The sequence below is a fragment of the Procambarus clarkii genome, chromosome 80, assembly GCF_040958095.1.
Source record: "Procambarus clarkii isolate CNS0578487 chromosome 80, FALCON_Pclarkii_2.0, whole genome shotgun sequence".
Taxonomy (NCBI): domain Eukaryota; kingdom Metazoa; phylum Arthropoda; class Malacostraca; order Decapoda; family Cambaridae; genus Procambarus; species Procambarus clarkii.
In genome coordinates this window covers 15,976,270-16,048,358 of record NC_091229.1, presented here as the reverse complement: position 1 = coordinate 16,048,358, position 72,089 = coordinate 15,976,270, and the positions used below count along the sequence as shown (strand labels likewise).

General features: G+C 40.0%; 3 protein-coding genes across 10 annotated transcripts in view; 1 reads left to right on the top strand and 2 right to left on the bottom strand.

Annotated features, from left to right (window-relative positions):
- LOC123746405 (DNA-directed DNA/RNA polymerase mu) overlaps positions 1 to 15,788 on the bottom strand; it is a 30,159-nt gene extending 14,371 nt beyond the window's left edge. The window contains exons 1-7 of one of the 8 annotated variants that reach the window (XM_045727922.2): positions 14,679 to 14,878; positions 14,067 to 14,284; positions 10,489 to 10,564; positions 9,836 to 9,955; positions 9,357 to 9,571; positions 3,761 to 3,846; positions 3,493 to 3,615 (exon numbers count right to left, since the gene is read on the bottom strand). In XM_045727922.2, the coding sequence (XP_045583878.2) occupies positions 3,493 to 3,615; positions 3,761 to 3,846; positions 9,357 to 9,571; positions 9,836 to 9,945 (534 nt within the window). In that variant the 5' untranslated portion in view covers positions 9,946 to 9,955; positions 10,489 to 10,564; positions 14,067 to 14,284; positions 14,679 to 14,878. Of the gene's footprint in view, positions 1 to 3,492; positions 3,616 to 3,760; positions 3,847 to 9,356; positions 9,572 to 9,835; positions 9,956 to 10,488; positions 10,565 to 14,066; positions 14,880 to 15,383 lie in introns of those variants that run through there. The other 7 variants (XM_069314810.1, XM_045727919.2, XM_045727920.2 and 4 more) reach the window with 7 other exon arrangements.
- Positions 15,789 to 18,031: 2,243 nt separating this feature from the next.
- On the top strand, positions 18,032 to 47,181 carry Sptz (zinc finger FYVE-type containing 26 spastizin). The gene is made up of 7 exons (XM_045727924.2): positions 18,032 to 18,148; positions 19,202 to 19,309; positions 23,090 to 28,535; positions 28,703 to 28,781; positions 29,108 to 29,228; positions 39,575 to 42,757; positions 46,168 to 47,181. The coding sequence occupies exons 2-7, from the start codon at positions 19,238 to 19,240 to the stop codon at positions 46,345 to 46,347; spliced, it is 9,081 nt and encodes a 3,026-aa protein (XP_045583880.2). The 5' UTR covers positions 18,032 to 18,148; positions 19,202 to 19,237; the 3' UTR covers positions 46,348 to 47,181.
- A 15,687-nt stretch (positions 47,182 to 62,868) lies between these two features.
- Positions 62,869 to 65,808, bottom strand: LOC123746407 (uncharacterized). Its single transcript, XM_069314808.1, has one exon. The coding sequence runs from the start codon at positions 65,655 to 65,657 to the stop codon at positions 62,985 to 62,987; it is 2,673 nt and encodes an 890-aa protein (XP_069170909.1). The 5' UTR covers positions 65,658 to 65,808; the 3' UTR covers positions 62,869 to 62,984.
- Between the last annotated feature and the right edge of the window lie 6,281 nt (positions 65,809 to 72,089).

Below are 72,089 nucleotides of genomic sequence, written 5' to 3'. Positions count from 1 at the left end.
ATTTCCCTTAGGAAGCTGTGTGTGTGTGTGTGTGTGTGTGTGTGTGTGTGTGTGTGTACATATATATATATATATATATATATATATATATATATATATATATATATATATATATATATATATATATATATATATATATATATATATATATATGCGAACAAGCCTGAATGGTCCCCAGGACAATATGCAACTGAAAACTCACACCCCAGAAGTGACTCGAACCCATACTCCCAGAAGCAACGCAACTGGTATGTACAAGACGCCTTAATCCACTTGACCATCACGACCGGACATAATGAGGTGATAGCCTAAGCTATTTGAACCACCCCACCGCCGGCACTCGGATAGTAATCTTGGGCATAGCATTTTACCAAATCACCTCATTCTTTGGGGCACACGTGAGGAACACAAATGCGAACAAGCCTGAATGGTCCCCAGCACAATATGCAACTGAAAACTCACACCCCAGAAGTGACTCGAACCCATACTCCCAGAAGCAATGCAACTGGTATGTGTATATATATATATATATATATATATATATATATATATATATATATATATATATATATATATATATATATATACACACACATATATATACACATATATATACACAGTATCCACTCAATTTAACGGCCTCTTTTATACCGATCTGCCGGTATTAACGACCGGTTTGGGAGACCGGTATCTGGAGCCTGCTATACCGGTCTGCGGTCGATATTACCGACGGTCGGTATTGGGTTTGTTGTGGCATCAGCGTCCCCTCACATGGCGACCAGGCTACCGACCTGGATTGTCCAGAGTCATATATTACATCTTAATTTTCTTTTAAAATGATTCACTTTAATGAAGAAAATTTTAAATTATTATTAATAAAATATTTTGAAACAGTTTTTATTAAGCAAAAGTCTTTGTTTTCTTAATAAATACCTTTTATAGTATAGGCACTAGGTATTTTTCTTCCCACGGACCTAGAATGTACTCCGCCGGGCCATGTGTTCCCAGTGTTTACTGTGAACTCGCGCGGCTAGCTTCAATTGTGAAGGATATTACTGTACTGTAATTGTGATCTTCTTTTTAATTTACAAAATGCCAAAAGTTACCCAAAGGAAGTGCCTGACGGTTGCACAGAAGCTGGAGTTAATTAAGAAACTTGATAAAGGATATTCTCATGCACGAGCAGCAGCAGTTTAACATCGGGAAAAGTACAGTAAGTGACATCAAGAAACAGAAGGATACTCTATTAAAATATGCCTTAAAATAAGTGTACATACAGTATGTACCCTGTATACAATATAAACAATATAAAACAAGCGCTGCAGAGGATGACGTAATCTTCACAGCTTCGTAATCTTCAGCTTCATTAAAAGCAAGTCAATTTACCAATTTTATTATAGTATTACAAGATATTAATTGTTTTTTTTCAACAAAAGCTACATATTAGTCTCTGCAAATGTATATTCTATCATCAGCAGAGAATAGGTGAGCTCAAAATATTTCGTCTTGGCTAGCTCTCAGTGACAAGGCTCGATCGCCATTGTTATGGCATGGCCGCCACAGCGTGTGTTGTAACATTAAAAATACATTACCTGCACTGTTCAGGGTAAATCAAAACACATCTCTAAAATATTATTGAGAAAATATTAACTTGCTGATTGATACATGAAATATTTTGCAATACAAAGGAATGAATCAATTTTTTCCCACCCATCTGGGCTTGATCAGACCGTGTTCACACATCATCCATGCAGCAGCCAACAACTGGCTTAATCGTCGGTGTGGCACTAAATTGGAATGCAATTACACAATGAACTTTATTTAATTTTAGTTATACAGTATAAAATATATCCTACCTGAATGTTACTTGAAAAATTACCCGACCCGACTTAACTTCGGAAATAACGGAGCTCCGGAAATAACGACTAGGGTACAGCCCCATATAGGCCGTTAAATTGAGTGGATACTGTATATACACACACACACACACACACACACCTAAACGGGGTACCACCTCTGGTGCAAGTGTAGGGACCCATAACCTCGGAGAAGAAAATAATGAGTACTCAGAGAAGACCTTGTGGATCCTCACTGAACACTTTGATATTTTCTTCCCCTACTACCTCTATTCTTTTAGTGAGTGTGTGTATATATATCTAACTTTATTTTAAAAATTCATTACACAAAAAGGGTTACAACATTGGTTACATGCAAGGTACAAGACTGCTTGTCACAAGTTGTACAGCTCCTCAGATGGCGGGCAGGAACCGTGGATGCAGTGAGCACTTCCTCTCTGAATTGCCACACTAAGGCGCTGAAAGAGAAAACTGGTGGCTCTAGGGTCGCTAGTTGTTTCAATTAGCTTGGACCCCAGTTCCTTCAAAAACCTTGCAGCACTTTTACCCCAGGCTCCAAGTGTCTCTGAGGCAATGGGGACAAAATTGTAGTGGTGATCAAGGTCTCCGTATTTACGTGACTTGGCTGCTTCCCGGTGATTGGCAGCACCTCCTGCCTGTGCAGCACTGAAGTTAACATAGGTGTTGGCTAAGGTTGAAACGCAAGTGTAGTCCCACACCAACTGTCTACCATTCTTACAGGGGTTCACCATGATCCCGTCTGGGCGACCGACAGGCTCATCAGAGCTGCCGGGCATTAGGTAACGGGGCTCTCTCTCTGCTGGACAACTGGCCATGGTAAGGCTTCTCTTGATAATGTCGTTAACCTCGCCGTGTCTTACATGCCATCCTCCTGTCCTTTGGCAGAGAAGGCCATGCTGTCCGTACCTGTCGGCCACTGCCTTGCCTCAAATACACCTGTATTCGGTGTGGATTGGGGCAGCAAGGCGGAGAGCCACAGCAATTCAGAGGGCCTGCGGTGTGAGACGAGTGCCTGTTGCTGACATTGGGGTTGCTAATAGAAAGTCCCCTGCATGTGGGGGCTGCTACAGCTACAAGGCGGGCAGTATCATGTGGTGTTGTCACAGCTTCTAGTAATGTTGCAGCTTCTTGGTAGGCAATGGGGCAATCCCAGGTGGATTGCTTATGGGCTTCAGAAAGCAGTGGTTGGGGTGCTGGTCATACTAGTTTGCTCGTTTTTATTTGGGGAGTTCTATGCACTTGTTCGGCTTTTGGTTGCAATTTTCACCAGAATAGGGGTTTGTTTTGGGACGCCTACCTTTCTGGGTGCCTAACATGGTCAATGGCAGACATAGAATGCTTCAAATTACACAGGGGTTTCTATAGGCCATTGCTCCCCTTGCCTCTCTAGAGGGGGCCAGGTTCTGGCTCGTGGTCCCTGGTAGGCTCATAAGAACTCCATACACATGACTGATGCCAAAGTCTGACATTAGCATATCAGCCTAGTAAGCTCCGGGGAGCCGTAGAGGCTCTCCCCAGAAAATTTCATATAAATAGAGAGAACTTTATTAATTCAGTAGTGTAGTAATTATATTAAATTCCAAATGAACTATTTATTGTGCACTATCAATTTTACCTGTTCCATCCTGATAACAGGAAAAGGCAGACACTTGATAGTAGCGGCTGCCTTGGCATATGCTAAAGCCCTCCGCTCATCTCCCATTACAAGCCAGTAATCACTTAAAAACATCAGTGGTTCCTAAAAAACAAAATTACATGTATTGTACAACACAAGCAAACATAATGGACTATTTCTCATCAAATAATGCAAGTATCACAGAGCCTCATGATTTTCAAGCACAGTACAGTATAGTGACAAAGAAAAACAACATCTATAAGCTTACCACAAGTTTTGGATTACAGTGGTTCAAAGGGGCATCTCTCTCCAGGATATTGCTATTGAAGTGATTCTTGTCAAATTTTATCTCCACTATAACAGATTTGATTCATATAAGTTATTAATCTTGGCACCCTGTACATTTTAGAACAATAATTTTTTTATTTTATATCAAATCTGTAATCTACAAATTCTATATTCAATTAGCAATGTCCATCTCTAAAAAGGTGATAGCCTCACTAACTCCTCTTTGGCATTTCCCTTTCCAAAGGGAAATGGAAATGTGGTTGATTATATGTGCACAGGCTGTGTTTGGTGCTACGTGTGATCCATGGACTGTTGATGGAGGACCAAAGCCTCAATAGTGACTTCCACCTTATATGGGCGCCTGACAGCTGAGTGGACAGCGCTTCATAGTCCTGAGGTTCAGGGTTTGATCCCCAGTGGAGGCGGAGACAAATGGGCGAAAAGTTTCTTTCACCCTGATGCCCCTGTTACCTAGCAGTAAATAGGTACCTGGTACCCGTCTAGCAGGCGGCTTGACATCTGCGAGGCACTATACATCAAGAAGTCAACACCAGCAATCAACAGCCAATTAATGCACAACTATATTCTACCCACTTCAAGACTCCGCTCCAATATAGAAGCATCAAGAAATATGGGCCAATAGGCCCTTTGCAGTTACTTCCATTCTTTCCTTTAATTTACCCAATTTATACCCATTGTTTCGTGTTCTGTCCTGTGTTGAAAGTTTTGTTCACCTCATCCAAAACTGTTGTAACATATCACCTCACCCAAATGCGGGTATATAAGATGAAAGCTGTTTAAATTATAGCATAGTAGAACTCTGTTTAGTGTTTGCAGGTTATAGTTGTGTGTGTGTAAACTAAAGTCTTTGAAAATGTAATAAGTTATTACGAAACGCATTCAAGTGTTGCGTCATACTAAAAATAAAAATGAATTTTGGAGAATTGATTTTTCAATTACCATCGGCAGTGAAAAGAAACATAAGAAATATTGAGAAAATTCGTGTTAGAATTATTAATCTTAATTTTTCGGTCATATTTAATAATAATAATATATATATATATATATATATATATATATATATATATATATATATATATATATATATATATATATTATATATATATATACACACACACACACACACACACATACAGACATACACACACACACACACACAGTATGGAATCAGTATAGGAAGAGGCCAAACCCCGAAACATACCAGCGATACAAAGATGCGAGAAACAACTATACGGCAGTAAGGAGAGAGGCAGAAAGAAATTTTGAAAAAGGGATAGCGGATAAATGTAAAACAGAACCGGGCCTATTCTACAAATTCATAAACAACAAATTGCTGGTAAAGGATAATATCCAGAGGTTGAAAATGGGAAACAGATTCACGGAAAATGAAAAGGAAATGTGTGAAGCATTAAATGAAAAGTTCCAAAGTGTGTTTGTACAAAATGAAATCTTCAGAGAACCAGACACAATAAGAATTCCAGAGAACAACATAGAGCGGATAGAGGTGTCTAGAGATGAACTGGAAAATATGCTAAAGGAACTCAGAACAAAGCAGCTGGCCCAGATGGCATTTCACCATGGGTTCTGAAAGAATGTGCATCTGAGCTCAGCATTCCACTTCACCTGATCTTTCAGGCATCCCTGTGTACAGGAATCGTAGCAGACGTGTGGAAACAGGCTAACATAGTTCCAATCTACAAAAGTGGCAGCAGGGAAGACCCCCTCAATTATAGACCTGTATCATTGACAAGTGTAATAGTGAAAGTATTGGAAAAACTAATCAAAACTAAATGGGTAGAACACCTGGAGAGAAATAATATAATATCAGACAGACAGTATGGTTTTCAATCTGGAAGATCCTGTGTATCGAATTTACTCAGTTTCTATGATCGAGCCACAGAGATACAGTGGAACCTCTATTAACGAGTGGCTCTATTAACGAGTTTTTCCAGTAACGAGCAAGCCACTCGCAGCAAATTTGTCTCTATTGACGAGCTCGCCTCTATTAACGAGTGAAACCACATGGCGCTTCCTAGCGTCTCGCGGGTTCTCGCAAATTCTCGGACGCCTCCGACGCCAGTGTTGTTGTTGTATCTCACACGACAAGCATCCCTCTGGATTTATTTGAGCTTTTCTTTGGGTTTTTAGTGGTTTTGCGACTACAATTTGTAACACACGATGCCTCCAAAGAAGCTGCTTGCTAAAGATAGTGTTTTCAAGAGGAAGAAAGACAATTATTATGGATTTCAAGAAGGAAATTATAGCAAAGCATGAGTGTGGTGTCTGTGTGATTGATCTCACAAGGAAGTATGGCAGGTCCTCATCAACAATTTACACCATTAGTAAGGGAATGAGGAGGTAAGGGAGGATGCTGCCTCTTCCACTGAGATCAGGGAAGTGTTTGGAATGTTTGAAAAGGTGAACGCATTCTTGGAAAAGCTGCCCTGATAAAGCAGTGACAACCCAGTGTGTGAAAATGTTTAATTAATTTATCACTTTGTGATAACACTTTATGAAAGTGTTATCACTTTCGCAGGTATATGTCGCTTGAACGTAACACACTTTTTTTATCTTGAATGCACCCAAACATTGTGCTCAAGCGTCATTTGAGCAAATATTTCTTTAAAATCCAATTCTTATCCGATCGACTTGGGGATTGTATACATGTTTGCCATGAAATTTCCATTTTCTTTAATAACCACATTGCCTATTTGAGAAAACGGCATTGTATTGTATCTTCTTGGTAAGACTATTATATTGTTGACACAACGAGTATAATCAACGTAGTTTTTTATTTGGTGCTGGTCTAACGCATCCTTGTGTGACATTTGAAATGAAATTTGGGTGAAATTCCCAAGAAGAGAGAGAGCGCCTGACTCAGAGGTGGATTCTCCTTCCACACCATAACCCCTCTCCTCCTTCCCACCTCTCCATCGTCTCCCTCAAGCCAGCAACTACTCTTCATAAGGTAAAGTAAATATTAAAACACTACAACAAAACATTTATATTTACATGTGCAGTATTATATTTACATAAAAAAAAGTCATACAAGTATGGATGTTTTTGGGAGTGGAACGGATTAAATTTATTTCCTTTATTTTAAATGGGGAAATTTGTTTCCAAAGACGAGTTTTCCAGGTAACGAGCTCGGTGCCAGAACGGATTAAACTCGTTAATAGAGGTTCCACTGTATTACAGGAAAGAGATGGTTGGGTTGACTGCATCTATCTGGACCTAAAAAAGGCTTTCGACAGAGTTCCACATAAGAGGTTGTTTTGGAAACTGGAAAATATTGGAGGAGTGACAGGTAAGCTTCTAACATGGATGAAAAATTTTCTGACTGATAGAAAAATGAGGGCAGTAATCAGAGGCAATGTATCGGAATGGAGAAATGTCACAAGTGGAGTACCACAGGGTTCACTTCTTGCACCAGTGATGTTTATTGTCTACATAAATGATCTACCAGTTGGTATACAGAATTATATGAACATGTTTGCTGATGATGCTAAGATAATAGGAAGGATAAGAAATTTAGATGATTGTCATGCCCTTCAAGAAGACCTGGACAAAATAAGTATATGGAGCACCACTTGGCAAATGGAATTTAATGTTAATAAATGTCATGTTATGGAATGTGGAATAGGAGAACATAGACCCCACACAACCTATACATTATGTGAGAAATCTTTAAAGAATTCTGATAAAGAAAGAGATCTAGGGGTGGTTCTAGATAGAAAACTATCACCTGAGGACCACATAAAGAATATTGTGCAAGGAGCCTATGCTATGCTTTCTAACTTCAGAATTGCATTTAAATACATGGATGGTGATATACTAAAGAAATTGTTCATGACTTTTGTTAGGCCAAAGCTAGAATATGCAGCGGTTGTGTGGTGCCCATATCTCAAGAAGCACATCAACAAACTGGAAAAGGTGCAAAGACATGCTACTAAGTGGCTCCCAGAACTGAAGGGCAAGAGCTACGAGGAGAGGTTAGAGGCATTAAATATGTCAAAACTAGAAGACAGAAGAAAAAGAGGTGATATGATCACTACGTACAAAATATTAACAGGAATTGATAAAATCGACAGGGAAGATTTCCTGAGACCTGGAACTTCAAGAACAAGAGGTCATAGATTTAAACTAGCTAAACACAGATGCCGAAGAAATATAAGAAAATTCACCTTCGCAAATAGAGTGGTAGACGGTTGGAACAAGTTAAGTGAGAAGGTGGTGGAGGCCAAGACCGTCAGTAGTTTCAAAGCGTTATATGACAAAGTGTGCTGGGAAGACGGGACACCACGAGCGTAGCTCTCATCCTGTAACTACACTTAGGTAATTACACTTAGGTAATTACACACACACACTGTACCAAGACAAATTTGAGAGCTATCTATTTACTACCTAAAATAATAATTAATACAGTACTGGTCTACCTACCCTGCCCGAAACGCTTTGCGTAATAGTGGCTTTAGGCATTGTATGTACTAGCTCTGTTTATTAATCCAACAAACTTTGTAAAATCTCTTTATGTATGTACCTTACCTAAATAAACATTTATTTATTTATTATTTATTATTAAATTAACATTTTATAAAGCAAATTATGCTTTCAGATTGTTTAAAGTCATTTTCTGAGGAAATTGATGCTATCCCACCCAACGGTACAGTGATCCTGTGCACTTTATGAACTTCACAGAAGAGTCAAGAAGGATGCATACAACACTGATGCAACAAGGGCATGTACATTAAACTTCTCAAACCCTACATAAACAGCTTCCAGTGGTGTCACATATAACATCAAAGGAAATGCAACCTTTCAAAAATAAGAACCAGAAGATCCACATAATCCCACAATTTCTGCCTAGTGGCAACACAACAATAAGGTAGTTCTTACGTACATCTTGACTAGTACCAGTTAACCCTTTTGTCACAGTAGATCATTTTTAATTGCCATCATGGGTCGATTTGGGGCTCAAAAGTGAATATTTCTGGGAGGGGACTCCTTGATGGCTCCCTGGAGCTAGCTGCAGGGAGCTAAAAACTATATTACTGGCCCATATTTATACACATATATGGAGGGGACCCTCAATATGCTGCCGGCTTCTTGCAAGTCTTAACAGCCTACTGCAAACCAGAATTTGGGCCATTCAATAAAGGCACAGGGGAGGTAGTGCATACTAGATCAGCTCAGGTCAAGAGGAAACACAGCACCATCACAAAGGTAGTGTGTTTCAAAACACACACACACAACAGTAAAGAAAACATTAACAACCATCAACCAGGCCCACAGTATAGTACTGTAGTTATCTCGTTACACCTCCTGGAGCCACCATATGGCAGACCCGGCAGCCCAGGTTCCAATCAGTGATACCAGTCATGCACACCTGGCGTAATTACCTAAGTGTAGTTATAGGATGAGAGCTACTCTCATGGTGTCCCATCTTCCCAATACTCTGTTATATGATGCTTTAAAAAAAATTACAGTATTGAAAAGAAACGTGGGTAAAAACAGCTGTATAATTAACATTAAAAATAGTAATTTATAGAAGTTACCTGGCAATGGAGTAGTTTTGATGTCATTATGAAAATCAGTCACTAGGGATTTATCACAAGCATATGGCAAGTGATTATCCAAGGGAGAGTGCACTTCATGGATATTAGACATCTTTTGCATAGTGGAGGTCCTAAATGCCTCTTGCTTCCTCTGGGCCTGCCATTCAAAATATCCTGGTATGATAAACTCTTCTTCAGGTACAAGAGATTGCTGTCTAAACAAAAATGATTAAAAAACATAAATTACCATATTTTACATAAAGCAAAATTATCTAAATGCATAACAAAAAGGACTTAATAGCTACAATTCAGTAATACTGAAGGGATTATCATCACTATCACACATGGAATGGGGTGAACAAAGCAGTCTTCCTCAAACATTTTTGGTACAGAGTAAGCATCAACTTTTACTTAACAAATCAGAAAAATCCTTTAAAGTTTCAACATATACAATATAACGTATGAGGTTTACCTCTCACCTAACCGAGCTGTAGAGCCACTGGGTAGAGACTACTTTAATGTGGTACTGTGAGGACAGCAAGGGATACAGACGAAGTAACTGCTTCATATCTCCAAGATCTGAGAGCATGTGTGTCACCCTGGAAATGACAATATTGGCACAAATCAGTCTTATCCCAGTTGCTGTGACAGATGGATGTGCGTCGAGAGTACTCCTGGAGATTGTGATCTTGTGCTAACCACTATAGCGAACTAGTACTCTAAATAAAATATAATACAAAATACAAATATTTATTCAGGTAAAGTACATACATACAAGGTGAGATACAAAAGTTGATGGATTTATAGATAGAGCTAGTACATACAATGCCTAAAGCCACTATTACGCAAAGCGTTTCGGGCAGCTTATCAAGGAAATGGAGTAAACTTCTACTATGTCTACAGAGTCTGAGAGTGAGGATGACATACAACACAACTGATGTGGGGCGTACAGAGGCTGTACACCTCTGTACACCCAGCAGTGAATGGGTACCTGGTTGTTAAACGATTTGGCGGGTCATATTCCGGGGAAAATTAAGATGAGAGATGTGCCCAAAATGCTATGAGTGCTAGTGGCTTTAAAACAATGCAAGAAGCCTTGTATATATAAATAATAATAAAAAAAATTGCAAACCTTTCACAAGCCACTATTTTGATGTTCCTGCATCAGCCGTTAGAAATGGTGGGTCTTCAGGTAACATATCCTGTTTCTAAGGAGTGCAGCACTCATAGTCATTAAATATACAGTATTTACAATCTTCAACTTAGTTAAGGGTCATTCCATGTGAATTCACCAAAGGCCTCCCACTCGACCCTTTCTAAATCTAATGAAATTTTGTAATAAAGTAGCCCTAGACCCCAAATGAAATTGTGCAAAATATTAGAGCTCAATCTGCTTTGGTACGGGGTGAGAATAGCTTGAGCTACCTCATCCCTTTGTGTGTATTTTACCTCAATAAACTTATTTCAATTTCAATCTGCTTTGGTTCTTAAAAAATAGGTCCATGTTCAATGGGCTCTCATCCTGTTAATGCGTACATATCATAAAAAGGGCCAACTTTGACCCCTTTATCAAATCACGTTTAAGTGCCCAGAGAGGTGTGAAATTTGGCATACCAGGACAACTTTTAGTGCGGAATACAGCAGTGTAATAAAAAAAGTAGTTTGGGTAGCCATTCAGCTACCAATCCATGCTAAAATCACTGCCAAATTTTGCTATGAGAAATTTGGACCCCAATTTAGAGGCCATTTACTAATCACCAAAAGGTCTAAGCGCCATGATCTTTTGCAACGATGTATAACAAGCGCAATATTATGCAGTGATGCAATAGCAACTCTGTTGTATCCATATGTCCATAGGTGGCCCACTTGAAAGTTGGCCCAAAATTTTTTTTGTGCAAAACTAGCCAACTTTCAAGGCAAAATATCTCAATATGTGTCATTCCCAATTTGATTTTGAATGACACCGTTGGATGGAGCAGATTTTTCTGTACAAGAGTAACTTTTATTTAGGTTGGGATCTGAATTCCTAGTTCAGCCAGAGGACTCTGAAAATGACATACCTTGGTGTGATATCGAAAAAAATCTAATTATGATTCTCCATCTTCTTTGTGCACTGATCATGACTGCTAGCAAATTGATATCCAAACTGATTGGAAAACTTTTAAGCATCATTGGGTAGAACATTTTTGGGACGGATTCAGAATTATTATTAAACAATCAGTGCTATTTAGGTTCCTGTTCTATATTTATCTTTACATCTTTGTAGTATCGTGTCAGCAGGTCAAACATTGCTGTTTACTTATTTGTGTATTTACTTGCAATAAATACACAAATAAATAAAAAGTAATATTAATATTAATGTATTACAGGTTTCAATTCCATTAGTTTATTGCCATGTGCTATTGCTAGCCATGAGCGTGGCTCTTCTGAATGTCACTTGACAACCTACACTCCCAACAAAGGCTTGAAGTTTCTAAAACAGTATAGTGCAGAAGATCAAATTCTGATAGCAAAGCGAAGTGAACTGAACTTGGATGGAGAATCTCAAGTATGCCTCCATCATGAAGCTTTGCTGTTGACGGAATTTGAATTTTTTGCAAAAAACTTGCTGCAATCTCTTAGAGAAGAAATGCCATGTAAAGCGAAAAGATTTGCAACCAATCACAATAGCTACTGCAGAGAAAATGTCAGATATGCTGAAAAGTCAGTATTAAGTCTGGCCAAAAATTGTGCACATCATGCAGAAAGGAATTCGACAGTAAGCAGACAAGCAAGTCCAGCTCTACTGAATCTGATGGCTCTGCTGATAGTATGGAAATCTGTGAAAGTGTAAACACAAGTTTATCAGTATGAGGCATCTCGCCTATTAAATATCAACGAGTTAGTGCAAGGGATAAGCATGGTTATGCAAAGCATAAGATTAGCCAAGCACAGGAAATAATTGCCGAGCAGATTGCTACAATTGGAAATATTGACTGCCAAAACCTGTTGGTACCAAGCTCTAGCCAACAGTGCACAAATTGCCAAGACATCAATAAACTCACTGAAGAAATGAGGCTAAAATTCCATGTAGCAAAGCGTTAAGAAAAAATACAAATCCTAACCCTCGTGTCACAAAGCTGGTCTATCAAAAAGACAATGGAGCAATTCAAAGTTTCAGAATACATGGCTCGCAAAGCTAGGAAGCTGAAAGAAGAACAGGGAATACTAGCAATTCCTAAGAAAATGCAGGACAAGTCAGTTCCTGAGGAAGTGAAGGAAAGGGTAGTACAGTTTTTTTCAGGGTGAAGAATTTAGTCGAATGTGTCCCGGAAAGAATGGAAAGAAAAAGTCATGATCAGTGCACAAAGAAGATGGAGAATCATAATGTCATTTTCTCGATATCGCACCACGGTATGTCATTTTCAGAGTCCTCTGGCTGAACTAGGAATTCAGATCCCAACCTAAATAAAAGTTACTCTTGTACATAAAAATCTACTCTATCCAATGGTGTCATTCAAAACCAAATTGGGAATGATGCATATTGAGAAATTTTACCTTGAAAGTCGACTAGTTTTGCACATAATGTTTTTTGGCCAACTTTCAAGTGGGCCACCTCTGGACATAAGGATACAACAGAGTTGCTATTGCATCACTGCATAATATTGTGCTTGTTATACACCATTGCAAAAGATCATGGCGTTCAGACCGTTTGCTAATGAGTAAATGGTCTCCAAATTGGGATCCAAATTTCTCACGACAAAATTTGGCAGTGATTTTAGCATGGATGGATAGCTGAATGGCCACCCATACTGCTTTTTCGATTACACTACGTTATTCTACACCAAAAATTGTCCTGGTATGTCAAATTTCACACTACTACAGGCAATAGAAGTGACTTAACAAAGGGTCAAAGTTGGTCATTTTTGTGGCACTTACGCATTAACGGGACGAGAGCCCATTGAATACGGACCTGTTATTTAAGAATCAAAGCAGATTGAGCTCTAATATTTTGCAAAGTGTCATTTGGGGTCTAGGGCTATCTTACTACAAAATGTCATGGCATTTGGAGAGGGTCGAGTGGGAGCCATAGGTGACTTTTTTGGTGATTTGAGATGGAATGACCCTTAAGGGTTCATTATTCTCTTCATTTAATTACTTTCAGGAAAGAACTGCAATTTCTTTGATATGGTCAGCTTTCGGATGGAGTGTGGTCAACTCGTACTCAAGATGGTTTAACAAAGCTGGTTTTCTGACAGTTAAAACTGTATTTATCATTAATTAGGCTATTTTAGGCTTGGTTGGGTTAGGTTAGGTTGGATAATGTTAAAAAAAATTAAAATCTGTTGGTGAACTATCTTATGTACACTGTTACTTCAATCATTTTCCAGTAATGCATGGAACAGGACAATTATCATTCTTCTTTGATTTTTTATTTGATTTATTTTATTTTTTATATATAGAATACTGTAGTTCTTATATTCTTGTAAAGCCACTAGCACACATAACGTTTCAGGCAAGTCCTTAATCTTAATTTTCCCCGGAATATGACTTGCCAAATCGTTTAACAACCAGGTACCCCATTCATTGCTGGGTGAACAGAGGCTACAATTAAGGATTGGTCCCCAGTCAATCCTCTCCAGCCAGGATACGAACCCAGGCCAAATCGCTTGCGAAGCGCAGGGCGAGTGCTTTACCACTGGGATTCTACAAAGAGGAACACTTGCTCACCTTTCTGAGAGAGTTTCTTCATAGTCAAATCCATTTTTGGAAGCAAACTTTAGCATCAGCTGGAAACGCTTGTTTTGTATGCCTTCCCTAACCAAGAATAATGTGGGAGTGGTGCCTGCTGGTCTAGGGGATCCAGGGTTATCAGGTATACCTTTGGCTACACCTGCTCCTTGGCATGTGGTACTGGCTACACCTGCTCCCTGGTCCAGCTTCACTTTCTTAGGAACAGAAGACATCATGCTTGGTCTTAACTACTCGTCTTAAGCATTACAAGGCTCCAGGGTTAATCTATATCTAAAATATAAGCATTTCAATGGACTTTTGCATTGTCTTTAAATTAAAAATTCAGTAAAGTTTGCCCCATACGTATTTACTACTAGGTGAACAGAGGCATCAGGTGCCAAAAATGTGTCAAACGTCTCTTCTCCTGACGCAGGAGTCGAACCCGGGTCCTTTCGATTGTGAACCAACAAAATTGACAAAGTTACATTGAAAAATACTATATAAGCCCTTTCGTTATATAAAAAAAAATCTTATGCGTAAAAAAAGCCTTATGCGTAAAGGCTTTTGTTGTTGACTGATGAAGAGGGTTGTGAGGGTGCAACTGGAGACCTGCCAAGTGGACTGGAATAGATTCAGAAGCTTGGACAGGAAACTGCCAAGTGGAATGGGGAGACCTGCTAAGCCTCTTCTTCTTCTTTACGGTACGTGCAGTTTGTGAGGTTCTTTTCCTGCCAATCAGAGAGCACGAGTGGTAATGTTGTGATCCACAGTGTCTGGTCGAGTGGTGGCGTCGCCTGCCTCCATCACGTTTTCTATGGTATGTTATCGGGGTAACTTCAATGCAAACTTCGTTCAGGTATATATGTTTATTTTGTATTTATTTATATATACATACAAGAGTTCTTACATTCTTGTACAGCCACTAGCACGTATAGTGTTTCGGGCCACGTATAGCGTTATTTAATTCATAATAATATGGACAAGTATGTAGTCTAATAATATGGACACATTTTTTGGCAAATGGGAGATATTGCCCCGGTGGTGCAGTCGGGCTAGTTCTCGACTCACAATCGAGAATTCCGGGTTCGAATCTCGGGCGGGACAGAAATGGTTGGGTGCGTTTCTTATCACCTAATGGCCTGTTCACCTAGCAGCAAATAGGCACCCAGGAGTTAATCAGCTTGTTGTGGGGGTTGCAACCTGGGAAGGGTCAGTTGTTCTACCCTGGGGAAGAACTTCCTATAAGCCTAACATGTACTGTATGTATAAACTGGCTGCCTGTCACTATACACACCGAATTATTAAATTATTTACCTGATTTATCTGAGGGCCACTAACACTACTGGCCTCGACGAGGACAGGAAGGCGGCGGCTTGTCGAAGGTCCCACCCATTGCCTTGATGATCTTTTCCAGGTAGATTTTCAAACTTAGCATAGTTTTGGCATTTATGGCTTCGGCGGGTAGCCGGTTCCATGGGTTTATAACCTTGAGGGTAAAAAAGCATCTCCTGTTCTCAGTCCGACATTGTGGCTTGTTGAGCTTGAAGCCGTTGCTCATTGTTTGTGATACGTCTGATCTTCTGAAGAAAATGTTCGGATCAACATCCTCCAACCTGTTCAGTATTTTTAAAGTTTCAATGAGAGCCTCCCCTGTCATGCCTGGTTTGCAGTGCTGTTAGCCCTGTGGCCTTCAAGCGTTCTTGATACGAGAGATGGCTTAGCTCTGGAATGACTTTTTCTGACCAGGGGGAGAAAGATACTGGCAGTATGGGGCGTTAAAGTTTATTGAAGATTAAATTCTGCAGAACATGTAAATATATAAAGTTCACATAAAGTAAGTAATTATATAAAGTTTATATTAAACACGGTTTATATTATAGACTTAACAAAGTTGATATTATATAAAACTTAATATTGAACATGTAAATATACAAAGTTTCAAATATAATTTAAGGAATATATAACGTTTATATTAAAATATATAAAGTAAATATATAAAGTAAATATATAAAGTAAGAATTAACAGTAACAATTCCAAGGACTAGATTTAACTTAAAAGGTACACCCGTAGTAAGTATGAGACCTTAGCCTATAGTGACATGGAAACTAATTCTGCAGAAACCTAAAGGTTAACTGGTACTAGAATTAAGGCCGAGTGCAAATGTGTAGTAATTATATAACACTAGGATATAACAGGCAGGACACAAAGAATAACTGAGAGTGAGAGACCACATAACACGTAATGTACCCGGCCAAGAGGCCGTAAAAGACCTAATGGATAAGGAGAAGGGGGTGTGACTACAAGTAGGGCTTACTAGCACCTAGACTGGGCAAAGTATTAGCTGCGGACAGCGGGACACTTGGGGACCGGCGCTGCACCCCCCTTCCCACATGCAGTGGGGAGACAATCGGGACAACTGTGCAAAGCATGACGGGGGTACAAAAGCAGCCGCTTGCAAAGGGGGGGGGGGGGGGGTTTTGCGAGGGCAGCGGCGAGGGCAGGCGGAGTGAGGCAGAGCCCCATTGTGCGCCCGTATTTATAGGGCCCCAAATTGCCCGCGCAACGCCGCGGGACGCGCTGCGCAATTGTTTCTTTCTCCCCCGCCAGAAACATCCCCGCTTGTGATGCAAGCAGTGACCATTTGTTGCCCGGTGTTGCACCTTCTCTAAAGCAGGTATATCGATCTAAAAATGAAGTCTTTATGCTTGTATACAGTAATCTAAATGGGGGCGCATCATAAATTTATACATTTGAACCATTATCTTATTTTCTTTGTAGTCAATGTATGTAAATTAAAAGTACGCAAAATTATATATTCAAATTCAAAATTCAAATGATTATTCAGGTAAAGTACATACATACAGGGTGTGATACAAATATTGATGAATTTATAGATAGAGCTAGTACATACAATGCCTAAAGTCACTATTACGCAAAGCGTTTCGGGCATATAATTAATTTCATATAATATGTAAAGAGATGTTTTACTATCCACTTTTTTACACCCACTTTTACTACCTACAGTTAACAAACTGGGAATATTTGGTTGAAATTTCTGGTAGCACTCCACTTCCATCCAGTGGCGGCGGTGGAACGCTAATCTCTTACATGCACAAGTTCAAGTTCAAGTATGTTTATTGAGATAAGAAAGAAATACATCTCAAAGGGATAGAGTAGCTTAGGCTATTTCTTACATGCACAACCTGTAGTGAACTCTTACCATAATTACTAATTGTGTCGTATCTGTCTAATTTCGGACACAAGCATGTTTCATTTGTGTCTTAAAAACTAATGACTTAAAGAGTTTAGCGCAAATGAGGATAATAAAATACTTTCTTACAATTAATGTATAAATTTTGGAAACATTAACGCAAAGTGAATGGTAGTGGTAGACAAATGGGGGTAAATCAAGGCAAATGGGGGAGACCTTTGACAAGTCGCCGGCTTTCTGTCCTCGTCGAAGCCACTAGGGTTAGTGGCTCTCAGGTAAATCAGGTAAAAAAAACAGTTTGACAGGGAAAATTAACTAGCTCTTTGCATGTTTTCGAGCAGACTGTAATGCCTGGATGGCACACTTGGAAACATTGCAGACTGTGTATTCGCCAACGAGCAGTGTCATTATAATTCGCTCATGATACAAAACACATACACATGGAGTTCTGCTGTGAATATATTGTATTAGAAAAAAGACAAATAAAACATTTAAAATCCTTCAAATTTAATTTGTTTAAAGGCTACTGACAAACTATGCACAGTACCGTAGTTTGGCTGCGTCAAATATTATGGTCACAGTACCGATTATTTACAATAAATTAATACGAAAGTTAAATTCCAATCTTATAATAGTATAAAATATATTACAAATTAAAATAAATAATTTAGTTTCCTATATATTGTGTATAAAGATAATCTTTAAACGTGGGGTGTTATATGAAGGACTTGGCTTATTATGTCCCCTCCTCCGCGCATCACGCATCAAGATCAGCTGACACACCAAAACATGGGTGTCAACACGGACGGTGAGAGACTGCCTCGTATGCAAACTGCACGTTTCCATCAAGAAGACTGCCTCGTGCTTGTAAGTGTTTACAAACTTTGGAAAAGTATACAGCGTTGACTTAACTAAGTAGAAATAACGTACCAGGGAGTTTATCAAAGATAAGAAGGGGTTAGAAGTGGATTAAGTGAAGGGGTGTGTCAATGATCACTACAGGGCAGTCATGCTCGTCCCGATGGGAAGATCCCTATGGTTAGGTCACCATGGGTAGGTCAGCATGTGTAGATCACCATGTGTAGGTCACCATGTGTAGGTCACCATGTGTAGGTCACCATGGGTAGGTCACCATGGGTAGGTCCCAATGGGTAGGTCCCAATGGGTAGGTCACACTGGTTGGTGGCCCTTGTTAGCTGGTCGTGTCGAGCGGTGGTTCATGCTGATGGGGTCATGCTGGACGGAGGTCTCTGCAGGCAGGTCACTCTGGGTCCTTTTGGTCCATATTTACCTGAATTTACCTGAGGGCCACTAACACGCTAGTGGCCTCGACGAGGACAGGAAACTGGTGGCTTGTCAAAGGCTGTGTTTTACCTTCTATTGAACTTTGTTATATTTTAAAAATGTTTGAACATGTGGCTTTATGAAAGTTACAGGTACATTGGAAAAACTTTAATTTACCCATATGAATATATGTACAATATTATCAAGATTCAGAAGCTTAATTCACACCTGACTTACACAAAACATCACAGTTGTGGCTGAATTTTTTATTATAATTTATTGCATTATACCTTTAAATAATCCTCATTATGCTGTAATTTACCTGTTGATTACCCTGAAATTTTACATTAATGTATCTACTAATCTTTGTCAAAATTTCTTACAAAGTACCTGTAAATATTTTTTCAGTTTTGCTAGAAATTACCTACTTAAATTTTTCTGTTAGATTAAGGCCCTGCCCGAAACGCTATGCGTGTTAAGTCGTTTTACAAGAATGTAAAAACCTTTAATGCTATGTACTCTCATAAACTGAATGTACCTTCTTGTATATAAATAAATAAATTAATCAAGTGTTCAAGCTTAAAAATTTAGCTCTTACAATTAGAGTGGTGACATTTATATTGGCATCTTCTGCAGAGAATTTGAGACATACCGAGCAGTGGTCAGCTGAGCATGAGCAGTAACAAGATAACATGGGGGCCGCTTCTGAGGTACCTCTTCCAAAGTGATACAAAAGTTTATAAGGTAAATCTTAACATGCTTATATAAGAGAATGAAGTGCAATGGTGCACTAATCAATGACAATAACAACTCACTATTTTGAGAACGCAGAGAAACGTGGACTGAATATTTCGGTCCGGCTGAAGAGGGTCCCCGGTCTAGGAAATATTCAGTCTACGTTTCTCTGAAATATTCCGTGTACGTTTCCGTGTGTTTTCAGAATAGTGGGTTATTATTTTTGTGCTTGTATGATTTACATAATAAGCCTTAAAAAGTTTGAACAAAATTGTTGTATTATGAGTAGAGTTAAGGTATTCTGTACAAGGTAAGTCATGAAATTTATTAACAAATATTTAATACAAAATTTTCCTTTGATACTTTTTCTAAATTATTCTAAATGCAGTCTCCGTGGCGTAGTGGTAAGAAGCTCCCCATTCCGCTTGTCCGGGGTTCGTATCCTGGCCGGGGAGGATTTACTGGGCACAAATCCTTAACTGTAGCCTCTGTTTTAACTCAATAGTAAAATGAGTACTTGGTTGTAAAAATGATTCTTCGTGGGGGTCATATTCCAGGGAACATAGGATTAAGGACTTGCTGGAAACACTACTCGTACTAGTGGCTGTAGAATGTAAGAACTCTTGTACTGTATATTATATACAAAAATTAGGCTTTATATAAAATTACATTTTTAGAAATACAAAATAATAGGCATTAAAAATATATTACTTTTTTTTTAAAGTAAACCTTAAAAATTTAGGCTTCCTTAAAAAATAATTAAAGTATTGAATAATAAAAAATAATTAAAGTAAAGTGTACAAGAATGTGACAACTCTTGAATGTATTGAAAGTACCTGGGGGTTAGTTGACTGTTGTGGGTTGCATCCTGTTGATGTCTAGCAATTGACTAATGGGAACCTCAATAAGCACGACAAGCTTCTTTCCACAAGAGTGGAAAACCATATATAGTTGTACACTACATAGTCTCCCTGGCTTGATGTCTTCTCTTGATAATTACTTGCTCTGTACGCAATAATCCTCTCATATATTTTTAGAGGCTTTCTTAATTTTTCTTTGTTCTGATAAATGTTCTTTGCTGAGCTTCATATTTCTGCTACCTTCAGAGGTATAGTGTGGTTTCAGCTATGGACAGCTCTTACTAATCTAACTACAGATGAAAATAAACTGATAGTCATGACCCATATCAGGTGGCAGGACCACTGAGAGGCAAGCTACGTCTTGATCTTCAGACCCAAGTATGCTGGCTTGGGTTAGCATTAAGGGATTTTGGTTACTAAATTTACTAGGTTTTGGATTTTGATTACTTGAGAGTCTGTTACACACCCTGCAGACTCCTTGGGGGAGTATTTATGCATTACAATAGGCCAGTAGGTCTCCAGACTAGCTCACTTCTACACACAGGTGTATTTGATTAGTGATTACCTGTCAGTGCTTATCTATTACTGACTGCCAGGAAAGTGAGAGCTAGGTACAGTACTTACACCTAGTGTTCTAATTACATCTTTCGGATGGAAGTGACTTCAACAATTTGTTCCTTCAACACATTCCATTTGCTGACCATCCATACAGGTTACGAGAATATCCATACATCTCTGTGACTCATTCGTATTTTCCTCGTCAACAGATGTTCCTTTGTCTTGCCTCCTTTCATTTCAAATAGACTGCCTTGTCTACATTGTCTATTCCCATCAGTATCTTGTATGTTGTGATCATATCCACTTTTTCTTCTCTTCTTTAAGGTTGGTTGTTAGGCTGAGTTTTCTTAACCTGTCCTCATAGCTGAACCCTCTCAATCCTGGTACTAATCTAGGTGGTCCCTGAGGTTGCATTTTGGCTGGGTAATTAGGTACTGACCTCTGTCCCCTTTTGATTGGATTGTTGGGCTTTTAGCATCAATCTGTGATGCTGTAGACCATCTCCTGAGTTTCATCTGAAGTTTTTACCACCTTTTTAGGATCATTTATACTAGCATATAATAGTATACTAGCTATCTGGAAATCCAACATTCTGCTTGTAACTCATTTTGTATGCATGTTCTTTAACCTAAATAAATCTTTTATTATTATTATTATTATTATTATTATTATTATTATTATTATTATTATTATTATTATATAAGAACAGTTTTCTACCATCACATTGTTTTTGGGAGTCTTGGTGTTTTTACCATATGCTGTAACAGGCCACCCCCTCCTTGATCAACCTTCCAAGTTGGCTGTTTGTGAAGCGGCACACTTATATATAAGGCTCGAACACAAAATATGCAAAGTGGTGGGAATGCTCTTGGGTTGTCACCTATGCACTTAAGATCATGTTTTCAGGGACAGTTCCTGGAGGATTGGTAGAAAACACATGTGTGTCAGTCTCATAGGTCTCCTCTCAGTGTAATGACTGATAAAAGTCACTAGAAAAGTGAACATCACTGCTACCATTTGTAACGCAACACCAAGTCACCATTTGTAATGTGAGTAAATGTAAATAACGCTGACCACTAACAGTGAAGTCGATCTTAGCTTGCCCAATTATTCACCTTAATAAACATCCTTACCTTGAAATTGTGCAACATGAAGCACCTGGTAGGTGCACCCATGCAGTGGACACACAGGTTGAGTCATGGAGTGAGAGGAACCAGGTGCTCAAAATAACTCTTACAATGTAATTAAAGCCACTAATTATAGTTACTGTTGCCACCACTCTCCAATTACATAATTATGCTAGTAATAGTCCTGACCGTGAGGAGACTGTCAGGGACATAGCCTTATTATTTTTTATAACTACTGTATGTTAATGAAAATGAATTTAGACTTGTTGATAATTACAGGGGGTTATTAACTCAGAGAATCATTAGAGATACTTACAGTAACACAAATGTTCAAGCTTTTGGTTGATGCATTTCCTCATCCTAATCACTTCATGGGTCCTTCTTGGGTATGAAGGCAAAGCTAGTATGAACTTGTATCAATACAAATGTTGAAGTGCATGAGCTTGCATCAATGCAAATGTTGTTGATGGAGTTCTCAGACTTTGGTGGACTGATTCAAGCAGGGTAAATAGCAGAATAGAGATTTTTCAGAAAATTAGTTTTGGTGTGGAGGAACAGGATAGGGAAGGAGGGGAGGAAATTATCAGGGGAAAGCACCAAGCCATTACGACTTTATAGCACCTGGAAGGGGATCAGGATAATGATTTGGGATGGGACAGGGGATTGGAATGGTGCCCAACCACTTGGATGGTCGGGGATTGAACTCCGACCTGCATGAACAGGATGGGGAGGGGACAGGAGGTGGGCACATTCAGTCCAAGTTACCTCGGCCTCTTCCTTCACGTCTTAGGCAGTCTGTTATCTACACAAAAGTTAGACAAGAGAGCAGGAAGGATGTTATCTTCCTGCTCTTATTTAAAATTGTTAACCCACAGGTTTGAGACTAGAAGCCATTTTCTAGTGGGTGGAGTTGATTCTGTTCACACATCCCCAAGCAATATGAATTTAATGACTGCATATTTACCTTGTGGGTACAGTTTATTGTTCATTTAGTGGATGATGATGAAGCTGTCCTCAAAGTGTTTCATACGTCTCGGTTGTTATCTGCAGAATCTAGGCAGCTAAGTTTGATCTTGCTAACAGGCTCATGGTTTTTATTCTTTAATATTTGCCAGGTGAATATATAGGAACTTTTTTAATGCAAAATATGCAAAGTGTGCGGGTGATATTTGAGATTTTGTTTTTATTTTTGTTTATACATACTGTACTTTCTATTGATAGGTAATGAAGCATTCTGTTTCCAGGAACTGAGTGCCTACCTTGGTCAAGATGGCTGTCTTACTTCTGAGTGTCATCTCTTCCTATCCTCTGATGCTTGCACCTCTCTCAAAGAGAAGCTGTTGGCTCACCCACAAGAAGCAGCATGCATATTTCATCAGCTGGTGGCCAGAAGCAAGGATATTAAAACTACGAAAGATGCAGAGCAGAATGCCTTGTCGTCCATTGAAGTCACTCAAAGTGAGGAAACGAAGACCAGGAGAGAGTACCAAGAAGCTGGCTGTTTTTCAGAAGATTGCAGTAACCTGAAAAAACTTTTCATCGAGTGCTTGGATCACTGTTTACGAAGAGTTGAGAACCTAGATGAGAAGTTGCTTAAGGAAGAGGAGGAATATTTGGTCTTAGTAAAGAGACAGCAAAAGAGCTTGTCACCTATGCTAAGTCCTAAGGCAAAAGCTAACCAGAAAACCTTTGAATCCATAGAAGTATCAAGACTTCAAGAAAGAAAACTGACAACAAATTTGGAGAAATTAAGACACGAAGAGCTCTTTTACAGGTTACTCTCCCACTCTTGTGATGTTGATCTTGCTGCCTTAAGTGAATTGTTTCCTAGAATGATTAGACTTTGTTATGAGAGAGACTTATTGCTTCCACACAAAATACATGTTTCCCTTCTAACGAGTTCTAAGGAGTTCTTAAATTTGTTTTGTAATAAGGAAAATGAGTACCTCCTTAGCAAGTCTCGAACCAAGAAATTTGAACATTTTCAAAGTCTGTTGTCACCCAGCTCCTCTGATATAAGAGAAATATTTCTTATCTGTGCTAAAAATTCAAGACATATCCTGCAAATATTCTACAAAACGTTAGCGAATAAACAAGTTGCCGGCATGCTGGAGATAGAAACAAATCCAGAATATCATTGGTTAATGCCTTTGTGGCCTATGCTATTTATTCAAGCATTGTCAAAATCTCATGACAGAGTGGAGGATCCTACATGTGTAGCAGAAGTTTGGGAGAAACATTCAGAACATGTTGATCCATTGCTTATAAAGGTGTGTAGTGACCTCAGCCGGGACATGAGCTTTGTTCGCTGGTGCCTTGCTCGTAAGAGTAGGATAAAGGCGTTGCCCCTCTTGCAGCTAATGAGAGACCACTCACCCCTCTATGCTCTTCACAAATCACTTCCAATGAATACCTTAGTTCCAGATGATGTGTTACAAATCATTAAGGAACATTGTATGGTCAGAGATTCTAGTGGAAACTTAAGTTCTTCTTGCAAAGATACTTACATAGCTTTTTGTATATTGTATCAAGTGTTTGAGGTGATTGGTGCTGGTATGCAGTTAGATAATATTGTAGCTGGCTGGCAAGCAAGAGGGAGATTGTGGGTGGGTAAGAGAGAAGGCAACGTAGTCAATAGCTTTCAAGATCGACAAAGCCATGAATCATTTTATAAGAAGAACATTGCAGGAAAGCTAGAATGTGTCAAAAGAATGCTTAATGATTTGCAGCCTCTTGAGTACAGATTAGAAGTGATGGAAAACATATATTCGACAATATTTGTGAAACATAGTGATTTGAGTGATGAAGGTCAGAGCGAGTCTGGCGGGGAGGAAGGGGACTTTGAGCGATCTTATGTCTCTCGTCAAACTGATGTAGACAGTTTAGCAAGTACTTCGCAAACTACAACTTCCCAAAGACCTAATTCACCTAGGAAGTCAAACTCTACTTCTCTTGGCACACCAGATAAAGATGGAGATACCAAAAAAAATAAAGAACTAAATTTTTCTGATTATGTTGTGATAGATGATAATTTTTTAGTAGAAGGAGCTCATTATTCAAGCAAAGCATCTAACATTAGCAGTGTATCAGGAGATGATGGGCAAAGCGTCTCTGCTTCAAGAGACTGCAAGGAGAAAAACTTGCTTCATGCTACTGACACTCCAGCAAACATAACCCAGTCTATATCATCATGTATATCGGCAGCATCTGAACAGGTGACGTGGGCCACGTATCAACAGGGTTCACAGAGTGGCCAAGCGGGTAATCCCCAAAGCAGCTGTGCTATGAGTGGGAAAAGTACTACGTCTAGCTTGAGTGAACTACCCCGCACAGGATACATAATAAATGCTTTAGTAGCATGGGATATACTGTTACTTCTCCGGGATACTATTCTAACACTCTCTGCTAGGTCATTTGCAGAAAGTGCCCAGCAGTCTCAACTTCTAGGGAGTTCCTCAAAACAATCTTTTCAGAATCGCTCCAACTACCTCTCACGTTGTGTCAATGAAGGCTTGTGGCGATTGCAGATAATGACTCCTAGTACTCATACATTTGCCTCTTCTGATGTATTTAATGAGTTTTTAGATGGAACACTTCTCTCTAATACAACTAACTGTATGAGGTATGAAAAACCTTCCAGCTCGTCTAAAGAAATGGGTTCCTCTCAAGGGGGCAAAAAGAGGCCTGCAAAAGACAAAGATCCAGTAGAGGTTGGAGGAGGCTCATCGGAATATAAAAGTATTCTAAATTTTTTATTTGCTCCTACACCAAGCCTTATCACACTAGCATTGACAAATGGTAATGTGGAAAGGATAAATCAGATATTCCAGACATATCGAATTTCAGACACTACCACAGAGAAGCGCGAGGCTTGTTTAGCAATGCGTCTTAATGAGTTAAGGCCTAAATTGTCAACTGCAAATCAAAGGTCTGGACGATTAAAGGAGGCGAGAATGATGCAGGCAGGTGGTAATTCAAAGAATATGCTCCAAAATATTGGAATGCTTGCTCGTGAAGGCTCTGCACAAGTAGGGGCAACTAATCTGATATATGATTTAATAACCTCTTCTCCACCTCCCATTCCGAAAGGAATGCCAGAAGCTGCTGCAGAGACTGGCTGTTCTGTAATGGCATCATTCTTGACGCCACAAGCCCTAGTATTATCAGATCTGGCTCTGACAGTGGATGTAAGTCAGACCACAGCCACATACCTCATAGAGCAGGCTCTCCAAAGACAACTGGCTTATAATTCTATCCATGTTATGCAAAAAGAAACACATGGAGGTATACAGGGCTATGTTCCATTATTGCAGCAGATGGGATCTACTTGTAGCACTATTATTCAGATGAGCCAATCGGAAAATGAAGACAAACTGGCAACTGGCAGCGGAGACATCTCGGAAAATATTCCTTTTCATTTGTCTTCCCTCTCTGCAACACCATATTCCTTATTGGTTACATTTCTTCCTTTAAAAGATACTGATTTAAAGAATTACATTCAAGGTTGGTCCAAGGTTATTGCAAGTATTTCATCAGCCCAAGAAGCTTTGGTCATATGCAATATACCAAAAAGCCAAGAGGCTTCAAATGTTTGGAGCAAGACTCAAATGACCCAAATGCATCTCTCGTACAAAATGTTGCTTCATGTGTTGAATGAAGAAGCTCCTCATTTTCATTTAAGTTGTGTTCGAGATAAATTAAACGGTAAGATGGGAGCATTTCTTAGGTCTTTTTATCAGTATCTGCAACTTTTATCAGCTATGGTTACTCAACATGCAGAGCAACGTTTGCAAAAAACTAGAGGTAACTATTTCTGTCTTTTGACGCAAAGACCTGTTCATATTCTGGGTTCTCTGATGTTTCAGAAAGGTGTTGACCCAGTCAAATTAGAGCCAATAGCATCAAGAATGAAACTGAATTTAACAACAATGATTCTCCAGTACTGCTGTCCAAAGTTTAAAATACCCAAAGGAAATTTATGTAGGAGAATAATGTATGGTACTGAAAAGAACAAAGCTGAGAAGCTTGGGTTCCAAGTGTTGCAAGAGCGAGTCATAATGAATGGTAGTGCAATGCACACTCGGGCAGGTGTATATGGGGAAGTTGTTGTCCGGGACATCCTCACAGCAATTTTAGTTGGCCTTCATGAAACCATTCAGGCTGTTGCACTAACATCTAAGGCTAACCATAAAGCTGTGATATTAAATGATGACACAGCTCCAAATGCTCTTTCATCAGTAGATGTTCAAATGGCACTTAAAGATGCATCTAATCTTGCTGCTGTAGCTTTTGACAAAATGGTGCCTGGTAATGAAGCTATTGTATTTTTTATTAATTTGGCTAACCTAATGTACATTCATGCTGGTATACTTAATCATATATTGTATCCATGTGATAAAGTAACATCCAAATCAAGAGGGTTGTTCTCAAAACATCAACTTGAACGTATAATGGCAATGAAGCGACTTGGGTATGTAGTTGGTCAGCTTGGATTTCTTTCTTTATATGATGTTCTCTATAATATACTTCCACTTCAAAATCCACTTTCCAGTATCTTAATTCAGAATGATGCAGAATTCAAAATAAGCATGTGTGAGAGTGATTTGATTTACAGTAGAGAGCAGACTTGTAAAAGGGCCGTCTTGCTTCAGAATTCAGAGCTCTTGATAAATTTACCATCCAAAGTCAGTTATTGCATCACACAGGGGACACCTGTCTCTCCTCGTGTACAAGTACTATATGCAGATAGAATGGAGGAGCAGATTGATGTGGCATTACATGAGCACTTGAAGCTGTTTCTTGTGATCCAAGATGGGAGGAGGCTGCATAAAAATTTGGATCCGAGCCAGGAGTCTAGTGATAATGCTGGGCATAAAAAGGTCAATATATTAGCTTCCAGGACATTTCTGAATTACTTGGCTCACCATTCACATGATCTTCGTGGTTGTATTCGTTCACTGCAGGAAAATGCTCCCGAAGAACTCGTTACTACACTGAAGAGACTGGAATCTGAATTTTCAAAAAAACATAAGCGCGATATAAATGTTTTTGATAGAACTGAGGAGAAGGGTATAGTTCTGGAGTTCATAGAGTCATTTGATGAGAAGTCTGAGAGCACAGTATTTGACATACCTGAAGTGAGTAGCTTGCCTGCACCGTCAGACGATTTGCCTTGGTTACCCGTTAAAGTCCCATATGCTGTTCTGACTCATCTGCGAAAACAGTGCCCTCTTTTAGCTTTTATTGTACAAGCATTTAATAGTACTGCAGAAATGCATAAGATGAATATTCAGGCTTGGACTGATGATGCTGCAGACACATGGCTTAATATTTTGTATCCACCCTCAATGGGAGTCAAACCGCCTGCTGAAGAAACTAAAGTTTTTCGGCCCATTAGAAACCTGTTTTCAGTCGACAGACACAAAACATTGGCAAGAATATTTGGGGGTAATAAAGTGACATTAGCGCTCTCGCAAGAACTAGAGGTTTCTATCATTTGGGACCTTGCTGATGATCTGCTAGGAAGTGGTGCCATTACCAAGGAGTATTCCTCTCGGCTGCTCCAACATGTGACAGTGTTGGTGACAGGACTGCAAGCGCTCTCTTCAAGTACTATGGAGAAGCATCCTGATGTTAAAAGACTTCTGGATCATCTTTTGGTATTCCTGGTACAAGAAACAGATTCTGAAGGTAAACAAATTCTACAGGTATACAAAAATTATATATTAGATGACCCCCTTTCAAGTCTCATTTTGTATTTATTAGACATTATATACTGAGAGTTTGGTAAATAGTGAATTATACTGTGTTGTAATCTACAGCAGAGTGCTTTCACTATCTTTTTTTTATTTTTTTAGCTGACCCTGCCCCATGGATGTATGCCAGCCGAATAAAAGACAGTGATATGCGGTATAAAATTGTTATGGAATTTCACAGGTAAATATGTTGTTGAGGTTATAGATACTGAACGAAAGTTACTTGGGGTGCAGAAAGGGAGCATTAGGTAAGGAATAATAATGATAAAGTTGGGAGTGGTGGATGTATCTAAAAATGCATCACATGTGAAAGCTGGCTCAGTAAAGCATGAGTGGGAAGTGGTGAAGGCAGCTGAACGAGAGCCACATATGATGGGTGGTTTATACCATGCCACAAATTTGACGGGGCAGGTGGTTTATACCTTTGTCATGGGAATGTGGTTTCTAATGACCTTGATATATGTATTTTATCATTTGGTTTAAATTTTGTTTTTTAATATCTTTCAGGAAATGGCCAGTTTTACCAGCCATTGACCTCTTGACTTTGGTGGCACATGATTCCCAGGTCACAGTCAGTCAGCAGGAGCATGCTAAGAAACGGGCAGAACAAATTGCAGTGTATGATAAAGTAAGACACTTTCATTGTGTTTTCTGGGGGGAAGCCCTGTCGGCTTCCCGGAGCTATCCAGGCTGATATGAATGTATTAGCTATCTGGCATCAGTCAGATTCAATCAGATATATTAACTTTCTGGCATATGCATGGAGTTCTTGCCTACGGGGACCATGAGCCAGAACCTGGCCCCCTCAGAGAGGCACAAGGAACAATGGCCTATAGATACCCCCTGTGTGGTTGGGAGCATTCTATGTCTGCCATCGACCGGGTCTGGCACCCAGAAAGGTAGGCGCCCCAAAACAAACCCCTATTTTGGTGAAAATATTGCTATCGAAAGCCGAACGAGTGGACAAAACTCTCCAAACGAAATTAACAAATGTGCATGACGTTATCACGTTAGCGCGCTGCTGTCTGCACAGCCACCTCCCTCCCCGAGAGGGAGAAGGAGGAGCCCTAGACCCTCGTGCCGGCGATCCACCCTTCAGTTCTTGGCTGATGTGATACTGGCGAGGTCATGTACTTTTGGCTCCAGATTTTGTTTGTTTGTGCCTTGTGGCATGGACTGTCTCTACTGGTGGTGTATGAGCCAGGAGTTATATTCTTCGGTACTCGGCCTGCATGCACCTAGGGTTTGCTTCCCTAGGTGCCCTGTAAGTACTGCCCTTGGGGCTTGGGGCCACCTCCGACAAGTTACCTTGGGATCTACCTCCACTGTGTCTTTTACTGCTTGGTACTTGGCTGCCCTTGGAGTCAGCTGGGGTTTTTGTTGCCCTTGTTTGCCTCTGAGTAGGTGGTAGTTTTTGTCACTGGTAAGGGGTGCGGGGTACTGCACAGCTAGTTATCACTGATTATAGGGGCTGGCTCTGTTCAGCCTGGGTACGTTGTCCTCTTGCAAGGTTTTTCTTTTCTTTTTGTTTTCCTGCCTGGTGGGGAGGAGGTCTGCCTTTGGTTGGTTGCCCCCTATCTATAATTCTGGTATATATATCCATCTGTGTTCTTGGTGGTACCCCCCCCCTGCTAGGCCCCCCCCCCCTGCTAGGCCCCCCCCCCCTACTAGGCCCCCGTGAGTGGATGCGCCCCGGGGTGTTCAGCTTTTAGAAGTTTGCTTGGTAGCCTTGGGTGTCAGTTCGCAGTATCCTGCCTGGGCTTCCCTTAGCGAGTTACCAAGGCTAAGGGTCTTGGGGAAACCCTGCAAGGGTTTGGTTCTGTCTGCCCCTCCATGTCCTTTTCCCTTCTGTTGTGCATCTGGTCCCCCCCCCTCCACCTTTGCTTCCGGCTCCGAAACATCTGTTTCAGAGTCGGGGCAGGGTCTAGTTGGTGTTGAGACTTGGGCGGTCTCGGGAGTCCCATTCTGGGGTGGCGGCGGAGGCATTTGAGCCTGGTCCTCCAGCCGGTGCTTCTCGGTCTGACTAGTGGGCCCCTTTCGTTCCTGCTTTTTCGGCCGCTCCTGCCTTTTCTTTAGAGGCAGGAGGGTTTGGAGGATGGCTCGGCCCCAGGTCCTTGGGGTGAGGTTCCCGCGGGGGAGGGGTTAACTTGGGGATGCCTTGGGCCCTGTTGGATCCCGCTTAGGTTTTTGTATCCTCGGTGCAGCGCTTGGTGTTACAAGGAGTGGGGTTCTCTTTCATTCCCTCCCCGTACGAATTAGATTAGACATCTACCCTTCCCTGGGTTCAGTTCCGTGACCCCGACATTCTTTGGTTCCATCCTTCCGGAGGTTTTCAACTTCCTGCATCCCATCCAACATGGCATGGGAAGCTCTTGCGCCTTACCTCTTGCGCGCCCCGGATTATGCTTTCGTGATGGATCCATGTTCCTTTGTGTATAGATCTTCGTGTCTGTACTGGGTTCATTATGAAGTTCCAGAGTTGCCCTTGTTAGCAGACTGCCCTCTATTCTCTTTAGTGGCATAGCATACATTCTGTCGATCCCGCACGCTTGAGTGGAGGGATGCTCAAACGGCAGTGCAGGTTATCCTGGGGGCAAATTTGAGCGTCTCGATGCATGCTTGTTCGCTCCTGCCCTTCTGCGGGATGTTGGTGTGATGCAGCTTCATGTGCAGGTGCCTTCCCTTTCGGCTGCGTTGGTTGTGGAGGATTTGCATACGCGTGGCCTGCTGGCTTCAGCCCTGCATTTCTTTTCCCTCCTCGGACTGGCTTGTGGTGCACGTGAAGATGCTTGGGGCCGTCTCTGGGTTTAGTGCGTTGCCCTTGGCGGTGTGTGCGTCATCTGCATTCTTAAAGCTGTTCGTGCCGCTCCTGCGGGATGTGGTTTCGGGGTTTTTGCTTCTCGACGTGCATGTTGGCAGACGGTGCTTGCCTTTTCCTTAGAATTCTTGAGCCCTTGCTTTTAGACGCCTTTTTGAACATTGCTGTTTGCGGAGTCTGTGGTTGTGCAGTATCTGCAGGCATCTTCAGATAGTTGCCGTCCTATGTCAGATTTGTTGGTCCTCTTCTGGGGGGTGGGGCTCGTAGTGGGCCTTCCCGGCGGGGTCATGTCTGGGCTCAGGGTTATTTCCGTCGTGGTAGGTCAGTGGTGTCAGATTCAACGCCGGCACAGCCTTCAGGGCCGCCTGTTTCTGTTCAGCGCGAGTATTGCCTTGTGCGCCGTTTAAGTGCTCAGAAGGTGCGTCGGCCCTTTTGCGGTTTGTCCCATTGACGGGGTGATGGGGGAGGCTTGCTCTATTTGCTCGCACCTGATCTCATGATTTGCGTGTTTTTCGAATCGTTTTGTGCGGCCTGCGTTGGGTGGCTCGTCCTCCTTCGGGGAATTCGAGGCTGACAGAGCAGGCCTCTTTTTCCTGCGCTCTGTCGGGTCATCTAGGAGTGGGTTTGCTTGGGGGTGGTCGATACAACCTCGTCCCTCGTGTGGGTTTCCCGCCTGTTTCCGGTCCCGAAACAGTACTCTGTGAACCTCCGGTTCATTCTGGACTTGTCCCGTCTTAACCCATGGGATTATGGCCCCTACTATTGGATGACTATTCTGTCCCAGGTCCGTCTTCTCTTGGAGCCGGACGAACCCAGCTCACTGGGTTCGGGTTCTTGGTGGATTGGCGGAAGCCCCATCTGGTTCCCTCTCAGGTTCAGACTTGGTTGAGTCTTGTGTGGGACTCGGACTGCTTCCTTGTTTCTCCCTCTGGAGTCTCTGCTTTGGTTGGGCTCCCGCCTTGCTTGTTTCTGGGGGTCTCCCGGTTTACTCGGCGATTGCTCGAGTGTTTGTGTGGAAGCCTGAACTTTGCCATGATGGTCTACCTGCCGGGTCAGGTTTGGCTTCATCGGTTGTTCTGCTTCCTTCAGGGACGTCCCTTCTGCCTCTCTTGCAACCGCTGGGTTTGGCTGTTGTGTCACTGGGTTCTTCTTCGGATTATTTCGGGGTTCAGTGCCTTGGTGCCTACCCGAGCCCTCACTCGATGTGTTCACAGATGTGTTGTCTCTTGGCTTGGGCTTTGTGACCAATGCTTGCCAAGCTGGCCAGGGATGGCAGTGGGGTCCGTCCTTCCGTCGGGCCCACAGCACGGTGCGGGAGTTCGAGGCAGTGTGGATGTCGCTTCAGAGGGCTCGGGTCGCTCGCGGATTGACGATCAGGCTCCATTTGGACTGCTTTCCTGGTGGTTCATTGCCTGAACCGAGGGGGTTCGATGCAGTCCTTGGCTTTTTGGGGCTGGTTGCTTTAGGTGACTTGTCTGCGGAGTTCTCGGGGTTTGGCTGTCCTGGCGGAAAGCCTGTCTCGGTTCATTCCCCTGTCCTCGGAATGGATGGTCGACCCCAACTCATTCAGTTGGCTCTGCCAGACATACGGGCTCCCAGAGGTGTTCCTCTTTGCGTTTGCGTGGTCAAGGCTTCTCTTGGTATATGTGGCGCCTTTCCCTGACTGTGAGGCCGTCGGAGTCAATGCTTTTCGGCAAGACTGGTCGAGGTGGGGTTACCTTTTTCCCCCTGGTTCTGCTGTTACCTCAGGTAACAGTCATTTTTTAACAGTCTCCGTGGTGTAGTGGTAAGACACTCGCCTGGCGTTCCGCGAGCGCTATGTCATGGGTTCGTATCCTGGCCGGGGAGGATTTACTGGGCGCAATTCCTTAACTGTAGCCTCTGTTTAACGCAACAGTAAAATGTGTACTTGGATGAAAAAACGATTCTTCGCGGCAGGGGATCGTATTCCAGGGACCTGCCCGAAACGCTACGCGTACTAGTGGCTGTACAAGAATGTAACAACACTTGTATATATCTCAAAAAAAAAAAAAAAAAAAAAAAAAGGTACTTGCTCGCTTGGAGACTTGCCAGGAGAAAGTAGTTCTCTTGGCTCTTTGGTGGCCGGCCCAGCCTTGGTTTCAGGCGCTGCTTGCTCAGTGTCCGAACCCAGGCGTTTTCCCGCGGCTCTGCCTTTTTCAGATGATCGGTCTGGTCCGTTACGTGGCTAGTTCGCTCTTCTCGAGTCTTCGTGTATGGTATTTTTGACTCGAATCTATCACCATCTGTATGGTGATCAGGTGGCTTTGTTAGTGGTGTCCTACCTGCATGCTTCGTCTCAGCAGTAGTATGAAGTTTCCTGACGATCCTTACATTTTTTTTGTCTCTTCGTAGGTATACTTCGCTTTCTGTTAAGGTGGCCTTGTCCTTTCTCTTGTGGCTGTTTCAGGACCATTATCTTATGACAGATACTGTTGTCTTGTATCGTGCGGCGCTGGCGGAGCCGCTGCAGCTTGCTTTCAGCATTGATGGTACTTCTACGCCGTTTCGCAAGCTGTCTCGGGCATTGTTTCACCTCCGGCCTGCTCATGCGCCGCCTGAGCCATCCTGGTTCTTGGACAAGGTTCTCTCTTATCTCTCTCCCCCCCCTTCCCTCAGTTTGTTGTGGCCCCTTCAGTTTAAGATTGTCTTTCCAAGGCTCTTTTTCCTGTTGGCATTGGCCTCTGGGGGATTGGGTCTGGGAGCTTCATGCTCTCTGGCGCAGGGGTTTCTGTTCTTTTGGTCCTGGTAGTCGGTTTGTTCTTTTGCAGCCGTCTTTCTTTTCTGGCGAAGAATGAGACGGATGTTTTCCGGAGGGGTTCTTGGGTTGTTGATGCTTGGTTGGTCAGGCTGGGAGGGGCATCATGTGTTGTGTCCGGTTGCGGCTCTCCACTGTTATTTGTGTGCCATGGCTTGTGTGTCCGTGGGCGCGCTTTGGGTTGATCAAGTTTCCCTTCTTCCCTGTTCGCGGGTGCGGGTCTCCCAGGTCGTCCGCAGGGTTATTAAGGCTAGCCAGCCTGCGTTCTATCCCCGTTCCCATGACGTTCGCAAGTTCGCGGCTCTTGCCGCCGTCTTTGGCAATATGTCTTGGGCTGACATTCGGGCTTGGGATTTTTCGGTTGAACAGGGTCCTGGCTGCTCATTACCTTGTTAACATCCCTGGGCCCAATCGGCCTGTGTCGCTTTGAGTCGGCGGATGCAACCAGTTGTCTTGACTTCCAGTTGAGGAGTGAGCAGCAACCACCTCCCGGGTAAGTCCCTCTTTTTTCCTCTGGGTGAGAAGGAAAGGCCATTTTCTGGGTGAGACCTGGAGTTTCCCCGGCATCCCTTCCTCCCTCCGGTCAGGGGTTTTTCTCACGTTTTGACATTCGGCCTCAGAATGTCAAAACCCCTTGTCTCTCTGATTGGGCCAGGTTCTGGCTCTGGTCCCCGGTAGGCCCAAAAAACTCCTTACACATGACTGATGCCAAAGTCTGACATTAACATATCAGCCTGGATAGCTCCGGGGAGCCTCCGGGTCTCGTCCAGAAAATGACGTTTCATTACATTCAACGCTTTTTTTTTATTCCTTTTTTTCAACACAATTTATACTTTACTCCCAATTACCATTAAGTTTGTCTTTTTTTTACCCCCCACACCTTGCCCAAAATGCTATGCGTATTAGTGGGTTTAGGTATTGTATGTACAGTACTAGCTCTATATATAAATCCAACTTTGTTTGTAACTCTGCATGTATGTATGTACTTTTCCTGAATAAAATATTATTATTATTATTTTTTTAGTTAATATATTTGGGGTGTGGAATAGATTAATTCAATTTACATTATTTCTTATGGGAAAATTCTTTTCGGTTTTCATATCGTCTCTGGAGTTGGATTAACCACAAAAACTGAGGTACCCCTGTACTGTCGCTTCTTATTGTGTGGCATTGGCAGAGCTGCTTCAGCTTGCGTTCGGGGTGGATGTCACTTCTGCTACGTTCTGCAAGCACTCTCATTACTTTTTTTGCCTACGGGTTGCTCATGCGCCACCGGAGCCTTCTTGTTCTTTGACCTGGGTACTCTCATTTCTCTCCTCAGTTTGAAATGGCCCCTTCGGTTCGTAATTATTTAACGAATGCTTTGTTTTTGTTGGCTTTAGCCTCTGGTGGTCGTGTTGGAGAGCTTCATGCTCTTCACCGGTGCAGAGGGTTCTGCTCCTTTGGTCCTGAGGGTCGTTTTGTTCGTTTGCAGCCCTCTCCTTATTTTCCGGCAGAGAATGAGACGGAGGGCATCCGGAAAGGTCCATGGGTTGTTGATGCTTTGTTGGTCAGGCTGAGGGTGCATCATGTTTTGTGTCCGGTTGTGGCTTTACATCACTGCCTGCAGGCCATTAGTTCAGTGACGGTGGATGCGCTCTGGGTTGATCCAGTTTCCCCGATTCCCTGTTCCAGGGCTTGTGTCTCTCAGATTGTCTGTAGGGTTATCAAGTCTAGCCAGCCTGTGGTCTACCCTCGTGCCCATGATGTGAGGGAATATGTTGCTCTTTCTGCTGTTTTTTTTGGAATATGTCTTGTTTTGATATTCGGGCACGGGGGTTTTGGAAATTAAACAGGGTCCTGTCCACCCGTTATCTTGTCAATGTTCCAGGCCCTTTGCGGCCTTGTGTTACTTTGGGTTATCTGTCATGGCCTGTGGTTGCTTCTTCGTCTTGAGACATGAGGTGCTGCCCCCTGCCGGGTAAGTCGCTGTTTTTACTTATGTGGGTAGATAGCTTCAGGAAGCTGATGGGGCTCCCTACAGAAAACCAGTGTTGAATGTAATGTAACTACATTTTCTGGACGAGCCCTGGAGGCTCCCTGTCACCCTCCCTCCCTCTGGTTGACGTTTTTCATCTTTCTAGGAACTGAGAGGTGGAGCGGCAGGCTCGCTTGAGTGGCCTCTTCCCCCCCCCCCCCTCCCCAACAAGGGGGGAGGAAGGAAGGCACTTTTGGGGGGAGTTTTCCTTTGAGGGGGAGTTCTTTGGCTCTGTTCGGATGTAGGTTATACTTTTCACCAGTTGTTGTTGCTAAGAAGTAAGATCACAAAATACATGAAGTCCCAGCATCTCCATAACCCTGGACAACATGGTTTCTGAACAGGTCGCTCTTGCCTATCACATTTGCTGGACCACTATGACATAGCCTTAGTTGCCATGGAAGACAAACAAAATGCTGATGTAATTTACAGAATTTGCAAAAGCCTTCGACAAATGTGACCATGGTGTTATTGCACACAAAATGTGTCCAAAAGGAATTACTGTACCGGAAAAATTGGCACATGCGTCTACAATATCCGGACTAACAGAACCCAATACTGTATGTAACAGTCAACAAAATAAAATCCGGTCCATCAACCGTGAAGAGCTCAGTCCCTCTGGGTACTGTGTACTCCAGTACTTTTTCTCATCCTCATATTGGACATAGACAAGGACACAATCTATAATACTGTATCATCCTTTGCAGATGACACTAGAATTTTTATGAGAATAGACAACATGGAGGACATGGCAAACCTCCACTTGGTTGCAAATCGGGTCTTTGTATCAGCTATAGAAAATAATATGGTGTTTAACAAAGATAAGTCCCAGCTCATGTGCTACAGAAAAAATTAAAATATAAAAACGGAAACCACATACAAAACACCGTCAAATCACAACATAGAATGAAAAGGCAATGTAAAGGATTTGGGTGTACTCATGTCGGAAGACCTTACCTTTTAAAGAACGCAATAAAGTAGCCATCACAACTGCAAGAAAAATGACAGGTTGGATAACAAGAACTTTTCATACTAGAAATGCTATACCGATGATGATACTTTTCAAGACGCTAGTGCTCTCAAGAGTGGAATACTGTTGCACAATGACTGCCCCCTATCAAAGCTGGAGAAATTGCTGATCTGGAGAGTGTGCAGAGATCCTTTACTGCTAGAATCCACTCAGTAACACATTTAAACTATTGGGGCTGACTAAAATGCCTAAATCTGTATTTTTTTGAGTGCAGGTGGGAGAGATACATAATAATTTACACATGGAAAATAGTAGAGGGGACAGAGGAGTTTCGTCACAGCAAAAGTATGAAGTTTCCTGGCATTCTTTTCATCATTTTCTCTCTCTTCGTAGGTTGTCTTCTACAGTATTTCCGATCGGGTTGTTTTGTCCTTTCATGGCTTTTTCAGGACCGTCATTTGATGCCCAATACTGTCGCCTCTTATCATGCGGCACGGGTAAAGCCGCTTCAGCTTGCGTTCGGGTTGGATGTTACTTCTACCACGTTTCGCATGCTTTCTCGTGCTTTGTTTCACCTCCGGCCTGTTCATGCACAACCTGAGCCATCCTGGTCCTTGGACCTTGTGCTCTGTTTTCTCTTTTACCTCGGTTTGTGGTGGCACCTTTGGTTCTAGATTATTTTTCCAAGGCTCTGTTTCTGTTGGCATTGGCCTCTGGGGGGCAGGTCGGTGAGCTTCATGGTCTCCTACGGCGCAGAGGTTTCTGTTCTTTTGGTCCTGGTAGTCGGTTTGTTCGTTTGCAGCCTTCTCCTTCTTTTCTAGCGAAGAAGAGACGGCGGCTTTCCAGAGGGGCCCTTGGGTCATTGATGCTTGGTTGGTCAGGCCGGAGGTGCATCATGTGTTGTGTCCAGTTGCGGCTATTTGCCGTAATCTCTGCCCCTTGGCTTCTGTGGCTGGGGACACACTTTGGATTGATCCGGTTTCTCCTCATTCCCTGTTCCAGGGCTCGGGTCTCACAGGTAGTCCGCAGGGTTATTAAATCTAGCCAGCCTGTAGTCTACTCTCGTGCTCATGACGTTCGTAAGTTTGCTGCTTTGATTGCCAGGTCGAACAAGGTCTTAGCCGCCCATTATCTGGTCAGTATTCCTGGTCCTGGTCTTTGTGTGTGGCTATGGGTCACAGGTTGCAATCCGTTGTCTCGGCTTTTGAGTTGATGTGCGCATGGCGGCCGCCTGCTGGTTACAGTATGTCCCTCTTTTACTTGTTTTTGGTTAGATAGCTCCAGGGAGCTTGAGGGACTTCCCACAGAAAACCAGTATTGAATGAAATGAAATGACATTTTCTAGGTGAGCCCCAGAGGCTCCCTGGCACCCTCTCCTCCCTCTGGTCGGCGGTTTACTTTTTGTTTTTGATGCTCGGCCTCCGAATTGGAGGTATGAGTAGCCGACGCAGGAGGAGAGGGTGCGCGGACAAGCAGCGTGGTGGCAGTGAATGATGTTTGCGTGTTTACTTGTTTCCTTATGTTTTTTGGAGAGTTCTGTCTCTGTTCAGTCTTCGGTTGCAATTTATTACCATGTGGGGTTTGTGTTGTTATTGTCAATGGCAGACATGAAATGCTCCGAAACACATTGGGGTTTCCATAGGCCATTGCTGATGCCCCAGTCTAATATAGCATATATCAGTCCGAGAGCTCCAGGGAGCCCCTGGGGCTCGCCCAGAAAATGGCGTTTCATTACATTCAGTACTGGGTTTTTTCTACTAGTTAAGAAGACTCTTAATTAGTTTTAGCCTTTCTCTATAGCTGATGTCTTCAACTTAGAGGACCCATTTGGTGTGTTATTTGGATCTTTGTGGACCTGTTTATTATTAATCTGTAAGCTCAGGTGGAACTTATTTCTACAGTACTGGGCTGTACCTCAAAGGGTCATTTAGACCCAGTTGTTGTATATCACCTTAAGGCATCTCAAGTTATCAGCTAGTATTGATAAGAAAAGGAGTTTGAAGACTATATTGTGGGATCTGAACTATGCTAATATTAAAGACGTGTTAATGCAATGTATCACTTGCTCAGTTCTGTTTTTCAGCATGGCATATCTGTGCTTGATACTAATTTTATGGGTTTTATTATCAATTAAATGTACATGAAGTGTACACATGCAAACACTCGGGAACAAGATTGTACAAACATGCTCATAAACCCTTGCTGAAACTTGAACCTGCATATTTATATGTTTAAAGATGCTCTTCACTGTTCCAGAGGTTCATGATGAAACCTGTATATCTGTATGTCTACAGGTGTGCTCTTCATTGTTTCAGAGATGATGAAATCATCTCATTTCATCTTATGATGAAATCTATTTATATGCCTACATATGATGCTCTTGACTGTTTCAGATCCTCATGATGGGTAACCCATCACACGAGTCTTGGCAGGAAGTGGAACGCTTGTGCACAGAGGAGCCAGAGGAGCTTCTTCAATACCTAATTCAGAAAAAGCAGTTCAAATTAGGTGTTGAATGGGCAGACTATCACGATGGTAGTGCTGAGCTGCGCCGCCTGGTTGATCAGAGCTACCTCATGGATTTGTTGGATAAAACCACCCCTGACGACAATACTGCTCTCGATGCTCTGAATGCTCTCAATATTAATGATCTAATAATAGTAGTGCAGAACCTCTTGCAGAGGCTGTCAAATATCCCAACCCGAAGATTCTTGATTGAGGTATTTCTAAAGAGAATTTACTCCTCAGATGTGATTTCTTTGTCTAATGAAAATAGTGGCATTGCAAAAAACAGTAAAGACTCTATACATAGAAATGAACAAAAATATCCTAATATTGAAGAGGGAAATTTTAAAGATGTTTCTTCTCATGGAATTGTTTCTTATGTTGCAAGCCTACAACATGAAGTAATGGGACTTATTTTGGTTGAGGATGTTGCACCACCCGCAGCAGACAGGTTCCAGCTGAGCCATTTAGCGTTAGCCCCACATCTCATAATAGAGCAGTGGCTGATGAATGTCAAATTAGAAGCTGTAGAGAAGTCCATTAAGGTGCTGACTCCGCATCTAAACATGGTGGGTTCACTGATGCCCAATGCTGATTATTCACAAGATTTTGGAATTTCATTTTCAATGGATAGCATAGCTGTTCAACCAAGAGATATAAAGGGCTTGAGTTGGGATGTTTTTAACTGGCTCTTGGAAGTTTATGCAGCCAAAGCTCTTGATACCACTGGTGTACAGTTGGCTCTTAAGCCTCATTTAATTAGTGAAAAGTCAAAGAGAAAATTTGTAATGCCAGCCCAGCCTCCCGAAAGGCATGAATGGGTGCCAGATGCTGAGGTAAGGCAATGCCCTGTATGCGAGGTAGCTATTTTCTCAATGTTTTGCCGCCGGCACCACTGTCGGCGTTGTGGACGTGTTGTTTGCAGTTCATGTTCTCGGCACAAAAATGTTGTTCAAGGCTATGATAATTTACTGGTTAGAGTTTGCTCTGAGTGTTATCAACAGACAAAAGAAATTAATTTGCATGATTATATTCAAGTTAGGCCACTAGGAGATGGCACTTTTGATACTTTATCACAAAGTTCAGATGAACAAGTTGCTCGTGGAGAATGTTCTTGGGCCAGTGACCCTGAAGGAGGCTGGTATTTGTCAACAGACACTCATAACAATAGTTTAATACGCCTGGAATTCTGCTATGATTATGCGCCATCGCTGAGCCTGTGCCTTGCTATATTGGCTCTCCACCAAGATCACAAAAGGGCAGCAATCTGTATTGTCAGATTATGTCATCACTTATTTTCCCTCGTTATATCATCATTAAGAATATCAAGTTCAGAAACTGATCATACTTTTTTGCTATCTATGATACAGACGCTCTTGACCTCATCCAAAATACGGTTTGGAAATGTCGGTGAACATCAAGGCATTGGACTTTGTGAATATTACACTCAGTGGGTGGATTTGCTCTCCATTTTATTAAAGGCAAACTGTGATGACATTATTCCCCTTGACGCTTTGGAAAATATGCTTATAATTGGAAATTTGCACCAACAGAGTTTAGTAGAAGAGAAAGCTGTTCAGGCTGACTTGGACAAACATTTGAAGCAAGAATTCTCCTACATGAGAAAACTGCGCAACACACTTGTCAAGAAGCAGATGTGGGAATTAGCCCTTGATGTCTCGACCAAAGCAGGACTGGAAACTAATGGAGTGTGGGGAGCATGGGCCCTGGCCTCTCTCAAGGCTGGCGATTACCCTGGAGCTCGAGAACGATTTTCTCGAGTTCTTGAAAGGCCCACTGACAAAAATAGGGCCTGCAACTCATCGTTATTACCCGAGATCATCAAGTATCTTGAAAGTAACCCTTTCCAAGTAGATGAACAAGTAATTAACCAAGCAGACCGTAGCCGATCAGTCATCATGCTCAGTGATCAATCTAAGCTTCCTCCATCACAAGCCCTTGTGGTACTTCATAGTCTCAAGAATCTTAGCAAAATTGCACAAGGTAATTTGACTTGTAAAGATACTCCTCGACAAGTATTTTATGGCCCTAGAAATAAAAAGGCAGATACATCAAGAATTCAATCTACATTTCAAACCGAGTGTAAATATTATCTTAGTTTGTATGGGAATCATTCCATGACCATTCAGTATTTTATGAGAAATAGGCAAATGAAAGAGTGTGTAGAGTACTTGCTTGTCGAAGATATACCTTTGGAGGTCTTCATTGATAATGTTTTAGTTCCTTGCCTGAGATGCGGTCATCTTGACCATCTTATGAGATGTCTTTATGCATCGGATCCTCATATGGAAAAATGGGCGAAGTTGATGTTTGGAGGTTGTCGGTGGCTGGAGCGACGGGGTTGGTGGAACTGTCTCTTGACTTTGCAAGAAGCTTTGGGTGACAGACTAAGAGCAGCCATGACCCTTCTGAGAATGTATAGTGATGATGTTAATAGTTATACAGCACTTGCAAGCAGATCTAGCTGTGTAACAGTGGCATTAGGACACCTTCAATCTTACTTGGATAGCCAGACTTTGTATAATTCCAGCACAAAGAGAAAAAAATTAATTCTAGACATGTCTCCCTGGCATGTCAATCAGAACATCAATATGCTAACTTTGCAAGCTGATGTCACCAAGTTTCTTGCAGGCAATGAATCAAAAGGACACATCAGTACAGATCTTTTGGAAAAGCTTTATGACATGGAAGTTCTAAAAAGCCGATGCTTACCAACTCTATTAATAAATAATGAGGAGCGATTAGCAACAGCAATACTTGTAATATGTGGAGCTCAGATTTTGGCCGATGGTTTGAACCTTGCATATAGGATAGTGGAGAGAAGTGAACTGCCTGTAGAAAAGCTGTTGACAATATGTTGTCAGTTACTGATGCAGAAAGATAAATTAAATGAGGTGAGCCTTGTGGTGAGGGGAATACAAGAGTGGGAAGCACTGACACCAGAGGCAGTAGATGCTGCCTTACAGCCAGTTCTTCACACAGTTGCAACTAACAATCAGAATAACTACCTAGATACTCTCGTCAAGCTTCTCTCCAGCGATAAGGCCAAGGTAAGTACTCGCATTTAAACTTTACAGAATGATCAGGGATTTACATAAGTATATGTTCCAGGACAAAATAATGTGAAAGGTCAAATGCAGTGAAGTTAAATTTCCTTAAAATTGAGGTATAAAAACAGTCTTAACAAATACAGGTAGTTAGATTTTTGAATGTTGAGAAGGTTATCTTGAGGTTATCTTGAGATGATTTCGGGGCTTTAGTGTCCCCGCGGCCCGGTCCTCGACCAGGCCTCCACCCCCAGGAAGCAGCCCGTGACAGCTGACTAACTCCCAGGTACCTATTTTACTGCTAGGTAACAGGGGCATAGGGTGAAAGAAACTCTGCCCATTGTTTCTCGCTGGCGCCCGGGATCGAACCCAGGACCACAGGATCACAAGTCCAGCGTGCTGGCCGACCGGCTCCCTTGCTAGAGAAAACTATAGTTTCTGCACAGCTGCCTTGGTTGCTTTCCTTGCCTGTAATTTTGATCACTTCTTGACACTATCACCTCAGGGATTTACGTAAGTATATGTTCCAGGACAAAATAATGTGAAAGATCAAATGCAGTTAGCATCCAATCCATTTAGCATGGATGACCTTTATACCAATGAGGACAACAATTTATTCAAATTCTGTCTTGTGCTTTCATTGGGCAACTCATTTAGGTCAGAGATCAATCACGTAGTTAGTCAAACAGGTCATTTAACAATGAAGAATGTCACCAAAAACACTGGTTCCCTTCAAAAGGTGTTTAGAAATATTGTGCTGCCAAATAACCTAATGAACTAAGTGAAGTATCATGACCTGACTACCCTGGCTCCCACTAGGTAGTGTCCCTACCAACTAGAGGGTTGGGAAGGCTGCATCACTTCTCACATCATGGTCAACTAGGTATTGCTTATGTTCACTTAACAGCATGATTATCTGGTTTACTAAGTTACTTGAGGATTTTTGCAGTTTTCTTTGGACATACCATTAGTTGTGAGTTATAACCTTGTCACCCAGCAAGAGTAGTAAGGGCAAGGGTAACAGGAACTTTATCAACAAGAATGACAATTTATTGGTCAAAATGGGTCCTGACTGGAGAAGGAAGTGGCTGCCAGAGGAGTATGGTGTTGATACTAGTACTGTTTCTGACAAAGAAAGGAGGCAGATCATTAAATTTGTGAGTAAAATGAAGAAAAGGTGGTGGTAAGAGAAGTGACAGAAAAACATCAAAAACTTCCAAGTGTGAGTATTTAGATGCTGCTGCTGCATTACCAATGATACGCTCAGCATTGTAACCTGGGACTGGTTGTTGGTGGTGCATAACTACGGCTTGTAGCTGGAAGAATACTATTATCCATGGACATTGGGACTTCACAGAGTTGAGGTGGCTGCAGATGTTTGATAGCATCACCTAGTACTATAACCACATTTTGCTACCTCTTCTTTGTATTTGGTCTAACAAACTGTTCACTCATTATTTATATGGGCATGATATCATTGTTTTACAGTGTATTATTTGTGTCTGTGCAGAAGTGTATCAACTACAATTAAAAATGTAGAAAATTTGGAGATAAAAAGCTCAATAGAGAGCAGTTATCATCATCGCTTGTGACTTCCCAGCCGCAAATGTGACCTGCCATCTCCTACCCCAGATAGAAATCGCTGAAAGTTGGTGATTGGCGAGTCTTGCAGCGGTTGGCATTTCTTCCTTTCTGTATGTGAAGGTCAGAGCCGGTCGGCCAAGCGGACAGCACGCTGGACTTGTGATCATGTGGTCCTGGGTTCGATCCCAGGCGCCGGCGAGAAACAATGGGCAGAGTTTCTTTCACCCTATGCTCCTGTTACCTAGCAGTAAAATAGGTACCTAGGTGTTAGTCAGCTGTCACGGGCTGCTTCCTGGGGGTGGAGGCCTGGTCGAGGACCAGGCCGCGGGGACACTAAAAAGCCCCGAAATCATCTCAAGATAACCTCAAGATAAGGTTAGAGTGCAGTCATGAGCATAGGCTTGAGCTTCAGGAATGAGATGAAGTACAGTAGATAGTTGAAATTAATATTCCATAGGAGAGGGCCAAGCACACTACCCTGTGGAATGCTTGCAGCAATTGAGCAGCTATTGGATTCTGCTCCATTGAGGAGCAGAATCAAATAGCTGCTCAACTACATTTTTAATTGTAGTTGATACACTTCTGGACAGACACAAATAATACACTGTAAAACAATGATATCATGCCCATATAAATAATGAGTGAACAGTTTGATTCTGCTTCCTTAGTCCTTGAGGGGTGAAAGCTGCCTTGTTTTAGATGTCTCGTATGCTGCTGATGTTATCCTGTTCACTTGAGCTTCTGGTTCTAATGCTGGAATTGTATATACCCACCAGGTCTTTTCTCTTACTGTTTCTTGTAATTGCCTTTTTCTAATGGTGTACTTAAATATAGGTTTCATTATTTTTACACTTGGATTGAATTCCAGTAGCCATTTATCTGCCCACTCCTGAAGTTTATCAGGTCTTCTTACAGTTCACTTAATCTCCTCATTATCCTTGCATCATCTGCAAAGATAATATGCTCACTCCCTTTATATAAATTAAAAAAAAAAAAAAAACAATATTCCTAGGACAGAGCCCTACGGAACACCACTTTTCACTCTGCTCCAGCCTGACGTGTGCTGTGACTGTTACACTTTGTTCCCCCTGTCCAAGTACTTCCATTCGTCTCCTGTCCGTCTCCATCAACAGTGCCTTTCCTGTTACCCCGGCTTGTCTCTCCATCTTGTGGATTAGTCTTTTGTCAAGAACTGTATCAAAAGTTTTTTGGGGCAGCCTAAGAAAGATTCAGTCCTTCTTTCTCTTAATTTATTTTTGAGACCCTGTCATAGAATTCAATCACGTTTGTCAAGCATGATTTTCCCTCTCTGAAACTGTGTTGTGCCTGTTATAAAATGTACTGTTTCCAAATGTTCTGCAGTCCTTTTTTTACTTTTCTAGAATCTTGCATGGAATACATTTTAATGACGATGGTCTTTTGAACAAGACTTGTAGGTTAGTGCTTCAAGTCTGTCCCTATGAATATAGTACTTGAACAACATTTGCCTTTTTCCAGAGTTCCAGTACAGTAGCTCTCCCATCACTAGAGTAATGTTAAGCACTATAGTTAATGGGTAACACAAGATCCCTGCAGCTTCCTTCAGTAACCATGGTGATATCTGGTCTGGTCCTACTGCTTTTGCTACATCCAATTCATTATCTCTTCTACATTAACTTGAATTCTTTATAGTTTTGGTTCTGGTGGAACTAACCAGGTGGCTATCAACAGGGAGCAACCAAAGACCCAACAGAAAGAGATATTTCAGTACATTCAATGCAGATTTTTTTTATTACACATGTTTGCATGTGATCTCCACTATTTATGATTAATATACTGTTCTTTATCAGATGGAAGCTTTCATTGAATGTGGCCGTCTGAAATCAGCCTACCTGGTGGCAGTGCATTGTGGGCGGCATGAAGACGTCAAGCGGGTCCAAGAGATGGCCCGGCGTGGCGGCCAGATGCACATAGTAGCCATGTGCAGTAAATGGCTCTCTAATTCTTACAAAGCTATGTCTACATGCTGATATTTGGGGATTGTTGATGAAGTGTTACTGATAGGTCCTGCAGGGAGTATATGATTCTAATGATGATGATAAGGTCCATGTGACGTGTGTTGTGTACTCAGAATTAATGTGTGCTGTAAGGTAAAATAACATGAGTGCTAAATCTGAAGTCTGAGCATATTTTATACGAAGTGATTCTTAAGTTACCATTATGACCATCTGATTTTAGCACCTTCTTTAACCACTAAACTGCGCAAAATGTCATATGAAGTGTGACATTGAGCTCAGTTTCTTAAATTTTCTGAAACTCTTTCAAATGTTTTGTGCATAATCTACTAAGCAAATGCTCCAACTTTGTCTAAATGATACCGGTGTAACTTGAAAAACAAGAAAATAAAAAATAATTATAAAATTGAATATTAAAAACTTCACATTTTGAAATCGGCTGCAAAAATATAAAATATCACCAATTGTTCATTTGGTGTTGTTATGCTCTCAGAATGACATATGATCTTCATTTTCATATATTTAGAATATAAGTTTCAGTATAGTTTACTGTAAAAAAAAAATTTGTCTATGGCATTTGAAATATGCACAAAATTAGACAACCAAAATATACAACTTTAAACGTTTAGAGTTTATGAAAAATTAATTTTATAGGGATTGTAGAACAGACAGCTGTGCACACTATATGTAAAAATGGTGAGAATCGGTCAGAAACTAGATTTTTGGATACAGAAGTAAGTTGAAATTCTAGTTATAGATATAATTGAAGTTGAAGTTATTGACAATGAATACGGCAGTTCTAATTCATGAATTTACTTGTATATTTTAATAAACATTGTTTGGCATTCATACTGGAATATGTGAAAGTTGTAGGTCAATGTGTGTTGAAATGAAGTCAAGAAAAAATAACCCCCTAAAAAACAAAATACTGTATAGGGATAATTATAATAATTATAATGATTTAGGGAAATATACCTGTATTTAGGGTATACTTTATATAAGTAAAACTAATCTGGTCCCTAATCATCAAAACAACCTAAAGAAACAAGGAAAATAGTGTGAAATCTGTGAAAAAATCAGCCCAAAAAATTCAAAGTCCCAAGTTCTGAGAGTTGTGACTGATTTATTTGTTTACCAATTTAATTCTGTCTTCACATAGTTAAAAATGGATATGAATTCTCCAAGATGTAAAGGTTACAACAAATTCAAATAATAAACAAAGGAGGAAAAACTAAAAACCTAAAAAAAAAATCCCCTAAAAAAAATATGTTTTGGACATTGTTGAAAGTAACTGGTAATAACTTTGGGCAGTGTATTTATGATATATAACAAAATTGAGCACAATAACCTACTCATTATTATTTGTGTTATTATGTATTACTCAGCAATGATATAAAGGCACCAGCTGCACATCCACTTTATGGACACTTCTTACTACTATTCTTTGTGCGTCGGACAGGTGCTTGCATCTCTTTATTATTGCATTATCCATCAGTTCTAGTTAATAGGAACTGTTCTTATCAACAAAACATTCTTTTTCTGGGGGGAGCCCCCGTCGGCTCCCCGGAGCTTACTAGGCTGATATGCTAATGTCAGACTTTGGCATCAATCAAGTGTATAGATTTCAATTGGCCTACTGGGGACCACGATCCAAAAACTGGCCCCCTCAGAAGAGACAAGGGGAGCAATGGCCTATAGAAACCCCTGTGTGGTTTATAAGTCAATAAGTTGGAGATTTGTTTAAAATTTTTAAGTAATTTTTATATAATTCAAATTTATTTGAATTATGCCTCTTTATCCTGAGCAGTTTAAGAGTTAAATGTTCTTAGTTACCTTTCATGTATATTTTATGTATAATTTTATAACTGCTTCTCTCATCCTCTGTTTACCGAGCAGAAAATTTATGATTTAACATTTTTAGTCTTCACAATATTTTAGCTGCAACTAAGTATTTGTATAGACTGTAAGTATACTTTAGATTGCAAAAAAGATAAGTGAAGTTAAATGAAGGCAGTGCCTTTGCAGAATATTGATTATAGAAGCAATGAATCGGATTGGAGGAATATCATTAGTGAAGTCCTGCAAGGCTTGGTACTAGCACCAGTAATGTTAATTGTTTATTTAAATGATCTTCCAGAAAGAATACAGTGTTGTGTGCAGATGTAAAACTATTGTAAAAAATTGTGCGTAGAGCATCGCATGAAACATGGTATTTAATGTGGATAAATGCTGTGTAAGGGAATGCAGAATCAATAAGATCAGGTCATATTTATACTATATTTTACATGAAAAGATGCTGAAGAACTTGCATAACGAAAGAGCTTTAAGTGTGGTATTGGAGAGTAAACAATCACAGAGCATCACATCGGGGGTATAGTGAGAGAAGCCTACGATGCTCTGGTCAGTTTTAGAATTGCATTTAAATTCATGGATCAAGAAATGCATAAAATAAAATCACTGTGCAAGAGATCTAAATTAGAATATACAGCAGTTGTTTGGTGCCATATCCACAAAATCGCCTCGATAAACTACGAAAGATGCAAAGATATGCCATTAAATGACTTCCATATCTAAAACATAGAGCTATGAGGAGAGACTGAAGATATTAGATGAGTTGTAGTAAATGGACAGAGAAAAGAGGTAATATGATTGCATACAAAATTGTAACAGGAGCTGGCAAACTTGATTTGGAGAATTTATATAATTTGCAAATTTGAGAACAAAGAGGTAACAGATTCAAGTTTATGAAACAAGAGGTGTTAATATTCTTTTGAAAACATTTGCAAACATGTAATAATTTAAAGGAGAGCCAGTTTATTCTAAAACCATCAGAAGTTTCAAAGTGCCATATGATAAAGCTTTTAGGTAAATCGGAACATCACGAGCACAGCTTTCATTTTATACATACATTTCAGTAATTACACGAGCGCACACTCGTATGGTAGTGTACTGTACTTGATGACTAGCAATATCAATGCTGTGAAGCGTTTAATTTTTAATACATACTGTATATAGCAAACAGTAACATTTTAATGTCAAGCCTTTCATTTATATACTTGGGTAATGTACTTTTGAAAGATGAAATCATTACATAGCATTAGTTTATTACAGCTTTGGCACTCTCACACTTCAGAAAATTATTGACACTTACCATCCTGGTGAGTTGTGTACAGGCACTTAGTACAAGTACCATCACTAGTGCCACCACTAGTGGTGGCACATAGTACTAGTGCTACCACTAGTGCTGGTACATAGTACTAGTGTCACCACTAGTGCTGGCACATAGTACTAGTGTCACCACTAGTGCTGGCACATAGTACTAGTGTCACCACTAGCGCTGGCACATAGTACTAGTGCCACCACTAGTGCTGGCACATAGTACTAGTGTCACCACTAGTGCTGGCACATAGTACTAGTGTCACCACTAGCACTGGCACATAGTACTAGTGCTACCACTAGTGCTGGTACATAGTACTAGTGCCACCACTAGTGCTGGCACATAGAACCAGTGCCAACACCAGTGCTGGCAAATTGAAGCTAACTCGGGTTCCCAAATTTTGAAATCTGCCAACTTAGTTATACTTTTTGGTGTTGTTCTCCCTGTATGACTCTACAGAACTAGTTTTATGTTTATTCTTGGAATGCCACGAATTCCCACAAATTCATTTGCACTTACTTGCCAACCATAAGTGTCTGTTACTATTGTGTTTTTAAATATACTGTACCATGATGACAGTGCAGATTTAAAGTACAGTATATAAATTTTAAAAGGATAAAGTTTTGTTTAAAAAGTAAGCAGACAATAAAATACTAAATTGTGTTGAAATGCATCAACTTGTTCAGTCATAGCTGCAGTTATCTTGTTTAGAACATGAACCGGTCATTTTTTGTTTAACATGTCCATAAGCCTCACAATATCAACAAATCTTTTGCATGGATGAATGTAGAAAACAGGTAAACTTTTTGCAAAATTCAAAATGAAGGGATTTAAACTGTTTCACACTGATAGAAAAATTAGATAGGAAAGAGAATGAGGGTGGGGAAAGGAAGGGCAATTTATGTAACAAGACTTAAAATGGGTCAGTTACCAGAACGAAAGTGGAAGTCTTCAAGGAAAAAATGCGACATTTTTCTGTAAGAAGTGCTCGACCAACCGGGCTGTAATGGAGATGCGGTCCTGTGGGCCACTCCATGCAACAGTTTGTGGGACCAAGCTTTCACAAGTAGAGCCTGGCCTCGGGTCAGACTTGAGTAAAACTCCCAGAACCTCTTCCAGGTACAATCCAAGGATTTAAAACACAGCCTTGTATAGAAACAATTTGGCTAAAATTACTGTACATGAAAATAATGATACAGTATGTTTTATATGTAAATCATCAGACTCCCACCTTCATAAGGTGGGGAAGATAAGGTAATAATGAAGTGAGTGCTAAGCCAGTATGACTATATAGAACTTTAATGGGTTATAAGGACAGGGTAATAATTTGGATATGAGGATGGAGAGAGGGAATGGTACACAATCATTTGGATTATCGGGAATTGAATGCCAACCCTATAAGAGAAGTGGCTGTCGCTACTGACCAGTGCAAGTAATTACCTAAGTGTAGTTACAAATGAGAGCTATGCTCGTGATGTCCCGTCTACCCAGCACTCTTTGTCATATAACGCTTTGAAACTACTGATGGTTTTGGCCTCCTCCACCTTCTCACTTAACTTGTTCCAACCGTCTACCACTGTTTACGAAAGTGAATTTTCTTATATTTCTTCTGCACCTTTGTTTAATTAGTTTAAATCTATGACCTCTTGTTCTTGAAGTTCCAGGTCTCTGGAAATCTTCCCTGTCGATTTTATCAATTCCGGTTACTATTTTGTACGTAATAATCATATCACCTCTTTTTCTTCTGTCTTCTAGTTTTGGCATATTTAATGCCTCTAACCTCTCCTCGTAGCGCTTGTCCTTCAGTTCTGGAAGCCACTTAGTAGCATGTCTTTGCACCTTTTCCAGTTTGTTGATGTGCTTCTTAAGATATGGGCACCACACAACCGCTGCATATTCGAGCTTTGGCCTAACAAAAGTCGTGAACAATTTCTTTAGTATTTTGCCATCCATGTATTTAAAAGCTGTATATTGGTGGATGGCTATAAGGTACAGAAACATTTAACAGTAAAAGATGGAAATGCATATTATGTGAAAGAAAATTCATGGTGTCCATTTAGTCTCACCGATAATGTAAAGTCTGGAAATAAATGTGTATAAAATTTAAGCCAAGAAATAGCTGCTCATAAAGACAATTGGTAATATAGGATCTTGGGTAATTTATAATTGTAATTGTTAATTTATTTTGGGGCCTATGATGTAATAAATACTGTACTACAGTGGCATGTGAACCTGGCCTATTCTATGAGATTTAACAGGTGAAACTTTGCTTTAAACATATCAGTCCTATATAGGGGTGGACTTAATTTGCATTAAATATGATCATAAGTTTAAGGTGTAACTCATTTATTATGCTTATAGCCAGAGTATCACATTTAATAAGACATTTTACTGCATGCCGATGATCATGGCTGATCAGGGTAGGGGGCCTGACAGCTTAGTGAATAGCGCTTGAGATTCGTAGTCTTAGGGTCCGGGGATCGATCCCTGATGGAAACAAATGGGCAGAGTTTCTTTCACCCTGATGCCCATATTCACCTAGCAGTAAATAATTACTTTTGAGCTAGACAGCTGCTATGGGCTGCTTCCTGGGTGAGTATGGAAAAAAAAGAAAATCAGTTGATTGATTGACAGTTGTTATATCGTTCATCTTAAACAGCTGCTTTGTTGTTGAGGTCGGCCCAATGAGCCATAGCTCAACCCCCGCAAGCACAACTAGGCGAGTATATGTTCACTTAGTTCACCAGTCAGAATAACAATAGCACTCATTAGGTGCTCTTCTGAGCTACAGTACTAGAAAGTAAATACACTCCCATCACAGAAGTATTTGAGCTCTGCCTATGTTTTTCAAAACCCTATGTTCCTTTGTTTTGTTTACATTATTTTGGTCAAGGTAGAGGTACATGTATACTGTATATAAATATGCAGTATACTGTATATTGACCAAACCACGCACTAGAAATTGAAGAAACGACGTTGTTTCGTCTCGTCGTCTCTTCAGTTTCTAGTGTGTGGTTTGGTCAGCATTTTTCAGTCACGTTATTGTGACTTTTCCTCTGCATGCTGTATATATGTACTGTATACACAAACACTGTACAGTACATACATACACCATAATTTTAGTTTTTAAGAGTAATAGATGGTCATAATTAAGTAGGGTGCCCTATATGTTATAAATAGCCTATGTTCCTGTTCAAGAGATTGGTGGGATGGAGCAGCTCATACCCACACAGATTCTTTTCAGCTTTTACCTACAAATACAGGATATTGTATTTGTATGTTAAACAAGCTACAATGTCTTGTGTGGGTGTTTGTATCCACTGGGACTTAAAAGCAAAGTACGTACTTATTTCTGTTATGCTCATTTATGAAGTTTTAACAATTATATTTTTAATAACTAATTTATTAATAAAAAATAGTACAGGGTATTCATAATCATCATGCTTTGCCTTGGACGTGGCACAGTGAAGGATGTGCAAGTCTATTGCTCAGTAGGTCTAGTACTGTTAGGTCTGGCCAGTAACTGGATGCATGATAATTCATCCAGTTCATTCCCCAAGCCTTACCCTCGTCTTGGGGAAACCTTGATAAAACATAACAGGCGTCCTGTCCTGAGCACTGGTATACCAGTACCATGTACCAATAGGTGCATGGTTACCTTACCTTGAGGTGCTTCCGGGGCTTAGCGTCTCGGTCGTCAACCAGGCCTCCTGCCATGGTAATGGCAATTGCTGCATTCTCCAACCAGTCTCTCTGTAGTTGCTCAGCCATAAGTGCCAAATAATATATTTAGATTTTTACATACTGATATCTTACTGTTATATCTTTAGAAGTAACATTTTTATACCTCCTCACTATATGACCTTGCATAAAAGGTCTGCATGCATTCTTTAGCAATATGGAGTGAAATAAGGCAGCTTCTGAATGATCTGTAAATGTATATAAATAGGATATTTTTAGTACATGTTGGAATCAACAAGTAAAATATTTTATAATTTACCTAAATGTAGAAGAGCAATGATTTCATATTTAAGAGTAAGGAATACTGATCGACATTTAAGATTAAAAAAAAACTTATTATTCAGTAACTTCAGTTATATTACAGACTAAATAAAATTACTGAACATGTTATTTCCCAAAAATACAACTATTACTGTACAGTATGTATATATATATATGTTGTCATTACACATGCTGGTTTATGCAACATGTCCTAAAGGACCTTTATGTTGCAACACTGGGCCTCCAGCCCAAATTTTATTATAGCTTTAATAATGATAATACAAATTGTGGAATCAATAAGCCAGCAAATACTGATCACTTAATAATAATAATAATAATGTTTATTCAGGTAAAATTACATACTGTACATACAAGATGAGTTACAAACAATGTTGGGTTTCTAGATAGAGCTAGTACATACTATGCCTAAAGCCACTAATATGTGCAGTGTTTCGGGTGTCATGACTTTGTACTTTGCTAAATATATTATTGGAGCACCTTATTACATGTGCTACAGTATTTCCAACCCTTCCTCTGAATAGACAGTACATTTTAATACTAAATGTAATAAGTACATTCCTGACTGCATAGTTCATAAATACACTTAATTGTGCTATTACATTTACCTCCCCATATATTCCCCTCATTTTCTGTTAATAAACTAAATTTTTAGGTTGAAGTTTTGGTGTTCAATTCTATATACACAAGTTTTAAATATAAAGAATTTCTTTTTCAGTTTTATTAAACAATAGAGATTTTATACAAAATATGAAAATATCCTGAGTTACTTTATAATTTATTGACAGACTTTAGTTTTGTTTTTTAGTTTTATAAAATTGTAATATCAATATAGCTATAGGTTAAGTACTAATTGTAATTAAGAAGCAATAAATGCTATTTACATGCTTGTCCTCCTACACTCCCAAGGTTAGGTTAGGGCGTGGTTTTCTATACAGCTTTTCAGGTAAACTCTAATATTCACAATATTTTGGTGTGATGCTGGTGATTTAGTATTTATGTACTATGCCGATAGTCAGGATTGTATTTATTACATTTAGTAATAAAACGTACTGTCTATTCGGAGGATGGGCTAAGTATTTCATGGGCAAAACACAAATTCCCAGAAACTTTAATTTTAGTATTTTAAAGATGCATTTTTACTTCTCCATAATTTAAAAAAATAAAAGAGCCTTCAGTTTTGCATGCAAACAAAATGTTGCCGGGTTCTAGTGTAAGTACATTGATTCATGTGAGATTTGTTATAGATTCAGGTGCTTGGGAGTAAAGTAAACACCCCGCGCAGCACGGGCTGTGGCGAGCCCGTATGTGAGACTGTCCAAGAGAGTTTGTGGGTCATTATATAACCCAAGGAGCTGCACGATTTCATTTGTGTCTGGCTTTTTTAACCATCGAAGTATGTTTACAGCACTATTAATATGTTTTGTGTGTTTGGTCCCCAGTAACTATGAAGAAAGTTGGCCCAAACTTAAACAAAAATGTATTATTTTGTAAATGTATATTACTTACTGTTATTCACAAAATATTACAAATTAAACAGTATATATGTACTCATTAAAAAAAAAAATGCTGATAATACAAAGCTTTTTAAAAGATGTGAAATACAGGTGCAGGAACTTTGTACTTTTTTTAATTTGTAGTGAATTTTAGTTCATGTTTTAAAACTGAAGAAAATTAATACCATACAGTATATTTGTAAAGTTCAAATTATTAAATGTTAAGATATATTTTTAACATGAAAAAAAAACACTTGCTAACTGTGATAAACTTTGTTAATTTTTAGCCTTAAATATTCAATAATAATTTATGAAAAGAAATATTGTATCATTAGATTTCATCTATATGGTGACACCTCGGCTTACGAATGTCCCTATTTACAAACTTTTCGGCTTACGAGCCCAATTTCTTCGTAAAACGTGAATCGGCTTACGAGCCCAATTTCTTCGTAAAACGTGAATCGGCTTACGAGCTTTGCCTCGAGTAATGTAGTTTGTTGATACGAGTGGTTCCTATTGGCACGGTTGCCCGCGCTTCAGTTTACCAGTGCCTCCACTTAGTGACGATCGTGCTCAAGTTCTTTGTAAAGAATTTCATTGTTTTCGGCTTTTTGGGGTTTTGAACATAAAAGTAATTATTATACATCATGTCGTGGGTCACAAGAAATTCTGTGATAAGGTTCAACCTAACAAAACACATGTGAGGATAACCATAGAGCAAAAGCTAGAGATGATTTGTAAACATGAAAATGGTACACGGGTTGTTGAACTAGCTAGGCAGTACAACAAATCTATGTCAACGATATGCAGTGTAATTGCTAAGAAAAAGGACATTATGAGTGCTAAATTGGCAAAAGGCATATCAACAATCATGAAACAAAGAACACACATACTTGAGGATGATGAAAAGTTATAAATGTGAATACACAACAAGGAGTTAGCAGCTGATAGCATTTCAGAGGCCATCATTTCTGAAAAGCAAGGTTATTACATGAAAACCTTTTAAAGAAAACCCCTGGAACAAGTGATGAAAGAGTTTAAGGCGAGCAGGGGATGTTTTGAGAAATTTAGAAAAAGAAGTGGCATTTACATTAAGAGAGTTGTGTGTTGAGTTGGAGGAGGAACACAGCGAAGAACTGACCACCGAAGAACTCCTAGCCTTTCACAAGGAGCAGTAACAAGATGCAGCGGAGAAAATTTCTTCAGGGAAGGAGGCAGTACAGAATGTCCCTTCCTCAACAATTAAGAAGAGGTGTAGACTATGGGAAGAAATGCAAACTTTTGTTTAAAACGATTTGCCCAGAGCAAGATGTAGTAGGCTGTTGCATTAACCTTTTTAATGACACTGTGATGCCTCACTACAGACAAGTTTTATAACATAGGGAAAAACAAGTATCCGTGGAAAGGTGTTTAGTGAGTAAAACAAGCAGTGAGCTACAACCAGGTCCTAATGGTATTCCTGCAAAACGTAAGGGAGAGTGTACCCCAGAGAAGTCATCACTGTCTGATGTTATAATGGAAGGGGACTCCCCCTTCTCTCCTCCTCACTGTCTTCCATATGCCAACAAGGGTCATCAATAAATGTAAGCTATAATTTGTATATACTATAGTACTAAATATTTGTGTGAATTAGGTATGAAATCTATTTTGAAGGTAATATTTTTTAGAGTGTGGAACGGATTAATTCAATTTACATTATTTCTTGTGGGAAAATTTGTTTCGGGTTGTGAATTTTTGACTTACGAACTGTCTCTGGGAATGGATTAAATTTGTAAACAGAGGGGCCACTATATATTTGTGTTAATTTATAAACTAATACTTTAGGAAACTGATCATAAAGTACTGTACTGGGCTCGTGTAGGATCTCCAGACTGTAAAGTGCTGAAGGTTTGAAGGTGCACTACTACATAGTCACCCCGGCTTGCTGCCTTCTCTTGATAATTACATTAAATTGAAGGAGTGCCGAGAACGTTACTGTAGCAGTACATGAAAGTGCACTGGAAGTGTTGAGGAGTCTCAGCCATTACAAAATCTTGAAGAGGGCCCACAAGTACGATACAGTACTCGCGGGGCCAACATAAAGCCAAGGAAAGGAACTATCAAGGAAGAAGAGCACATACTTTACAGTAGATATTGTAAGCAATTGATGTGAACACAAACTATCTCTGCATGGAGCTTAATGGTCACCGTCATGAAGAAATATACAGGACTGACCCCATCTAACATTTCATTGCACCAGACTTCGGTTCATTTTACCCCTTTTCAACAAATTATTGCAGTCTGGTCACAGCTGAAAGGTTTGGGGTTCAATTCTTGTGGTAGGATAGAAGCATTTGAGCATTTTCCCTTTCATTTGCTGTCTGTGCTCACCTAGCAGTAAATATGGACTTGGGCGTTAGGTAACTGTTGTAGTCTGGATCCCAGGTCAGTAACTGACCTAGCGGGACAGATAAAGATCATTCAATATACCTTAAACACAACATGAATTTTAAATTTGTTTATATTTGTCTATAAAGGGATATAATTATTTTGTTTAATTTTTATATAATTTCATGTATGTATCTCTGTTATTGGATGAAACCAAAGTTGCCTCCATATTTTGCAATGGACTTCAAATCTTCCAGTACACCCAGCATTCTTATGAAATGCACTCCAATTGAATGTCAGTATACATAGTACAGTAAATACAATAAATATTAGAAAAGAAAGTTTCACAAATGTAAAAAAAAAAAAAGACACTTTAAGATACTTTAGTTCTGTTGAGGTCTCCACATTATTTGGCCAGTGGTAGAATAAGTTGCAAAATTTTATTAGGCCTAGCAAAATGTAGGATTATTCATAAAATAGTTGGTCCCAGTTAATCATTCCTTGTTATGTGGCAACACAATATATGCAATTTTATTAGTATAACTTTTAAATTACACAATTAATTTGATATACCTGTACTGTATATTTTGTTAAAATTCATTCACAGAATTTTAAATATAATTATAAAATTTGAGATGAAAATTAAGCATTACTGTACACGTTTTGATATTTGCAAATGACTTTTGCAATTAAAAATTAAGTTCATTAAGACTAACAACAGTCGCACATAATTGACAACTACTGAACCTGCTCGTACACTAAATGCATCACTTTTATGAAATACTGGACTACAAAATATGTTATTTTACACTTTACTGTATTTGTGAGTCTTAGCGTTGTTATGGGAGTTATCTAGTTGAGGTTTGTACACATTGGTATGGTAAAGACAATCTGCTGTATACAAAAGTCACACCATAAAAACAGGCTGGAATTAAGTTAAAACATACAAAATGTAATTTATTAGAGTAATACATAAATACAATTTATATAACTATCAATAAAATAATGAACATTACATCTGTACAGTACTGGCTGGTGAACTGTGTCTTGTAAAGTCACAAAGCCAGGAAGTGAAATGTCATATTCTGCTAATTGGTTGCCAATGCTATCATCATTTAAAAGTTTGGTAAAAGGCACAATATTCACTCGCTTGCTCACACACGTTAAAGTATGCAGATTTAGAAAATGTCTGCAACCATTATCGTGTTTATACAATCAAAAGACCCTAGTGGGGTACCCAACAGTTCGGGTCGACCCCAAAAGGTTGTACCATTAAGGTGTTGGGAGCCTCTAAATAATATGAGGAAATTATAAAGCTATGAATTCAGCCCCAAACATTTCACCTCCACTGATTTCAATAAGTGGGGCATGGGTGAAGGGGAGGGGGGGGGGTTGTGAAGGCAGACCTCGACTTTTCCAAAACAGTCGTCCCTACACCCACCCCTGTAAAGTTTAATGTGTCTGGCCTCCAACTTAGGACACACACACACATCCTCATTTAAAGGTATAACTCGCTTTACTTTATCGTCCCTGCTCTCTCCGACTTCTGAATCATTATGTACAAACACTCGAGACACGCAGGCTGGTTGGCTGTGCTTATTTAATTTTAGAAATTATTTTTCTGAATTTTAAGGGATTTAATTATATTTTGGTCCAATGTGTTTTCCTTTGGAATTAATCTTGTCATGTTGTACTGTGGAGGCTGAGGGAAAAGTAATATTTGATATATGAAGTTTGTAATATGAACAACCTCACCAGAGCCTATCCACTGTACAGGTATAATATTTTGAAATATCTGGTTACCATATAATTTGGTGTTGGTCAGATACATTTTTGTTTTGTATTTCTGCTGAAATTCTTATGTACTGTATATATATACTGTACAATATATATTTAATATTTTTGTAATAAAGTATGATGAAACTGAGAAAAAATATTTATTACGATGCATATGATTTTCCAAAGAATTACCTACTACATACAATTTCTTTGGCTAAGATTGACCAAGTTTTATGTCAGATGTACAAGAGTCTGTGATATATGCAGTAATGAATCAATAGTAATTTTGTTCCCCCCCCCCCTCAATAATGCCAGTTTTGCATTTTTATGCAGCAGTTATTCATGTATTAAAGATATTTAATCAACCTTGTTTTTTAATAACTCTTATTACTGTACTTAGTTAATTATTAAAATATGATTTTGCACTTTATTTTTAATAGTGTCGATGATCTGAAGGGACAATTCTGAATGTTGGTACTGTATAAAATGTTGACGTATGCACGTGTGTCGGTATTCCCCTTCGGTGTGTGGTTAAATCTGTTAATGATTTCTCTTGCTTCCGGTTGTCTGTTTCAAAAGCTTCGTGCTCTCCTCGAGAGGCAGAATTTTTGTTCTTTTGGCCCTGATGGGTATTTTGTTCATTTGCAGCTGGCTCCTTTTCTGATGAAGAATGAGTTTGTTGGTTTCTGGAGGAGTCCTCTGGTTGGTTTGGCCAAGGGTACTCGCCTAGTTGTGCTTGCAGGGGTTGAGTTTTGGCTCATTGGTTTATCATGTGCACATGATACAAGGGTGTATCATGTGCTGTGTTTGATGGAAGCTCTCAGTCACTACCTTTGTACCACCGTTTCTGCATCAGTGGATGCCTTATTGGTTAATCCCTTTTCATCAACCCCCAGTTCCAATGCTTGTCTATTTCAGGTTGTCCACAATGTCTAAGCGTAGCCAGCCTATGATCTACCCTCGTGCCCAAGAAGTTAGGAAGTATGCCACTCTGTTGACAGAGTTTGCAAACCTGTCCCGAGCTGATGTTCGAGTGCTGTTTTTTTTTTTTTTTTTTGGTCAAACACTATTCAGGAGGCTCATTATCTCACTAATGTTGATGGGCATCGACACCCTTGTGTGGCTTTAGGTCGAGTCTCTTGGTTGGATGTCTACTCTTCATCTTGACTCCTGTGGTGCTTCCTCCTTCCATCGTGAGTTTTGGTATGTTTTCCCCTCTTATGTGTGTAGTTAGCTTCAGGGAGCCACAAGGTGTTCTTTCCCCAGAAACCTGCGTTAAATGCAATGTAATGCCAATATCAGGGTGAGCCCTGATGGCTCTCTGATCCTCTTTCCTTCCCATCCTGGTTGTCAAGTGGATACCTATACCTGCCATCTCAACTAAAAGTGAGGGTAGATATGCTGGCTGGTGGTGAGCTACCTCTGCCCTCCCCTCAACCAAGTGGGAGATGTGGGGTAAATGAGCTCACACTAGTTCCGAGAGAATTCAATCTTTTGTTTACATAGTTTTTCATAGGGTTTCAAAGCTTTGGTCTCAAGCCACCAGTGATTTTCTAGTTGCCTTCCCTGATGAGTTAGTGAAAATAAATGTCACTGCTCCCTGCACTTCTTTGAGGGAGGCCAGGTTCTTGCACTAGCCCCCAGTAGGCCTATAGAACAAAATGGCTGATGTGACCTAGTACTGTATATGGTACCATCTCGGTGTAAAGTTGCTTCAGGGAGCAACTGGGGTTCGGCCAAAAATTGGCATTTCATTACAGCAAAGCTGGTTGTTTGTTCATATCTAAAACAAAACAAAACCAAAAAAAGTACATCCTTGAAAATAAGGATGTGAAACTACAGTTGAGTCAGCAAAATGACTTAGTTGGCTCACTAAGCTTGTGTGTATTGGCATTTATTCAGTACCCGATGCCCAGGTATGCAACTCGCCAACCAACTTGCTAATTACAATTCAATTGATTTATAAATATAGCAATGTAATAAATATTTTGTGTATAATTTGTATAACTGTATTCTGGAGAACTGGTTTGAAATAATTATGTATTACCATGTGATGACCAAACCATACATCAGAAAATGAAGCAACTACTACATTTCAGTCCGTTCTGGACCACTATTAAGTACAGTGCAACCTCGATTCGGTGAACTATTTAGGACCAACCCCAGTTCGTTGCAACAGGTGCATCACCTGTTGCAATTTTTGTAAACACCTCCAGGAGGCATTTGAATTGATGTCTTTTTTTTCTTGTAGTTTAATATATGAGAGGAAGGGCCAGGCAAATAAATAAGAGAGTGAGGTGAGGAGCAGGTAAGAGGAAATGGTATGAATAAGATGAAAGGTAAGAATAAGAATGGAGGCAAGAGTAAGAGAAATTGGCAAAACTTAAGTTAGATAACATGCTGTAGGGAACTGTGGAACCTCGTTATTCATACTGCTCCCAATTTGTACTTTTTGGCATTCAGATGCTGTGTTCATATTTGGTATTTGTCCGTTGGCTCGGCATTCACCTGTAAACACATGTCAGTTTCATCATAGCTGGCATTCAGTGCATAACCCACTACACTTTTCCCTTGGATATTTTTTCTATTTTTTATATTCTTAGTGTAAAGAAGTCATCCTATCAGTAAGAAAGTCAATGATAAGGGCCAAGCAAAAAAGAAAAATGGTTAGAACCACGATATAAATGAAGAAAGACCTCATAGTTAATTATGAAAGTGGTGCTCACGTGTCTGCTCTTATTACAGAGTATGCCTAAAGTTTGGGCATACATAAAGTTACAGTTTGGTATGCCTAAATCTAGTTCTCTAATAAAAGAAATGTGTGCAAAACAGGAGGAAGTGCAAAGTTTTCTTGAAAAAATATCACTCTGACAAACTGTGATATAAACCTATTGAATGACAATGCTATGTCTCACTTCAGAACACTTTAAAGTGCAGGCAAAAGCAATCATCACTGGACAAGTTTCTTGTAAGTAAAGCATCCAGTCTAATGAGAGAAACAGAAATAGACAGAAAAGTGAAAGAACCTCCGTAGCACAACTACCAGAAGTTATAATGGTAGGGGGACTCTCCTGCCTTAGAATAACATCTCTCTTCCTCTGCCTCACCACCTTCCACATATGCCATCAATTCTCCTAATAGCAAGTAAAGTGTGTAGTGTATTAGCATTTATTTCATTGAATTTTTGCATAAATATATTTATTTGTTTAGTATGGAACGGATTAATCCAATTTACATTATTCCTTATGGGATTTTTCTTCTTCAGTATCTGTACTTTCTGGCATTCGTCCTGCCTTCAGAAACCAAGTCCAAATACCGAGGTTCCACTGTATGGGTATGTACTTCAATGCTTTAACCTGCTTAACAAATATGATCTGACTTAAGCTTTACCCCTTTCTCTTATTCTTACCACTTTTTTTTATTCTTGCCTTTCCTCTTATTCTTACCTTTCAACTTATTATTTTTCTCTTACCTGCTCCTCAACTCTCATCTCATACTCTTACCTTATTTATTTGCTTGTCCCTTCTTCTCTTATATTACACGACTTGGTAATGGTCCAGGATGGACCAAAACGTTATTTCTTAAATTTCTGATGTCTGGTTTGGTCACCATATCTTCAGCCATGTTATTGTGACTTATCTGCATATGTATTACCATTATGGTACAGTAATACATATGTTATGGGGTCATAACATCATCTTTAGGGAAACTTGGAAATGAGTTAAAAATTATGTAATTCTCAAAATCTAGTACAGTATTCAAATTTCAATTAAAAACATGGAATACATAGCTAGTATATATATCCAAATTATTCCTACAACAAATAGTGGTTTTCACTTACTCATCTTTCCATCATTCTTTTCATTTGTATATACAATAGCCAACACCTTTATTTCCTTTCGACTAGCGAAATCTTCCATTTTCAACGTATCACCACTAAGATCTATACAATGAAGAGTGAAATAACAATCGGGATGAACTTTGCGCACATGGTTTCTAAGTGTGGTAGAATGTAAAAATCGCTTGAGACACACACTACACTCATATTTTGCAATATCTCTTTCTATATTGTCTAAATCATATTCATCTAACAGCTCACAGTTGTTCCCATTTAACACCATGAGCTGCTGATCATGGTGGTGAGTTTTCATATGATGGTAAATGAAATTTTGTCTCGTGTTACAGAAAATGCAATATCTGTCTTCCATATTGTTACATTTCTGGCAACCTTTAAATGCTGAAATTAACTTTTTTCGCTCTTTCTCTATATACTCTATATTAACTGGGTGGTCCATTTTTCTCATGTGGTCAAGTAAAACACAAATTTTTTTGTATGAATTGCCACACATGTTACACACGGCCCACTCGCAGCTGCACTCCTCCCGTTCTTCCTCACTTCCTACAGTTTGAGATTTGGATGATATAAATAAAGAGCAACGTGGACATTTCTTCTTATCTTTTATCCTCGTCTTAATCATTCCAGGAAGGGCATCAAAATTTGCCCTCGTCTCGTGCCCAAGTCGTCTCATGTGATGATGAAGGCCTTGAGGAGTGCAGAAATATTTGTCACATGTCATACAAAGGAACTGCTTTGCACAAGTGCAACCCGTGTCAGTTTTAATTGCGGATTTGCCAACATTCCCTCGATGTAATAAATTCATGTGTGTGTCTGCTGCTTCTTCATCATCAAAATGTATATGTGGACAGTGTGGACACAAAATATAATCTAAATATTGGAACTTGTCACAAGCAGGACAATTTTCTTTAATAATTTTATACTTTCTCCACAATTCTCTTATACTGTTCCAGTTATTATGATTATTTAACCTGACATGCTTTCGAAGATCTCCTAAATTTGTAGTAGTTTTGGGGCAGTCGGGACACTTTAACAATGGACAAATGCAATCATTAGACTCAGAAGACTTCTTTCTTTTAATTCTTGGTGTCCTTTTGCCTGACTGAGCTTTCTGGAGAATGGTGTAACACATCACCTCCCCAGCTCTGTCACAGGTGGAGAGCTGTGACTCCGCGTGTGACTCTTCATTCACACATTCTATTGCATTTTTTAAAGAAACATTAGGTGGGCACCACTCCAGTAGTAATGTATATTTCTCTTCTGGACACTTTTCCATTCTAAGTAAAACTTTGATAAACAGATAATAGTTTACAATGCTTAGTTTTCCTAATATTGCACACTGAGGACAGTTAATGGCAAGGTGCCCATCAGAGTGGAGGGAATATGGAGAGTAAAACTGACGGTGATCTAATAGTACATGATGTAACAAGTCAATGCGTAATCTGAATGTTAATTTACATCTCCCACACTCATAATGAGCACAGTTGCAATCTAACATTTTCAAGTGCTCAGATACTATATCTAAGAAATCAGAATCTGGGTTAGAAAGCATATTGTTGTTTATCTTTACAGCGTGATTCTTCATCATATGGTTCTTTAGATGATAACAGGAGAACGTGTCTGAACATAAAAAGCAGCTCACCTCAGAACAGCACGTAGGGCAGCTATTTATTTTTGTTTTATTTTCCTGTGATATTAAATTCTCTCTCTCACATGTACAACCTGCTTGTATAAACTTCAGACACTGCAGAAAACAGTCTTTTAAAGCTATGGGATATCTGAAAGATGGGCTGTTATTTGTACTGTGCACGGCAGTAGAACATTCACCTCCCAAGCTACTCTCAGGATATTTACATGATGGATTACTTGTAAGTTGAACATTAGAACATCCAGCTTCCAAACTTCCCTCACCGTCTTGATTTTGCTGGTTTTCTGATATGGTGATAATAACCAATGTGTCATCTGTTTCAACATCTACATTCTCAATATCATTCACAACAATTTCTTGAGAATCTGAATGTAGTATAGTCTCATCACAACTGGTAGAGGGTAATGCAACCTTCCTAACATCTTCAATATACTTTAAAGGTGATTCTCTATGGCAAAGATGTTTTCTGTGCATGTCTGAAGCTACTTCTTTGACTCCTGCTATATCTTTTAGAAAGCCATTACCCACATCAATTAGACAATTTTCATTCATACTAATTTCATTAGAATCCTTATCATGAGGATAATCCTTAATGGTCAATTGTGACTTTTTTGTTTTCTTAGAATGCCTAAAACAATGTGATTTTGCATTTTTTGTTGTCTTTTCTATGCTTTTAAAGCAGGTTTGTTCTATATGACTTTCATCTTTATACTGATATAAATCATGATTAGAAAATGTGGAGGGACAAGGCGAGCAGTTTATGTTTCCAGAACGAGGTAATGGTTGCTTGAATGTTGTTACATCAAAACCAGTGCTGGTATTATCAACGCATGCATCATCAATGTCAATATTCATTATTGTATGTACTGGCTGAGATGTGCCAGAAAGAAATGTCTTTCCACAATATCTAAAAGATTCATTAACATCACTAACCTTGTGATTCTCATCAATTAGCTGGCATGCATTTCGAGAGACTACCTTATTGAATACAGTCTGTTGCATTTTGGCTAGACTGCAGTGTTGTGGTTTCCTCCTCACGAGTCACTTGTTACTTGGTGGGGAGACAAAACATAATCATTCCCCTCCCACTAAGTACCTAAGGCGTCATCATCTTGATGAGTGGTGATCTGTCACTCTCCAGTGATTCTTCAGATTAAGATGTTAACTGAAGACTGCTAAGCAAACTATATATAAATGTTATCCTACAGGGACATTGTTATTGTTCATTATAACCAAATTCTCTATGGAGCATTCTAGCTGTTAGCTTTTATTTTATTTATTTTTGTAAATCATTTAGTGCTGCTGCTTGGTTAGAATCCAGTTGCCTGCCAATGTTTTTTATGCTTGAATTTTCAAAATCTGACTAGAAGCAGAGAACACTGAAATACTGTTTCTTCAAGCATGTAGTCACTGACTCCACTTCCAGTACTATATGGCTCACAACTACTGATGTTCAATAGCTTATGAGTCACTTTCATATGATCCTAAGCACTTTTCTCTGTAGGAAAGCATATAGAAAAAAGCCACTCATCTTAAACATCATCTTGATTACACACTTTTCGATTTGTGTGTAACTCTGATTCTGAACACTAACAATATTTGCCTTCTACTTGCTGTACACTTCGTTTCTTCGTGGTGTTGCCGACAAGCTAATGATTTGTACTCAGCAGGTCATTCATCACAAAGCAAGGGCTACACAAACACTGTAGACTGACCATTATTTAACACGTATAGAACTTGAAAATCATTTGTCAATGAACTATTGAAGATGTCTATAGCACACACTTTTTTGTTGAGGGTTCTAAATACGTTTCCTTACAAAGTTTTCAGTAGTCTGACTGAAGCAATGATTAAAGTATCACTGGTAGCATCATGGATTGGCTGCTCAAGTCCACACTAGGATATCACACATACTCTGAAAAATATAAGCAGATACAGTATTATATTTGGGTCATTTAGAAGCTGAACTACTGTAGTCAATAATCTGTGCAATATACCTATCTATATCTCTATAGCCCTGATCATTTGTTCCTTGACGAAATCCTTTGTGAATCTGATACCTTTGATATCTTATCTTGATACCTTATGTGGTTTTGTTCTCGTATTGGTATCCTTAGTGATAATTAGAGCCTTTTGAATATCTAGTGACACTGATGGTGTTAAATAGTCTCCCCAGCTGTGTGACTTCTTTTGATAATTACTTATTCAGTAGCCCTGATGCCTTACTCATTTCTGGGAGCTTATCTACCTCAGCAAACTTCTCAAGGAGGCTCGTCATAAAAATCCTTCCCTCTTTGAAGCGCTTCAACACCTTCCTTCACTCATTTTTTCCTATGTTATTTTCCGTGTCTTCCCTTCCAAAATACTGGTATTATTGTAGCATTATTTGTAGGTTAATAAGAACTCGACTGAAAGTGTAACTGCCAGTATAGTGTATGGTGGTTTGTATCTATTCAGAGTTTATCTGAATTTACCTGAGGGCTGCTAACACTAGTGGCCTTGATGAGGACAGGAAGCCGGTAGCTTATCAAAGGTCTCCCCATTTGCCCTGATGATTTTTTCCAGCTGGATTTAAAAATTTAGCAGATTTGGCATTTACGGCTTCAGTGGGTAGGCAGTTCCATGGGTTTATAACCCTGTGGGTGAAAAAGCATCTCCTGCTTTCTGTCCCACATTGTGATGTGTTGAGCTTGGACCCGTTGCTCTTTATTTGCATTACATCTGACCTTGAAGGAAATTATTTGCTTGATACCTGCTTGATGGGGTTCTGGAAGTTCTTCTACTCCCCAAGCCCGGCCCGAGGCCAGACTTGACTTGTGAGAGTTTGGTCCACCAGGCTGTTGCTTAGAGCGGCCCTCAGGCCCACATACCCATCACAGCCCGGTTGGGTCTGGCACTCCTTGAAGAAAACAATCTAGTTTCCTCTTGAAGATGTCCACGGTTGTTCCTGGATTAATATCCTCCAAATTGTTCAGTATTTTAAGAGTTTCGATGAGATCTGCCCTGTCATATCTGATTTGCAGTGTTGTTAGCTCTGAGGCCCTCAATTTTTCCTGGTATGATGGCCACAGATGGTGATGGCTTCAGCTGCAAGCAGTTACTTCAGAAGACACGACATATGGCACATTCTCTGCCAAGTACTAAATACATACTGTATATTGTTCTTTGTTTTCATGCATAATCACCAGTATTTACCTTTTTACCTGAGGGCCACTAATGCTAGTGGCCTCGATGAGGACAGGAAGCTGGCGGCTTGTCAAAGGTATTATTATTATTATTATGTATTATTATTATAATTAGTAGTATTATTATTTACAGTGCATTCTAGACATGTAGGTTGGGTTTAGCAGTAATTATTACATTTTGGATGTAGCTATTATTCACGGGCAATTAATTACTAGTGTGATCAGTGAATTATTTGTTTATAAACTTGGCTATCCTGTTAATTGAACTCCAGTACTCGGGTGGAATAGTGGTGTAAAGTATCTGAAGAAATTATGTCATTTTGTTACATTACTTATTTTTTTATCTTTGTGTATTCATTTACCTTGCTACTTTTAATAGCTTCAGACAAACAGTAAGCTTTAATTTAATATTTATTGCAAACCAAATCTTTAGGTAATATAAACTCAAATGGGGGAGGTCCCTACATACTTCAGATTATACCATAGAAAATATTCAGATTTATATCTAAATATATATCTGAAAATGGCCAGGCCTTTAAGTAGTTTGGAATTCCATAGATAAAGAAAGAGGAACCCCAACATGTGCCCACATTCACTTTCACAGGTGTCGATGTCATTTCTTTATTTCATTTGATTTATTTCATGTCACCCTAAGCTGCGGTTAGGGGTGACATCTTCAAATGCCATCCCCCCTCCCTCCCCCTTCTTAGTGCACTTACTAGTATGCTCAACCAGTTAAATTCTTTTAACTGGTTGCTCGTACTTTTTAACTGGTTGATTTTATTTATTTATATACTAGAAGGTACATTGGGGGCTGAGTGTTACATTCCTGCAAAGCCACAAACATACATAGGATTTCAAGCAGGTCCTTAAGCTAACCAATAAATACAATAACAGGTACATTGTAATATGTATTCAACATATTAAGAGTTCAGAATACGAGTTCAACATACAGGTAATAATTACATTATAAATGGATAGAATAGATTATACTTATGAAGTTGCATATCTTAAGTACTAAATTGGGAGAGTGGATAGCATAAGATACAGTACGAGTTAGCAGCACAAGGTGGGAAACTATGAAGATGAAATTAGGTGCTTGGAAATATGCTAAACTGAGAAACCGGTCATGTGTTGTATTCAAATTACGAAAAGGGTTCTGAAAAAACATACAGTACCTACTTTCACTCTCATAGTTCCCATCTTGTGCTACACACTCACTCACCCAATTTAGTACCTAAGACATGCAACTTCATCCGTATAATCTATTCTATCAATTTGTAATGTAGTTATTACTGTACGTTGAGCTCAAATTCTGTTACAATGTACCTATTATTACATTTATTGCTTAAGGACCAACTCAAAATGCTATACATGTTTGTGAATTTGCAAGAATGTAACACTTAATACCCCAATGTATGTACTTTCATAACTCAATGCACTTGCTCGTATATAAGTAAACAAATAAAATAAAATAAGGTAATGATTATAGGAAAAAAGGGACACCCAAGAATAACTCCCATCCTTTAACTACACAATACAGTATAATTACCTAAATGTAATTATCCACTCCATGTCAGTAATAGCAATTTCTACCCATTATAGAATACTTCAAATTCTGCTCCAGGTGATCTTTCCTTTATCCCGTAACAAATCATTCTTTATACATTCATACATTATTGTTTGCATTAGGAAAGCCATTTTGTCAGATATAGATATTGTCCCCAAAAGGTTTCCTCCACTTTGCATCTGCAAGATAGTGTAGACTTGATGGTTGTAAGATGGCCATCCCTTATCAACAGGTACTCTGAGAGAGAACTCTATCAACATCAGAGGCCCGAGACTGTTCAACACACTTCCACTACACATAAGGGGCATACCTGGCCGACCCCTCACAGTGTTCAAGAGAGAACTGGATAAGCACCTCCAAAGGATACCTGATCAACCAGGCTGTGATTCATACGTCAGGCTGCGAGCAGCCGCGTCTAACAGCCTGGTTGATCAGTCCAGCAACCAGGAGGCCTGGTCGACGACCGGGCCGCGGGGACACTAAGCCCCGGAAGCACCTCAAGGTAACCTCAAGGTATCTAATAGTTTGTTCGCTCGAGACAGTTACGTCCCAGCTGCGTCTGGTTACCTGGTTGATGGGGTTCTGGGAGTTCTTCTACTCCCCAAGTCCGGCCCGAGGCCAGGCTTGACTTGTGAGAGTTTGGTCCACTAGGCTGCGAGTGTTAAAAATGACAGGATGAACAACCTTGTAGGTTTTCTTCCTATTCAGGAGAGAGGTATGTTCACTCACAGGATGAGTGGCACTACCCAATACTGTCCCTATGGTGGCATCTTCATTCACTGAATGAGTGGCACTGCCCAATACTGTCCTTATGGTGGTATGTTTACTCACAGGATGAGTGACACCGCCCAATACTGTGACTATGGTGGTATTGTCCAGTCACAGGATGAGTGGCGCTGCCCAATACTGTGACTATGGTGGTATTGTCCAGTCACAGGATGAGTGACACTGCCCAATACTATCCCTATGGTGGCATGTCCACTCACAGGATGAGTGACGCTGCCCAATAATATCCCGATGGTGGCATGTTCACTCACAGGATGAGTGACGCTGCCCAATACTGTCACTATGGTGGTATTGTCGAGTCACAGGATGAGTGACGCTCCCAAATACTGTGACTATGGTGGTATTGTCCAGTCACAAGATGAGTGACGCTGCCCAATAAATTAGCGCAAAATTAATTAAATTGAACGCTTGACTTTCCTAAAGGAAACCCCTCAGTTGCTTTGGCTTCTCTCCTAAACTACCAATGATTTATGAATGAAAAACACAACACACGACTTACAACTGAAGGGACAGATGTTGGTGCTAATTTAGGGTGAGGACGACTCCGGGAGAGGATGGACGGCAGCTTCCCCAGGCTCGGGAGACGTGGAAAAGAGGAGAAGAAGGAGGAGACGAGTGTTGTGTTGATGGCGTCCAGGGAGCGCTTACGTTCCCTTGCTCACACTTACGTTTTCTGTGGTTAATTGTTGGGGGTGACTTTATAATAAATAAATTAATAAATTTTTATTCAAGTAAGGTACATACAAACAAGGTAAGATACAAAAATTGATGGATTTATAGATAGAGCTAGTACATACAATGCCTAAAGCCACTATTACGCAAAGCGTTTCGGGCATAATAATAATAATAATAATAATAAAAACAATAATAATAATAATTTATTTAGGAACAGTACATACATAGTTGCAGAGTTACAGTACAAACATTCTGTTAGATTTAAAGATAGAGGTAGTACATACAATACCTAAAGCCACTAGTACGCATAGCGTTTCGGGCAATTTTTAAGGTAATGCGGGTAAGGTAATGCGTTTCGGGCAATTTTACTTTAGTGTTCGTGGGTCTTCTGCTAGGTTAGGATAAGGCACTTTAAATTAACAAATCTTTTATTTATTTATTTATTTATTTATGCATATACAAGAATGTACATAAGGAATGTGAGGATACAATTATGGTAATTACAGTCTTGTAAAGCCACTAGCACGCGCAGCGTTTCGGGCAGGTCCTTAATCTAAGAAAATTTTAAGGAGGTAAAAATCCACAAAATCCACCAAAGAAAAAATCCACAAAAGAAAATCCACAAAAGCCAAAAAATCCACAAAAGAAAATCCACAAAAGAAAATCCACAAAAGAAAATCCACAAAAGCCGTGATGAAGATTCGAACCTACGTCCGAGAGCATCCCAGACGCTGCCTTAACTTATGGCCGTAGGTTCGAATCCTCGTCACGGCCTTTGTGGATTTGTCCATTTGATGCATACGCTATTGTGATTTGTGTTTAATAAGGCACTTTAGTACGACAGTTTCTTGACGTTGGGAACGCTCGCGAGAATGGGCTGAGTAGTGGGTATTGTTCAAGCGTTGCCTAAACGAGATCATCGGTAGGAGTCATGAGAAGGATTCGAACTTATGGCCTGCGTACACCCAAGCAAACGTCTTACACCACTACACCATGACATGGTCAAAGAGCATTGTTTTCATCGATACATCATGTTTATGGGATTTATTTGTGCGTTGCCATATATGCACAACGCACAATGTTTGGTGGGTTGGAGATGTTTAATTCATAATTCATTTTGTCCGGGGACAGGTAGGCAGTATTACTGACCCTCCCCAGGATGCAACACCACTACAAGTTACCTATGTTAATTACACATATATACACAATTCGACTTGA

Excerpts from the sequence above, each read along its gene's own strand:
- Sptz (XM_045727924.2), top strand. The coding sequence starts at position 19,238 with ATGAGCAGTAACAAGATAACATGGGGGCCGCTTCTGAGGTACCTCTTC. Across the intron at positions 28,536-28,702 it reads ACAAGAAACAGATTCTGAAG|CTGACCCTGCCCCATGGATG; the intron begins GTAAACAAATTC and ends TTATTTTTTTAG. Across the intron at positions 28,782-29,107 it reads ATTGTTATGGAATTTCACAG|GAAATGGCCAGTTTTACCAG; the intron begins GTAAATATGTTG and ends AATATCTTTCAG.
- LOC123746407 (XM_069314808.1), bottom strand. The coding sequence starts at position 65,657 with ATGCAACAGACTGTATTCAATAAGGTAGTCTCTCGAAATGCATGCCAG.